This window comes from Microtus oregoni, unplaced genomic scaffold, assembly GCF_018167655.1.
Source record: "Microtus oregoni isolate MIOR12 unplaced genomic scaffold, Mior012 000067F_ref0000223, whole genome shotgun sequence".
NCBI classification, from domain to species: Eukaryota; Metazoa; Chordata; class Mammalia; order Rodentia; family Cricetidae; genus Microtus; species Microtus oregoni.
Genome location: NW_024543974.1, coordinates 3,764,237 through 3,836,107, shown reverse-complemented (window position 1 = coordinate 3,836,107; position 71,871 = coordinate 3,764,237). Strand labels below are relative to the sequence as shown.

Here is a 71,871-nt window from a genome sequence, read left to right as displayed (position 1 = left end):
TTTCTGATCTTAATTAAGGTATTGTGATTGTGTAGTTCATTTAAAAATGTAATGTATAATTAGGAAATATAGGTTGTTAATGGATAATCATCAGTAATAGTCAAGCTTGTAGTCATGTTAGATTTTCTTGATATACAGAGATATATTTCAGCTAAATAGGCATTCTTCATATCTTTCAAAGACTACAGAATATGGCATTTAATGTTTTAATAACTTAGGACTTTTCAGGACAATGAGACACGTCTGCTCCTGGCAGCACCAATCTACTTAAGATGGGCATCAAATAGGCTCCTTATGGAGTTGGTTACCCATTTGAGCAAGAAACTGCTCTTGCCTGGACTGTTACATAAACTGGACACAAAAAACCTGCAGAGAGAGGACTGCTGAACTTGCCTAAAAGTGAGATGGTCTTTCGGGGTTCCTGCTACATGAAAGAGTCTGCCACACATTCTGCAGGACACAGAAAAAAGTGACTGAACTGTCTTTGAATTTTCCTGCTTCATGGAAATGTCTGCTGGATACTATGGGCCTGTAGGCCAAAGATGGATGCCCCAACGTTACAAAAGAACTTTGAGTGACTGTCCAGGCAGCAAGATGTCTCTGTGATTTCTAGAGTTTTGGAAGTTGCTTACTTCTTGTTTACTTAGGTAATATTATATCCTTCTGGAGTCTTTGATGGAGTTGAAGAATAGATAGTTATATTTTCCTTAGGTATGATAAAAGATAAAATATATATAAATATTGTAACTAATTTTTGCTTGATAACTGTTTTGCTATATTTAATTTTGTTATGTTAAATTTAAAGCCTTCCTTTTTGTTTAAACAGAAAAAGAGGAAATGATGTAGGAGGGTCATCTGTCTATGTGTTACTTTCATTGGTTAATAAAAAAAACTGCCTTGGCTTTTTGATAGGGCAGATTTAGATAGGTGGAGGAGACAGAACAGAATTATGGGAGAAAGAAAGCAGAGTCAGGCAGACGCCATGCTTCTCCTACCCAAGGCGGACAGTGGTTAGAATCTTCCCAGTAAGCCACCACTTCATGGTGGTACACAGATTATTAGAAATGGGTTAATCAAGATGTGATGTAGGTGGGTCTTCTTTCTATGTGTTACTTTTATTGGTTAATTAATAAAGAAACTGCTTGGCCTGATAGGTCAGAACATAGGTGGGTGGAGTAGACAGAACAGAATGCTGGGAAGAAGGGAAGTGAGTCAGACACCATGATTCTCCGACCTGAGATGGACGCAGGTTAAGATCTTTCCCGGTAAGCCACCACCTCATGGTGCTACACAGATTACTAAATATGGGTTAAAGCAAGATGTGAGAATTAGCCAATAAGAGGCTGGAACTAATGGGCCAGGCAGTGTTTAAATGAATACAATTTGTGTGTTGTTATTTCGGGTATAAAGCTAGCTGTGTGGGAGCCGGGCGGGATGAAAAGCAGACCTGCTCGCTTCATCACTACAAAGATGTGAGAGTTAGCCAATAAGAGGCTAGAACTAATGGGCCAGGCAGTATTTAAATGAATACAGTTTCCGTGTAATTATTCCAGGGCTAAGCTAGACATGCAGGAGCCAGGCGGGATGAAAAGCAGGCCTGCTCACCTCATCACTACAACCAGGGTCTCCACAATCATCTGCCTGGGAGTTACTCACAAGAAGGAGGCGTGTGTGTCAGAAAGTCAGGATGGATGCTTAGGCTGCAGTAGTTCTTGGGTTAATCTAATAACAGGGCTCTGGGAAGAGAGGCCAAGGTGGGGGCTAAAAATGACAAGGAGCAGTACCTAAGTGAGAGCGCTTACTTGCCTCTAGCAAGCAGAGTAGATCCGAGAAATTGTCGCTACCAAGAAAACATGCTTTACTCTTTCCCAAGCTTTCTCAGGCTTTCAGTGGATTCAGTTGTCCACACTTCTGGGCACCATTTTGTAGTAATAGGAGTGGTGGGGCTGCGTCCCAGCAGCCTGGCCGCCTGCATGGCTAGCTTTATACCCGAAATAATTACACAGACACTGTATTCATTTAAACACTGCTTGGCCCATTTCTATCTAGCCTCTTCTAGGCTAACTCTCGCACCTGGACTAGCCCATTTCTAATAATCTGCTGTAGCCCACGAGGTGGCTTACTAGGGAGATTCTAGCCTACGTCCATCCTGGGTCGGAGCCTCATCACTTGTCCAGGAGAGGGGAGCATTGTGTCTCTGCTCCAGAGAGCAGAGCTGTCGAGTCTGTGCTCACTTCCTCTTCCTCCCAGCATTTTGTTCTATTTACTCCTCCCACCTATGTTTTAACCTATGAGGCCAAGCAGTCTTTTTATTACTTAACCAATGACCTTCCTCCATCAGGCATTGGGAGGGAAGTGAGTATTTTCTAGCAGAGGAGATTATACTTTAGGAAGGGAAATCAAACAAGGTCTGTTTGTTGATCTCCTTCCTGATGACTAACTAGATTTAGGGATGAGCTTCTCTGTGTCTTACAGACCCTTACTTCCAAGGCACTTCTGCACTCTTGGCAGGTGGCAGTTCTTTCTTGGTTTCACATGCTATTTGTTTTGCTTAGTACACAGTAAACTACTAAACTTTGGGCTGCAGTTATGCTTTACAATTACGTACTTGGTCTTGGTGCTGAAGGCATGGGTTTGAGTCTCATCTAAGAGAGGCTTCCTGACTCAGCTTTTAGCTGCAAAACCCTGCAGCTCATTAAGAGGTCCTGCCATGAAACACTTAAATGGTGTTGACGAAAAGCTGAACGCATGCTTTTCAGTTTTCAGCCGTAGCAGGAAAAAAAACTGTGCCGTTTGAAAATGTCGGCTTTCTGGGCCATCCTGCCAGGGCAAACTCTGACTGTTTGAGGCAGGAGGGCCAACTACAGAGAGAGGACTTGTGTGTTGTCTGTGGACATAATGCTGCAACTTACTTGCTGGCAGGAACCTTGAAATACCATAGAGTTGTGGCAGTAAACATGGCTACAGCGAGTACCTCAGCCATGAGGCTGGAAAGCTAAGGAATGGACTGGATCTAGCTGGCAAAGCCAAGGCTTTAGTCCTACTGATATTGCTTGGTACATTAAAGACTCATGTGGTCAGAAAAAAGGAGATATACAGTAAAGAGAGATTCAAAGACAAAGAAAATTTCTAAATGGTTTACTGTGTGTTAAAAATATATGCAGACTAAAGCTGAAGTTCTTAAAGTAAAAAACAAAAAAAAAGGAAGAGAGTAGTTGGGTGTGGTAGTACACACCTTTAATCCCAACACTTGGGAGGCAGAGGGAGATTGACCTCTGTGACTTCAAGGTGTGGTAGCACACACCTTTAATCCCAGTGCCTAGAAGGCAGGGACAAACAGATCTCTGTGAGTTCAAGGTGTAGTGGCATACACCTTTAATCCCAATGCCTGGGAGGCAGAGACAGGCGGATCTCTGAGAGTTCAAGGACAGCCTGGTCTGCAGAGTTATTCCAGGTCAAAGATACAGAGAACCTGTCTCAAAAAGCAAAAAGTAAAAATAAATGAAATAGAGGTTAAAATAAAGCGCACAAAGATGGAAAATACACAGAGAATTTTGATACTGTATGCTATTATGCTCTCTTTGAATTATTTGAATGCTGAGGAAAGAGCAACAGCTGCTAAAAGATATTTATTTATAAATGCTGCTGAACTAATTCAACATAGTTATTTTGAAAATGCCTTGACTTTGAAAGTTGGATCTAAGGACATGATGCTTTGGAAAGGAGTTTCTTATTTTGTTTTCACAGAGGATGAGACCCTGTTCATTTCTTCTATTCCGATATGGTATGATGGACCACGCCCTCCTGAAGGGTTGCTGTGAACATCTTCAGAAAATTGCTTCGCTCAACTGCCAACTGAGATGAAACTAGCACACACGTTGTACCATGAAAGACCTAATTAACGACGCCCCCATTCAGCAGGAAGCAGTTTGGAGAGAAAAAACTGCGCCCATGTTCCCAAATATGGTTTATAAACATTCTTTAACATTTAAAGGGGGATATGATATAGATATGAATAATTTGTATTAGTATAGATTTTGCTTTATTGATAGAGATTTAAGGTCAATTTTGTTATATGTATATGCATATTTCTGCTATTAAGATATTGCGATTGTGTAGTTCATTAAAAATGTAATGTATAATTAAGAAATATAGGTTAATGGATAATCATCAGTAATAGTCAAGCTTGTAGTCATGTTAGTTAGATTTTCTAGATATATAGAGATATATTTCAGTTAGATCGGCATTCATATCTTTCAAAGAGTACGGAATATGCTATTTAATGTTTTAATAACTTAGGATTTTTCATGACAATGAGACATGTCTGCTCCTGGCGGCACCAATCTACTTCGAGAGGTAGATGGGCATCGAAGAAGATCCTTATGGAGTTGGATAGCCATTTGGGCAAGAAACTGCTCTTGCCTGGACTGTTGCATAAAATGAACACAGAGAACCCGCAGAGAGAGGACTGCTGAACTTGCCTAAAGGTGAGACGGTCTTTTGGGGTTCCTGACTCATGAAAGAGTCTGCAAGACATTCTGCAGGACACAGCAGAAAGTGACTGAACTGTTTTTGGAATTTCCTGCTTGATGAAAATGTCTTCTGGATACTATGGGCCTGAAGGCTGAAGATGGATGCCCCAAGGGTATAAAAGAACTTTGGGTGACTGTCCAGGCAGCGAGATGTCTCTGTCATTTCTACAGTTTTGGATTTCTTGTTTGTTTAGGTAATATATTCTTCTGGAGTCTTTGATAAACTTGAAGAATGGTTAGTTATAGTTATAGTTTTCCATTGTTATGATAAAAGATAAGGTAGATATAAATATTGTAACTGTAATTCTTGCTTAACAACTGTTTTGTTATATGTAATTTTGCTATGTTAAAGTTAAAGCCTTTCCTTTTTGTTTAAACAGAAAAAGGGGAAATGATGGAGGAAGGTCATTGGTTAAGTAATAAAAAGACTGCTTGGCCTCATAGGTGGGAGGAGTAAACAGAACAAGATGCTGGGAGGAAGAGGAAGTGAGCACAGACTCGACAGCTCTGCTCTCTGGAGCAGAGACACAATGCTCTCCTCTCCTGGACACGTGATGAGGCTCTGACCCAGGATGGACGTAGGCTAGAATCTCCCTAGTGGGCTACAGCAGATTATTAGAAATGGGCTAGTCCAGGTGTGAGAATTAGCCTAGAAGAGGCTAGATAGAAATGGGCCAAGCAGTGTTTAAATGAATACAGTGTCTGTGTAATTATTTCGGGTATAAAGATAGTCGTGCAGGTGGCCAGGGTGCTGAGGACACAGCCCCGCCACTCCTATTACTACAAATGCCCTTAAGCAAGTGTTCTAAGTACCAAACTAGCAAGTTCAACTGATATTCAGCTTTAGTCCACACAAAATGATTCCTGATACATTTATTTTCAAAACGGAGCAGGGCATAGTCTACCTGATGACTATTCTCATCCTGAACTGCCAGCTAGGTTTCAGAAGAAAGCTCCTGAGCCTAGCAGTTATAATCAATGTACAAAAGGCTCTTGGAGACACTCAAGCTGTCCCCTCTGGTGATAAGCATCATCATCTGAATGGATCTAGCACTTTGAAGACACTTTACACTCCCGGATGCCTGCACTGACAAGCTCCCCTGGTTGGGCATCAAAATAACTACAGTCCCAGCTTCCCAAGTAAGGAATGAAAGTCAAAGTCAGCAGCATGGCTAAGTCGTGGCAGCACTGAGACCACAACCAGGTGCCCACATCCTTGATGCTATCTATTGCCCAGGTAGTCTATTCTGCTTCCAGAGATGCCCATGGCAGTGAAAAGCCAAAGTAATGTGAATGCTGTCATTAAAAAGGGATTTGAGTGGAGTGTAATATAATGGGAAATATTTACTCGGGTTATAAAATTATAAACATGACATTGTAGTGGTATATTATTTGTATTTTGATAAATAAATCTTGCCTGAAGACCAGAGGCAAAGCTAAAGCCACTAGAGGTCAGACAATGATGACACATACCTTTAATCCCAGGATTTGGGAGGCAGAGTCAGACAGATCTCTGTGAGTTCAAGGCCACCCTGGGCTACACAAGATCAATGCAGAAATAAATCCAGGTGGTGGTGGCCTACACCTATAATCCCAGTACTAGGTGTTGCAATCTGCTGGCCTGGCCTGTAACCTGGGTACTCTGTCCCTTCAAGAGACAAGCCCTGCCCACTCCTAATCCCCCCTTCTCTATCTCTCTCTGTCCACCCTTCTTCTGAAGAGGCAGTCTCTGCCTCTCCCTCCCCTCTTTTTCCTGTCTTTCTCTGTCTCCCCTTCTCCTACCTCCATAACCTCTTACTTTTAAACCATTCCCAATACCCACTAAATAAACTCTTATACGTAAGCTTTCTCTGCTTGGTGTATCTGTCCATATCCCACCCACCAGGGCACCTGCTATGGGTCACCAGCCACAGCCCCTCGTGGGACCAGGACAGCCTAAGGTCACCCGCATCATGAATGATAACAGTAGGGAATCAGGCCTTTAATCTCAGCACTAGAGGGAAATGAGAGAAGAAAAAGAGGTTGCCAGCTTAGTTTGAGGTTGCCCAAGCCTTGGTAGAGGTAAGACTTCTCTAGTAGCTTGACTGCCTTTCTTTTCTGCTTTTCAGGTTGAACCTCAATTTCTGCCTCTGGGATTTTATTATTCATGCTACACAACATGAGTACAAATCAGAAAAATACTATGTCCAAAAAACAGGCAGGAGTACATCAAACACAGCTTTCCTCGGCGTGGTGCAATTACACCTTTATATTCTTTGCTTTCTTTCCATTCTTGAAATCAAGTGATCCTTCTGTCAGTGTTTTAAAGTGATGGCTATGCTTCATTTAGGAAGTGAACAACCAGTTTATCAGGCAGTATTCAAAGCCAGAACTTGACACCCAACTTCCTTCCTCTTTCTGACATGACTCACAGAGAAAGCATTACCTCCACCAAGCTGTAGCTCTTATGTGGACATCAAGTCCACACAGGCCCTCTAGACATCCGAGGTCCTGAGATGTGGTTGCCTCATACCCAGCTTTACAGACAGGCACTCTGCAAGGCACAGGCTCAGGTCCAGGGCTGGACTGTCACCAGAGCTGCGTCTGCAACAGCTAATGCACTTCCGCAACCCAAGCAGCTCAAGTCCCAAAGCGTTACCTCCAACAGCTAGAGGAAAAACCATTTCTTTCTCTTCTCTTTCATTGAGACTATGAATGTGAAACTAGGCTAAAGAACTGTTTTGTTGGTGTTGCTGTTTCATAGAAATGTCGCAATGACCAAGTTACCCAGCCTGTCAGGAAAGATAACTACAAACAGCCCCAACCCAGCAAGGGATTCCACTATTCAGGAACAGAAACAGAGAGCCCAGGCTTTGGTAATTTGACAGTACCAGGGTGAAAGACTTTCCCAACCGACATGGTCACGTAGCCATTCTCCTTGAAGTACTGGGGGATGGTGGAAAAATTCCCCGAGTGTACTCTCCAGTAGGAATTGAAGTCATACAGGCGGGTGGTGTCAGGCCTCCTTCCGGTGAGGAAGGACACTCGACTTGGTGCGCACACGGCTTGCTGTTAGGGAGCAGAAGCAAATGTCAACATCATCACAGCCAAATGTATCTGCAGTCTTCAAGGTAACTAAGCAACCCCCCTAGGTCCTCAGCAACCGCCAGGCAGCTGAGTCATGCAGATCTCCAGGCTAACCAGTGGGATTTGGGCCTCCCCCAGGTACTAGAGATTATTGTCTTCTGAACAAAGGAAGACAGTCATCAGGCTTTCCAAACAGCAGGCATAGTCTCCACCCAAGGAGGAGAGGAGCCTTGCAGGTACAAGCTTCCTTTTAAGTGGAGAACAGGTTAGCCTAGGCCTCCATTTTCCAAGCTCTGCTTCCCTCTTTCAAGATCATCTCTAGGGCAGCAACATTCAACTCCCTGCTGTGTATACACAAAGAGACACTTACCCACACCAAAAGGTTCCCAAACATACCTGTGCAAAGGCATTCTGAAAGAGAATGCTGTGGGATGCCAGCTGGTCAATGTTTGGGGACCTCACTAGCTTATCACCATAACAGCCCAGGGAGGGGCGAAGATCATCCACAATGATCAGAAGGACATTCAGAGCATCTGCACAGGAGGGAGGGGCTTTGGTTACATCACATGCCCTGACAATGAAACCCCACCACCACCACCATCAAGGTAATGAGAAGATCAAGGCTGGCCCCAGTTCCTTAACAGTCCATCTAGAGAGGAGCAACCAGGGCTCTGCTTCAGCTAAGGTCAGCATCTTATGTGTCAGCCATGTCTTCACACCTAGATGAAGAAGAAAGACAGGGACTTGGGGAGGGAGGTGGGGGGATGAAAGAACGAAGAGAAGGTATAGAGGAGACAGATGAAAAATGGAAAGACAGTTAAATGAAGGAAGGACAGATAGAAGGGAGGGAGAAGGAAGGAAAAGACAGATGGAAGGAGGGAGGGAGAGACGGGGGGAGGGAGGGGGATGGAAGGAAAAGGATGGACTGCTAGACAGATGGACTGTGCACCGCACCAGTGGATGGGCCCACACCCATGTGAGTATGAGAAGCACAAACTGAACTCAGTGGGTTATAAAAACAAAAAGAGGACGTGATGTTGAGGGGGGTGGAGTTAGGGGGGAGGAATAGGGGTGAGACAAAAATATATGTCGCATGCACTTATGAAATTCTTCAAAAATTAATGAAAAAAGAAAGATGGGATGATGGAGAAAAACATGATGGGACAGAAAGGAGGGGAAGAGGTAGGAAGGAGGAATGATGAAAGATTAATGCCAGCTGAACAGATGGAAGGAAGGAAAAGATGGCTAGAGGGTAAGCAGGAATAAAATGGGGGGGGGGGTGAATGAAGGAGGCGAAAAAAAGAACGTAGGATGGATGGAAGAAGAAACATCGGCAGAGACAGAGACAGAGTTGGACAGGGCAAAGAACGAGCAATTGGCACCTGTAGCAGAGTTGCCTTGAGCTGCGGACTCCAGGGCGAAGCAGAAGGAGCCTACCAACAAGCTGAAGCCAAGAAGGCGCCAGTCAGGCGGCGGCGGCGGCGACATTGCTGCTTTGTTGCAACCTTGAAGAAAAGTGGCTTCGGGTTACAACTAGACCATTGGGTAGCTGTCGCCGCCGCCGCCGCAGCTCCAACAGACGCAAACAGAGAAAACTGCGTGACACCACAGCCTCAGGCCCAAAGACCCAGGTGCAGGCCCGCACTTGCGCAACTGCCCCCAGCTCCTCCCTCTAGAGGGTGGAGTCTGTGGTTACAGAGGTACGTGGGCATAATCAGCCATAGTGGGGGGGACCTTAACCGGAAGCACAGGGGCTGTGGCTTTTCCAGAGCACCTTTTACGAAGCGGTGACAGGACTCTTGATGTTGTGAGGGTTTTGCTATTGAACTAGTTTCTTGCTTTTTCCCTGATGGTTCTGTGCCTTTTAGCTGTAACTCCAATCTTACCCTTATCTCTCTATAAATGTTAATTTTCCTTGCTGCCCATTTTCCGAAGAAGCCCCTTAAAAACTTCCATCCTATACCTAAAAGGACCTTTTTCCCCTATTTATCAGTTAAACAAATCCTTATTAAACACTGCATACACACACACACACACACGCAAATACAATGGGCGCTGTTGGTGCTGGAGTTCTCAGTTCGTGCTCTGATTGAACTTAAAATAAACTTATAGAACGTTCCTGGGCGTTCCTGATCTGGACAAAATAAAACTGGGAGGATCTTATTATTTTATATGAGGTTGTCTAGGCAGAGCTTCACTGGTAAAGAGATAGCTAAACAAACGTGAGAAGGAAAGGACAAGCCACTTGATGTCTGTATAAAGAGGGACCAGCAATTAATGGAGCATAGTTAAGAGTGATGGCAGCTGGAGCCAGAGAGAAGAAGAGCACCAGAGAGAAGAGCAGAAATAGGCACAGTGACTGGGAATTGAACTCCTGTGGCAACAATTATTCCCTATTCATTTTGGACTGAAGACCAAGAAGGACTCTGTGTCCTATCTCTACCAAATGGAACTTCTGAAAAACTAGACCCTCTATCTATGAGTCATCCCTAACCCCTCTCTGCCCATAAAATAATCTAGCATTTGTTAGTGCAGAAACATTGATATTGTGGCATTTTACCCTCCAGGCAACATGTTAAACCAAGGGCAATAGTTTCTTCTCATATCAACACTTTGTGCTTATGCTACTAATATTTCCATTACTGTTCAAAACTGAAAAGTCTGAAAGCCTAAAACAAAGCCATTCATCAGGAAATGGGGGACAGTGGGAGTCTCCATGAGGGACACGCCTCTTTAGGAGTTAGCCAGAGCATGCTTATCAAATGGCCATCAAAACATGCAGTCTAAATAACCCCATGGTGAATGAGAGATAAGAAGCAAAAGCCACATGTGGTTCCTACTTCTAAAAATGTCTGCAGTTCTTTGGTAGACTCTTCAGGTTCACAAGCAAGTTTTCTGAGCACTCTGACATCTAGCTTTAGGGTAGGACGAAACATAAGGAATAAGAATATTGAAGACATCCTCAGTCTTTTCCACAATCATGGCCATGGTTCAGTTTCAAATAGAAGCACAGCTGCAGCTGATATTGCAACCAGAGAAACGTAGAAGCCAAAAATACAGAAGAGGATGGCAATGGTAGCATAGGAGAAATGAAAGTCAAAGCTATGGGATGACACACAGTCTGGCTTAAGGAACACAAAGTGGCCCTAATTGGTTGTAGACTCTCTCTGGCCTTGAATGGTTCCTACTACTGAAAAGTCAAAACTCGTGTTTTCTAAGAACTGAAATATTTATTTCAACAGACAAAATATGAAATGTCCTCCATCATCTACATTCATGTTTTATTTCATTGAACATTTTTAAGGAAATCACATAACTTCACTAAAATCGAAAATGTTTAACTGAAATCATCATAAAATCAGGCCTCTAGGGGCTGAAGACAATGGTTAAGAGCACTTGCGCTCCTGCAGAGGACCCGGGGCAGCTTCCCAGTGCCCACATAATGACTCACATCCACCCATAACACCATTTTCAGGGGATCTGGAACCCTTTTCTCATTTCTGCAGGCAGCAGTCACACATGTGGCACACATACATACATGCAGGTAAAACATTTGTACTCATAAAATGACACAAATAACTTTAAAACAGGAAAAGGTCAACACTCCTGTATAGGTCAATGCCTGCATGAGATTTAATAAACAAATCCAAATAAAACAAGAAATTCTCTCTATAAAATTTATACAAAAATATTAAACAAATTTCTAGAATGTTAAATAATTTGTGACTGACTCCCTTCCAATTTAAATTAATAATCCCAATGCATGCTGCAAAATATTATTTTAAAATATATTATTTGTTTATGTTGTAAAACATTTGTTCTAATGATGCAAAGATATGTTGCATTCTTTTATGTTGCATTTGTTTAACTCTGTGAAGCTGTGATTCTTTGCCTGGGTAAAACACCTGATGGTCTAACAAAGAGCTGAATGGCCAATAAATAGGCAGGAGAAAGGATAGGAGGGACTGGCAGGCAAAGAGAATAAGTAAGAGGGAAAAAGAAAGAGGATAGAGGAGCAAGAGAACAAGGGGAGGAGGGCATCAGGGGCCAGCCGCCCAGCCAGCCGCCCAGCCAGCCATGGAGTAAGAGTGAAAGTATGATATTCAGAAGTAATAGAAAGGGAAAAGCCCAAAAACAAAAGGTAGATGGGATAATCTAAATTCAGAAAAGCTGGCTAGAAATAAGTCAAGCTAAGGTTGGACCTTTGTAAATAATAATAAGCCTATATGTATGGTTTATTTGGGAGCTGGATGGTGGACCTTCCAAAAAAGACAAAAAGTAAAACAACCAACGAGAAATACATGCATTTATTATCTCTTGCTGTGGATCGATTTCATCAGAAAGCTGACTCCGGAGGCTGGGGAGATGGCTCAGTGATTAATAGCATTTACTCTGCAAGCATAAGTACTGGATTTCATATGCTAAAACTGAAGTAAAATCTTTACAAGATCCCCAAGCACATCTGTAACTCTGTCACTGAGGAGAGTAGAGAGAGCAGAGACACCAGCATCACTGGGACTTGCTGAATACCAGCCTAACTGAAAAACAAATTAAAACAAAAAAGGAGCTCCAGGTTCACTGATAGACTTTGTCTCAAAGGAACAATTCAAAGAGTAATAGAAAGAGACACCCAATATCTCTGGCCTCTAAGCATAGGCAAATATGCATTTTCTCTCACACACATGTATGTATACTTCACACATCCTATCACTCACTCTCAAAAAAGCAGGAAAAACAGAAAACTGACTCTAAAGTTAAATATGCATGATGTTTGCTATGTAGTACCATCAGAAGGAACATTTGTGGAAAGAAAGGAGAATAACAAGAATCGACACCAGAATCAGTTGAGTCATGATATATATGATCACTTTCCATAATCAAGAGTTTAAAATATGCACATAGAAATAGGAAGAAATAAATGAACTATAATCTCATGTATCACAACAGGTAGTCAGCAGACAACATCTAAAGCTGAAATAAGACAAAATAACAGTATAGATATAGACACAGAATTTAGATAGAAATAAAGTCTCAAAACTGATGTGAGAAACATTTAAAATGAAAAGTATGGTTTAAAGAAGTAGAAAGAATGACCTTCATTTATTCTATATGCCAAATGTGTTACCTTAGTATGCGGTGAATTATTGACCCTGAAAAGATACATTGAAATCCTAACACTCAACACCTCAAAATATTATCATTATTTGAAAAGACAGTCTTTACAGAGGTAACCAAGTTAAAGTACAGTAGTTCCTGATCCAATATGATTAGTATCCTTATAAAATGTAAAAGATTAGGAAGTTATTGAGCTGGCTGTCAGTGAAGTGCTTGAAGAATAAATGGACATGAATTCAACCCCCAGCACCCACGTAAAAAGCCAGGCACAGCAGAGAACACCTGTAGTCCCAGTGTTGGGGAGTCAGATACAGGAGGATTCCTAAGATTCACTAGCCACTTACTCTTGGCCAGTTGGTGAGCTCTGGGGTCACTGAGACCCTGTCTCAAAAAATAAGGTGGAGAACATTCGAGTAAGATACAACATGTCAACCACTGGGTTCCACATGCACACGTGCAGGCACATCCACACAAAAACACACAATACATACACAAACACAAAAATATGAGAGCCAGGTTGAACACAAATACACATAAAGAGATATACATGTACCAGGCCGTGGTGGTGCACACCTTTAATCCTGGCACTCTGGAGGCAGAGGCATATGAATCTCTGAGTTTGAGGCCACCCTGGTCTACAGAGTGAGTTCCAGGACAGCCAGGGCTACACAGGGGAACCCTGGTTCAAAAAACCAAGAGAGAAAGAGAGGTATATGTGAAGAAAGCAAAATGAATTGCTGCACCTAAAGAATGTCAGAGACATTGGAGACACAAGACGCTAGGAGCATGCAAGAAATGATCCTTCCCACATCGGTTTCAGAGAGTAGAGTCAGCTGATATTTGAATTTAAGAGTTCTGCCCTCCAGAATGGTGAGGCACAATTGTCTAAGCCACACAATTTGTAGCACAAGTACTTTAACACAACAGTCTTAGAAAACAAACACAACTTTAAAAGCAACTTAAGCTTAAGACAATCGATGGTAACCTGGGCCTAGAGGTATGGGCCTGTGATTGTACTTACTCAGGTGGCTGTGGCAGGGGCAGTGCAAGTGCAAGGCAGCTGGGGAACTGACCTAGAGCCTATCTAGAGGAGGGAATGCAGCCTAGTGGTAGTGGTAGTGAACCAGCCTAGCAAGTGCAAGGCGCAGGGTTCAATCCATACTACTGCAAAATAAACAAACAAGACCCGCATAGGACAATCTTAGCCAGCCCTTAGAGGCAGTACACATTTATACTGTCTTCCTCACACTAACCTTGGTCCAAGCTGCATTGCCTTATAATAACACCCAGACATACTTCTTGAAGGCATGGGAAAATTAAGCAGCCTTCATATGATTTTATATTATCAAGGATTCACAGGGGCATATTCAAGGCACCTATGTATCAGAGCTATGCTCATGTACTGCAAAAGACAATTCTGAGACTCCAGGAAATTTCTGAGATACTACACAGATAGGGGCTACAAGTCCTCTTGCCCTTAGACCACTACTGTACCCCCACCTATGATTCTGTCTCAAGGGCAACAAGAGACAGAACACATGAGTCTGCCATGTGGCAGGGTGTGGCTATTGTATGTGTTTATGTGGATGTGCTTGCAAGTGTGCATGTGCAGCCCAGGGGTTGATATGTTAGATCTTATTGAAATATTCTCCACATTATTGTTTTTATCTTTCTAGCAGTTCCAATCTTCCAGAATGCCTTTGTCCAGGCATATACATATTGCCAGGGCTGGATGTGTGCCTTCTCTTGAAAGTACGAATTAGGGGCCCTCCAGCCAATTCTAGGTGCTGCTCACTGCTCTAGACACCTCCATGAAAGAAAGAAGAAAGCACAATGTACAGAAAACTGTAGCGTTTGAAAGCCTCTTCTCCACTCATAAGATGAAATCTTTGAAGACAATTCAAGTTTTTATTTCTTTAGTTACCAGGGCTCATTGGATGGCTCTTTGAGATAGGCTTCCACTCACTGCTGTATCCCTGTTTGCATTGTTTGGTAGACTTCAAGGACTCACAAGAATAAGAAGCATGATGCTGGAGAAAAAAAATAATGACAGCTTGAATTTTGCAGGAAAATGGGTGGGGCTAAAAAACATTATTTTAAATGAGGTAACCCAGACACAGAAAGAGAATTATCACATGTACTCACTCATAGGTGGTTTTTAAACATAAAGCAAATAAAACCAGCCTACAAACCACAATCCCAAAGAACTTAGACAACAATGCAGACACTATGAGAGACTTACATAGATCTAATCTACATGAGAAGTAGAAAGTAGAAAAGACAGGATCTCCTGAGTAAATTGGGAGCATAGGGACCTTGGGGAAGGGTTGAAGTGGAAAGGGGAAGGCAGGGAGGGGAGCATAGAAAAATGTAGAGCTCAATAAATATCAATAAAAAAATAAGCATGAGCCGGGCGGTGGGGGCGCACGCCTTTAATCCCAGCACTCGGGAGGCAGAGGCAGGCGGATCTCAGTGAGTTCGAGACCAGCCTGGTCTACAGGGCTAGTTCCAGGACAGGCTCCAAAACCACAGAGAAACCCTGGCTCGAAAAAAAAAAATAAGCATGATGCTGGACTGGAGAGATGGCTCAGAGGTTAAGAGCACTGGCTGCTCTTCCAGAGGTCCTAAATTAAATTGCCACCAGGCATCTATAATGAGATCTGGTGCCCTCTTCTAGCCTGCAGACCTACACAGAGGCAAAAAGTTGTATACATAATAAATATGTAAATCTCTTTTAAAAACAAAAAAAAGCACGATGCTAGCAACCTCCATGAGAGTGAATAGCCCAGTGTGCGTACCCAGCCTGTAAGGACACTCATTCTGGAGTAAGAAGGGCAGGGGTAGACTCTGTGAACACTTGAAATTATGTCTCCTATTGGAATATAACATTCATTGCACTAGCCAAGTATGCTGAGGAGGCGGCTCAGTGTTCCAAGGACTGGCGGTGTGAAGATACACAAGGAAGCAGTGCGACTCTCCTCTCCTGCTGTCTGGAAACTGTGAATCTGTGCATGGACATATCCGGGTCACATGGTTTGTGGCAGCTCGGCCTGCCCTTGGCTTCAGAGGACAGTGAAAGTAAACTGCATCAGGACCAGACTTTTACCTTGTCTTCCTTCCCGAAAGGTGCATGTGCAGCCCATGGAACAGGAGCAGACAGACTAGGGCTGCACCACTCAGCAGTCCTGACCTTTGCCTAGCAACCACTCCCATTCACACACATGTCAAGTAGCTTCTGAGATGAACAGCTCCTGCAAAAGGCCACACACACGCTTGCTTGCTTCTGGCGTGCACATCACCTTCCCAGTGGCCCTTCATTTCACTCTCCCCACGTTCAGTACAGATCTCACCACTCTCCTCCCTCCTCCTTTCTGAGCCCACTTTCCCCTCATGACATTCATTGGTTCAGCCAGCTCAGCTTCTGGTGGGCCAGCTGTTTGGAGCAGGCAAGCCCAAGGGCTGCCAGACTAAAGCAGAGATTCTAAATATATCCACCAGAGGGCGCCAATGGGCAGATGTTCAGCTATTAACACTGAAAGGCAACAGATTTCCTTACTTTGTGAAACATAAGCTCAAAACCAAATATTTAAGCTTCAAATGCCCCACCAGATCTTTTGAAGTATGTCACTGTCACTAAGTGAGCAGGCTCCCTCTGTCACCATTGCATTCTATTTTGTCTGAATGGAGGGGCTTTTCTGGTCACCTCCCTTTACTCTCTAACGTTGACCCAGGAAGGGTTCTGAATTTCCAAACTGACCTGTCTTCCTAAAGCTTCTCAGGGAAGGGCAGACACAAAGAAGCTGTTGTGGAATGCAGACCTCTGGGCAGAGCATGGCTATCATCTCCCCTTCACCACTGCGGCTGTGTCTGTTTGCCAAGGTTGGGATTCTGAGCACTCATTCACAGGAGTGGGGGCTGGGCTCATCTGATCCTCTCCTCAGACTAGAGTCACTTACTCCCTCTTGCCACCCCTCCCAGCTGCGTGTGGTCTCAGGAGGTTCTAGAGCATGTAGGTGGTGAAAAGTTAATAAAGAGAAGACCCCATCTTTGAAGCTTTGGGGAAGTTGCCATTCACGTTAGGTTGGGAGTTTTTAGGATGTAGCTGTTTGTGGGTCATCTATACTCCTGTGAGGAGATCGAGTAAAGTCATTGCAATCTAGAGAACTCCCAAAATATCAACCACGGGGTGTCCCAGAGTCTAATCTTACAGGATGTCTTTGCCCAAGTTCATGCAGATTGACAGGCCTGGCTGTGTTCCTCCTCTTGCAAGTAAGAATTGGGGGCCGTCTAGCTAATTCTAGGGGGTTCTCACTGCTCTAGACACTTCCATGAAAGAAGGAAGCACAATGTACAGAAAACTGTAGCTTGGGAAAGTGTCTTGTCTGCTCATAAGAAGGTTTGTAGCTAGAGCTGAAGAGATGGCACAGCAGGTGAGTACCTCCTGCTCTTCCAGACGACCTGGGTTTGGGTCTGAGGACACACAGCAGACAGCTCTCAACTACCTGCACATTCAGCTTCAGGGAAAGCCCTCTCTGTGCTGGCCTCCAAGGAGAGCAACACACCTGTGACATACATACACAAAACATGCACACACACACACAGACACACACACTAAGTACAAATCAACCTTAAAAGAAGAGAAAGTTAGTACCTGTGAGCTTTCCCCTCTTCCTCAAGTGAATGAAGGCTGTGGCCTGACCCTGACACACTCAAGATGGGCCTGCTCAGGTTTCTCCCAGAAACGGGAACTGCCTTGAGCTTCAGAATGTCACTGTGGGTTTGCTGACTGACCTGTGAATGGGTAAAAGTGAGCTGCGTGGGCCATAGTGGCCTTCCTCGCTGAGCCTTTGCTCAGGTGGACTCTCAAGACCATTGCCCTCTGAGCACACCTTGGGACGGCATCACTTAGCAGGGTTCAGCTTGTGCTGGTTAAAGATACTGATTTCTGCCTTCCCTTTGCAACACACAGCAAGTAGATAAAGCCCAAATCCCTCCATTTGGCTTTAATATCTGCATGGCTGAGCTGCCAGGTTGTTGCTGAGGACATGTGAAAGTTGCTCCGTTGCATTCCAGGCTGCAGAGGTATTTTTCTGTGGTGACATTCACCCGTTTCTGCTCCCTAACAACTAGCAGTCTGTACACTATGCCATATATCCCTCCTCCCCGGCAGGCAGCTGACCCCACCTGCCTCCTGGAGGTGGGTGTAGGAAAAGCCTCTATGCCGCCCTGCCGCTCAGGTGGATCCACTAAATGACTGTGTGGGTTGAAAAAAATCTCCCTGCTGCTGCTCTATACCCAAAGTCTCTGTTCCTGGTTTTTGTGACTGAGTGCTGGGATCCTTTGCTGGTTATAACCCTGTTTGCAGCAAGCTCTTCCGTCCAGCTGGATGCCTTTCTATTCAGTGATGCCCTTTAAAAAAGAAAGAAAAGAAAAAATACCACTTTTCCACCTGACTTTTGGTTCACCGTGAAAGCGCCAAGAGGTAGGAAGGGCTTAGACTCATTTAGAAGCTGTAGTGGTGCTTTAGGGTCCTTCTGCTTCTTGGTTGCGTCGGGGAGGGCTCTAATTGTGGGAAGAAATGCTGGATGTAAGTTCAGTTTGGGGGCCTGACTCTTTACCATGTTTATGCTCTACCTGTAAAGTATGGGTGAGGAGGAGACATGTGAGGACCTCACATGGGGCCCAAAATATTGTGTGTACTTGATATCCATCCAGTGAAAGGGTTAAGTTTGGGGTGCTACTGTCCACTCTGTGAGTAAGATCAGAAAGTGGAGTGTATGTGTGTGTGTGTGTGTGTGTGTGTGTGTATGTGTGTATGCACAAGATGTCACGAATCTAGGCACAAGAGATGAACCCTTTTACAACAGCCTCCGGTGGCTCAAATTCCTCTTTAACTTATGCTTATTTGGCCATTCTGGGCTGTCTATCCTTACTCCAGGACTCTGGAGCAGGAGCCAGCAAACTTGGGAACTTCCTGCCCAGGAATTCCAACTTTCGACCTTCCTGCTCTTTAATCAGCCTGTTTAGGAGCTCAGGAACCCGGGATCTTACATATTGGCTCCGAGCTCAAACAATGTACACTGACGAGTGAAAATATTGCTGCAGCTGAGAGCTAGGAACAGCAGCTGTCTACTAAATGTTTGTTGTGTGCCGGCATTTGTGTTGGGCCCAGGATTTGGTTTTGCATGGTGACAGGCACCGCACCAGGACTGGCCAAGTCATGCAGGCCCGGAGTGGCACTGGCAGCTTGGCTGATATACTTTATGAACCTGTCCATGCACCTCACTCCTGAATTCCAGTATTAACTCCCGTGCTCCCACGGCTGGCTTCTCTTACTTTCCTGGACCCTGGGCTTCTCAACTCACAACCTCTTAGCTTCCTGCCAGATGAGAATAAATCGAATCCTCTGCTAATGCTCCAGGACCTCACTGAAAACGCACTCAACTTTGTGGTTCAATGCTGCCTTACTCTCCTGGAGAGAGAGAAAGAGAGAGCGAGACAGAGACAGAGAGAGAGAGAGAGAGAGAGAGAGAAAGAGAGAGCGAGACAGAGACAGAGAGAGAGAGAGAAAGAGAGAGCGAGACAGAGACAGAGACAGAGAGAGAGAAAGAGAGAGAGACAGAAGACAGAGATAGAGACAGAGACAGAGACAGAGAGGGCTGCCCCTCACCCAGTCTGCTTGACTGATCTATGGACTCTACATCACTTAACACCCCCTTTCTAAACACAGCTTACAACAACCCTCAAATATCCACAATGTCACAATCTCTCATCTGATCGCTGATTGCTCAGAAGGTCATTTCAATTTGGCATCTTCATAGGGGAGCTGTGTCAGCTATGATCAGATTCCAATCCTGTTTAGAGACCATCACACTAGGTCACCTCTTACCCATCTTTATGGTGTTAAGAGGATTAGCAGATAGATAATTATATATTATATATTGGTTAAATATATATACTATATAGTTATAATCATATATATTTATATTGGTCAAGCACCAGCTACCTATAACATATATAATATATAAGACCAATCCTCCAAGATATCATAGCAGGCTACATACACAGGAGAGGGCAATTATGAGGCATCACCAACCTCCCCAGGCCAGAAGGCAACAATGAAGTCCTGCTCAGAACCCAAATTCCAGTTGACCAGAAATCCCTTGAAGTTTCTCTGGAGATTCAGAGATTCGTGGAGGTGTAAAGCCACCATTCACTCAGGAGACAATTCCCTCCTCTTTCCTCTGATGTGGCGGTGCCACAGGATGCCAGTTACAACCCAGTTTCAATAAGATCCTGAGACAGACAATATGAGCAAGTGCGGATTTCAACAGAAAATCATGTAGCATCAAAGAACAGCAGTGTCTACACTGCAGATACATAGTAGCACTCTCTGTCATGTGAACCATCAGAAAAATGATTCACTGAACAAGAGAAACTCACTTTTAAAGAAAGTAAGACTGGGGGCAGGAGAGACAGCGCAGTAGTTAGCAGTACTCAGTGCTCTTCCACAGGACTTCGGTTTGATTCCCACACCCACCAGTGAGCACAACTCAGGTTCCAGGGACTCTGACACCATCTTCTTGCCTCTGGGGGAACTGCAAGCATGTGCTGAATATACTTATATGCAGGCACAACATTCATACATATAAAATAAAAATATATAAATAAATCTTTTTTGGAGAAAGAAAAACTAAAAGACCTAGTCTCAGTAAATAATAGAATGAACAAAGAACCCAACTGAAAATTTAAACTTAAAAATATGAGAGCTGAAGTGTGAAGACATCATCAGGAGGAGTGTCAGTAGCAGCAATGGGTGAGCAGAGTGAAGACCCAGAGAAAATATACCAAGAAAACAAGAAGGAGTTTCAACAAAGTTTGGCAATATCTCAGTAATCAAATGTATACCTAATAACCCTAGAAATTCCACACTGAAGGATTCACCCTAAAAAATGAAATTATATGCTCACACACACACACACCACATGATAGGTGCTTCTGAGACATATGCGACTATACAGATAAATCTAATGTCTCTGTCACAGGGTCTCCAGAAGCTGAGGGTGGCAGTACTTAGCACACTGCTAGGAGCAAGAACAGAAAAAGTACAAACATTGTCAAAAGACACATTTCAGAAGCCGAGCAATCCTGTAACAGATCAAACCCAAATAAAAATACAGCAATAACACACCAGAATTCTGAGAACAAAAAAAAAGAAAAAGAAAAAAGAAAAGAAAACCTTCGAAGCAGCAAAAGAGGATTGATCCTATACTGACATGCCTAAAACAATTAGAGATGGGCTTCTCATCAGAAAACATGGAGTCCAGAAGGAAGTGGAGGAGGGAAGACCCTGAGGGGAGTGGAGAAGAAATGTCTCCTAAGTTATCCACCCAGAAGGCAAAGCACCCCTGGTGTAGGAGGTTCCTTCTGTCTGTGTGTTGCTTTCATTGGTTACTAAATAAGCTGCATTGGTCTCTTGATAGGGCAGAATTTAGGTAGGCAGGGAAGATGGAACTGAACTCTGGGAGGAAGAAAGCAGAGTCTGAGAGATGCCATGGATCTGCCACCAGAGTCAGATGCAGAACCTTGCCGGTAAGCCACAACCATGTGGTGGTACACAGATTAGTCGAAATGGGTTAAATTAGGATGTAAGAGTTAGCCAATAAGAAGTTAGAGCTATTGCGCCAAGCAGTGATTTAATTAATACAGTTCCTATGTGATTTATTTCATGTGTGAGCTAGCCAGGTGGGTGGGAACCAAGAAGCGGTCCTTCCTTTTACACACCCCCACCTCTACTCCTGCTTCCTAAGCATGACAGAACTTCTGCCACAGAAGGTGCTCTCTTAACCTGCCTCTGATCACCCCATATTTAATTCACAGTGAAGTTGGAGGATTCGGCCAGCAGGTGGCACTATGAGGAAATGTCCTGCTCAAGACAGTGGAAAAACACTAAGTAGTGGCATTTCATCCAGCAAAAGGGCCTTTCTCCTACAGCTTTCTGCAAACATCATTTGCACACAATCAAGGCCACCCTTCCTTATCATCTTGTATCCACCCCTGCCGCTTCTTGTGTTTAGAGGCAGTGGGTGAGGGGACTCTGATTAAATTTAACCTTGCCTTGGACACAGTGGCAGCTCAGGCCATGTAGTAGATGCCTTGTGACTGACTTTGCAGCAGCAGCAGCAGCTACTCTGGCATGTTCTGGACACAGCAGGAGGTGAAGCAAGCAGAAGTCTCTTGCCCACACATTGTCGTAGGGCTGCAGCTTATCATCTCCGTGGCTCTGGCGTCATGCTCAGGGCGCATCTGAAGCACACAAAGTTCTGTCAGAGGATGACCAGCCAAATGAGCCCAGCATCAAAATCTCATCAGGGAAACAAGAGACTGTTCACCTGTACCCAGTGATCGCTGTGAAACCCAAGGACGGACCTTAGTCGGGCCCACACTTCTGCAGGAATTGAAGCCCATCCGATATTCTCCCCTCTCTGCCACCACCTTGCTTCACACGTGTGTCTATTCCATCCTTGGTCCTGTCTCAGTCTCTAGAAACCATCTTGGGTTGGGCCTCCTGAAGCCCCACCTAACAAAATCCTCTGGACCTCACAAGCCAGCTGCAGTGACCTCTCTTCTGTGAGGTCTTGGGAGCTCTCTGCCCATGGATCAGGCCCTTCTTTCTTTCATCCCTAACTCCTGCTCCCTCTGTTCAAGTCACGTTATTGACAGATGAGGAGGACAACACAGCCAGCGGCCCTGTGGGCAGTGGGCAATGGAGGGGGCGGTATGTACCTGCAGGGAGTATCAGACAGGATAGTGTCTGCTCATCTCTCTCTGTGCTGTGTCTTGGTGCTGGAAGAAACGCGCTCTTCCAGCAGGCTGTGCACATCTATGCTAACAGCTCTCCAGATGCCCTGCCTTGGAAGAAGTTCCCGTCCAGACAGCTGACTAACGCACAAGGGGAGGTGGAAGCATCTTCTAGGAAGTGTGGTCTGGGGAAAGGGCACCGTGGGGAAAAGCTGAATGTGGTGTATGAGGAGTGCTGCAGCGTCCTTGTGCTTCTCAGCCAACACTGACTCTCCCATTTCCAAAGCACCCCGTGAATCAGTCAGTGAGTCAGCAGTCAATCATTATGGACCCCATGGCCTGCTGTGTTTCGTGTGCTAGAAGGATGTGACATCACCATCCAGGCTCAAAACAGGAAGATTTGTTCTCACCTGCCTGACTGACTGGTCAAGACTGTCATGCTGGGTCCTACCCTTTTCAATTCTCCCACTTCCTGTTATACTGTGGGAGGTGGATCTAAATAGAAGCATAGCTCTAGCTCCCGAGTTCCGGGCTTCCTGGAAGACCCAAGGTGACACACCTGCTACCAGAGGGCTCTAGGCAAGAAAGGGTCAATTAAGGACTGCTAGAGATCACCATTGAATCTACACAGGAAGCCATGAGGATTAAGTGGCATGCAGTTAGGCACAGGCATGACGTGGCAGCCCAGTAGTTGTGCACGTCACATTAGAAATTGGCTGTCCTGTGGAGAGACAGACCATTTGCTGCTGAGGACATCCAGATACCGGGGACATTTGGAAATGCCATCTCCAATGACACTGGATAAGGGTGCTGGTGTCTGCGTTGCTATGGTGACCAACAGGAGGTGACTCAGTGGCTTTGGTAAGGAATCATCACTTCAGGCCTATAGTGCTCCACATCTCAGGGGTAGGCATGCAGGAGAAGCTGAAATAAACCAAGCTTCTTATAAGTAGCTGAAGAACAAAGATAGCCAAGGTCTGAGGAACCAAGCAGGTCTGTAGTGTCAGGTCAAATATCTTTGAAGCTTATGTCCTGGGTATAGGACACTGGCACCTGGTAGAGGTTTCTGAGTATTGCACACCCCAAATGCTTCTGAAATTTTGAGCCTGATTAATGCCTCCTCCTTTCCTGTAAGATGTAGTAGATGCAAGCCACTGAAGGAAGAAAAACATTACATAATTTTTCTCCCCCTAGAGGCCCTCCCTCACATGAGGTGGCCCTACCTGTCTCTTAGAGTGTATTTGCCCATCTAGGTTGAGTGTTAGAATTGCAATGCAAATGCCAGGGTTGTTTGGGGTAAATCAGGAAGGGTCAGAGAAGCTGCTGCCAAGCCATACTCAGAGGGAAGGGTCAATACACTATGAAAAGGGCTGCACATGTAGGAGACACTGGACTAGCATGCTCCTGCATCAGTATGGGCAAGATATCAACACAGGATGGGAATAAAAGGTGCTAAGCAGTGGCTTTGCAAAATAAGGTGACATGAGGGACTAGGGGGTTACCAATTGGGAAATAAGTCTTCAATCTCTGGCATGGGTCTCAGGGAATGCTGAAGGTACCTGAGCCTGGAAACAAATCTTATCCACACCGACCAGGCTTGAAAGGCCTTCATAAGCACAGCAGAACAGAAATGACCTAGGCTGAGAGAAGTACACTTCTGTAACTAAGCCAAACAGAAGAGACTGGCGCAGCTCCTGGAGGGCTCAGAGGCCATGCTATGGCACAGGTATCAGGAGAGAGGGCTCGGAAATCCTCCTTCCGCCTGAAAGACCACATGAGACACTATTAGAGCAGCTCTCAATGTAAACAAAGCCTGTCCTGGATGTAGTCCCCTACTCTTCCCACTCCCATTCTTCATAGCAACCAAAGCAAAAGTAAAGGTCATATGCAACACTGAAAACCACTGAGCAGCCCAGGCTCACAGCTTAGCTCTAGATATAGCCGGCAGATGAAATGTCTCCTTATGGGTGCACAGAACATAAGGCCAACACTCCAGGATGGTCACTGAGAGAGAAAGGATGTATGAAGGCTGCTACCCCAACAAACCAGCCACCACTCTGTTTCAGCCCTGTTCCCAGTTCTTAGACCTATATCTGATGACTAGAGAGGAATTCAGGTCCCCAAAAAAAGAGAATGCTGCAGCATCACAACATGGAGGTGCTTGAATGGCCCCAAAGAGCATCCCAAGTGACTTACAGCTGTGTGCTGGGTCATGAAACACCAGGAAAACGGTATTGTATGAGCTTTATACCTGGTTTCTCAAGGAAGTCCATCTGAAAGATGGGCTCAGTAGGATCTCCTGTACTTACACTTCTGAACAAATGATGTCATTAAATTCAAAGTGAGATGATCCATTTCCTGTGAATTTGTTTACTGGCCTTTAGTGCACCAACCTCTGAGTCATATAAACAAGTGAGCAGGACCACACAGTCACAGGCCATTGGAAGCCCTCCCTCCAGCATAACATGTGGGTCATGTGTGAATTTCACGATTTAAGTATTAGAAGAAAATGAATGATAGCTGAAGAGAGCAGAGTCTTAGAAGCAAGGGAATGAATGCCTCAAACATAAAGCTCATACAACAGTTTAGCTACTGTTTCACGTGGCTCTGATAAAATACCGTGGCCAAAAGAAGCTAAAGGAAGAAAGACTATTGTGGCACATGGTTCTAGAGAAATAGACTTCACATGGCAGGGAAGGCATGGCATGGTGGCAGGAGCAAGAAGCTGCTTGATCACCTTTCATTTCCACACAGAAAGCAGGGAGAATGAAGCAGAAGTGTGATGAGGCTATAAACCATCCAATTTCACCCCAAGTTACACGCTTCCTCCAGCAAGGCTTGATGTCCTAAAGGTTCCACAACCTTCCCAAAGAGCACCACCGAGGACCAACTGTTCAAATATATGTGCCTAAGGAGGACATTTGTAATTCAAAACTCAACAAGCCAGTTTAAAGTAACTCAGAAGATCCAAAGTATGCTTCTCCAGCCTGTTGCAGGCACCACAGCTCTCCAGTGAAGCAAAAGCAGCCTGCCACATCTTGCAGAGTCACTGGGATGCCACTTCTTCCCATCCACATGTAGTATATGAGAAAACAAAGCCTACCCAAGAGAGTGGAAGTAGCCTGTCCATGTCTTACTTACTGGGCTTACAAAACCAGCAGTAAATGTAGGACTCAGGGTAGTACCATATGATCTCATTTGCCTAGATGAGGAAGAAAGAAGGTGGTGGAAGGGAATCTGGGGAACAGGGCAGCACAGGATCAGGAAGAGAGGGGACACAACAGGAATGGCTAGAGAGAGAGAAAAAAATCCAATCACCACCTAGGCCCCCAGAAGGCCAGATCTTCTCCAGCACATGTGGTGTCTAAGCGCTAAGTGTGTGAGAGAAGAAAGGCAAGTCCTTCTCCAGGAGTCAGTGCCTGAGCACCTCTTTCAGGGAAAACACTCACCAGCCCTGGAAGGCTCCTTCAGGGGAAAAACTCACCAGCCCTGGGAGGCTGCAGACTCTAGGGACCTGGAATGGGATATTCATTGATATGCAAATATCTTTACAAGCACTTAGTTAATTATAAGTCAAAAGTAGCCCTTAAACAGAGACAAAGGATCCCTGGAGAGGAAGAGTTAAGGTACTGAAATAGATACTCATAGGAATAACACAGAGAAAGTGGCCCCCTATCATTCCAATCAAACAAGAGAAGTAACTGCAGGGGGGAATGTGCCAAAGATGTTTCCCAGATGAGGAAGCTGGACTGAGTAAGGAATATTTGAAGGGATGCTAGACTCAGGGAACCTAGGACTCGGGACAAAAACAAAAACAAACCCTCTCAGGTGGAGGGCACCTTCATCCTGTATTTCTGAGTCAAATAAGTAAGGGAGGTATGGTGGCAGCGTTTTTAGACGTGCAAAAGGGTTAAGACAAAGTAGTTATGGGCTTTACATTATGATTCATAGCAGTAGCAAAATTACAGTTATGAAATAGCAATGAAAATAATGTCATGGTTGGGGTCACCCCAACATGAGAAGGCCCATCAAAAGGTTGCACTAATATTAGAAAGGCTGAGAAGCACCGGGCGAGGAGCACGGGAGTTGTTATGGAGCAGCATCTCCCTAGCAACTGGGCAAGGGCCATATAATGTTGGTGGGTAGAGGAATTCAGGCTGATGTTCCAGAGTGCTGGCTGAGTGCCCACCAGGACACTATGAGAGCAGTAGTCAGGAAGGCAGGCTCTAAGGACAAGGTGGTCTGAGAGGAGTGGTAGGAAAGCAGTTCATTCCAGGACTGGTAGCTGTCTTAGGGTTTTTATCGTGGTGAAGAGACACCATGACTATGGCAACTCATAACTGAAAAACATTTCATTGTGGTAGCTTACATTCTCAAAGGTTCAGTCCATTATCATGATGAGACAGAGCAGCACGCTGACAGACATGGTACTGGAGCTGAGAGTCCATGCATTTTGATTCAGAGGCAACAGGAAGTGTTCTAAAGTACTGGGTATGGATTTGAGTTTGAGGCATGTGTGAGACCTCAAAATTCATCCCCAACAGTGATACACATCCTCCAACAAGTCCATACCAACTCCAACAAAGCCACATCTCCATTCCCTATGAGTTTGTGGGGGCCAATTATATTCAAGCTACCACAGTTATGAATTGTTAAGTCAAATGAAAGTAAGACAGATTGACATTCTGGTGTCCAGGGGAAATGCCATTAGACTCTCCCTGCACCTGGTAAGGTGATTCTTCCAAGGCCTTGTGGATACCGCAGTAGAAAACTAACCTTGTACTTTCATTCCAGGGAACAGGTCAGGCTTCTGCTGTTCAGTCTGGCCCCCAAGGAAACTGTGTTATAATGTGTACCCCACTCAACATACTCACTACAACATACTCCTGGGGGAGCTGTACTAATCAGGATAGAAAGCCCTTCTACAGGAAACACCTACTTTAAGAATTTGGCTCCTAGGACAAATTCCAGCTCTTTGACACAGCAGGTATGGGGGAAGGGGGCAGTCCACATTTGGAGTGCCCTGGCTCATGATTAGAAACTGTTCCAAGCATGTGCTCAGGTGTCAGAAGGAAGCCAGTTGCCATTCAAGGAGGAGGAAGTCCACCACGAGAGGCCAACCCAAAAGGGAATCTTGACAAGCAGTCTTTAATGCCCTGACATGCTGTGCAGATTCTCTCCCCTTTACCTTGGAGAATGCAGGAACTCTTTCTCTCTCTGAGAGAACAGCTACAGTCTTGGGTGGCTTCCATGAGTCTAACACAAGAAACATAGGGATCCTTGCAAAATGCTTCCAGAGCTGAGAGACAAAAGTGCCTAAATCTGGGGCATTCGATGAAAAGTTGGGTCTTGAAGGACTGGGGCAGCTAAGACAGAATTGAGATAGGTATTGCAGAGTATGAACACTGAGAAGTCCTAAGAAGTTGACCTAGTGAAGTCTACTGGGTCAGAAACAAGGAAGTGCACAGCATGGCCCTGATCCACACTAGAGAATATGGATGAAGAGAGCTAGGATTGAGATCTTGTGCTGGGACCCCAAAACAAGAAGACCTCAAAGAGTGATGGGGTTAGGAGAAGTTGTAGCGTTGTAGCGTTGTAGCGTAGAAGGTTGTATGTGGAGGATGGTTGGAGAGGAGCTCTCCAGGACAGTCTCATCCAGAGGCTCAGGAGAGAGTCAAGCAGCAGATAAAGGCTGTCCTCAAGAAGGAGCCCTAAGAACCTGGAAGAGGACATGTTTCCTTAAGGTGCTTCAGATGTAAGAACCTATAGCTTGGCTGCCAAGTCCACACTTGAAATAAGCCTTAATAAGATCAGGGCCATTGGCAGTTTTGGACAGTGTACCTGGAGAAAAGATTGCTGACTTCAGGAATTCAGCCATGACCTGTAACACTCAGCCTAAGGCCACCGGAGTCCCAGACAAAAATTCCTGGCCTTTTTACAGCACCCATGCCTTCAATGGTGCTCCCCTGGAAAGCACCCTCAGGATATGGTTAGGTCCCTAAGTTACCCCTTCCTTGTCATTTTTCCTTACTTAAGGATCTGCCTCACAATCTCTGAGTGTCTCCTTCCAGTTACACCTAGCCACTCCCAAGCCTCTTTGACTGTACCTACCATGCTCCTCCACAGCCTCACCAGCATCTATCCAGCAACACACATATCACTGCTCCTATTTCTACCTCAGCTCTCACAACCTGCTCTGCTCCTCTTCCCGCAGCCCCACTCCAAATGCCTTACCTGGTAACCCACAGGTCTGCCCTGAACTTCTTCCTGTCCCACAGTACTCAACCACTAACAGCCTTACCTTGTTCTCTCAGAAGCCCCTCTACCTGTACTACACCACCCACTGGCCCACCCTGCTTCTCCTTCATCTCTGCCCCTGGCTATCCTCAACCCCTTCTGCCCTGTTTCTCCATTAGCACCAGCCTACGTCACGTTAGAAGCCGAAGCTCTCTCCCTACTTCCTACATCACTGCTCCCAGGTACTCACCCTCAGAGGTCAGCAGTCACAGCGCAGCCTTCAGCAGCCGTCCGAACTCCACTAAACAGCAGCCAAAGCTCCACATCATACTTCGCCACTAGCAGCACTGCCCTGGTTCTCCCAAAGATTTGCCCACCTAGGCCAGCACTCACTACCTTACCAATTACTCTCACTTCAGCATGCACTGCTCTGCCCTCCACTCCCCGCATCATACTGTATCAATATCCAAAGCTCCAGCACCATTGGGTATGGCACCACTGAGAACCAAGCCTGTTACTGTTGAGACATACCCTAGGTCAGCACTTACAGCTGTACCCACCACTCCTACTTCAGCATACAGTCTAGCTTTTCTCCATCTAGCGGCGCTCTGCCATAGTCACTTAGTAGTCAAAGGTCTCCCTCCCCCCTCCGTAAATTAATAACTACAGCCTCTTCCTGGTACTCTGTAGACCCTACATGCCTAGGGCAACACTTGCAACACCACCCAGCACTCCTACCTCAGCATGCACAGCACTGCCCACCGCTCCAACCTCAGCATCCAGAGTCCCGCCCACCCCCGGGCATTAAACATGCGCAGTACCACCCACCACTACTAACCCAGAATGCATGCCCCACATGCCACTCTATCACCACAAACACCTCCCCTTCTCTTTCAGAGTTTCTAGGCCTTTATTATGTCAATGTCCAAAACCCTGTCCCTGCTTCGTACGTCACCAATCCCTAAACCGCCTCCAACCTCTACCTCAGCAAACACAGCCCCACCCACCACTCCTAATTCAGCAAGCACAGCCATTCCCTCCTCTTCCCCTCCTGTAGCCCTCCATCTCACTTGCCAGGATCCAAAGCTCAGCTCCGTCAACCTATCTCACCGCTCACTGGCTGGTACTTTGAGGTCCTGCCCACCTTGTTAAATATTCAGTCTGGCTACCACTGCCATTTCAAAACGCACAGCCCTTCCCTTCTCCTTTAGCAGATCTGGGCCAAATTAAATTGGGATCCAGTACCCCGGTAGCCGCACCCAAGCAGAACAGTACTCACAATCCCGCCCAACTCGGATCACTGCCTGGCCCAGGCGACAAGCATTGGCAAATCCGTCTGTTCCCAAGGGATTCTGTGGTGTAGAAACTCCCATTCCCAACTCCTACCTGGTACTCACATCCCAGCCCCGCCCCGCCCCGCCCCGCCCCGCCCCGCCCCAGACCAATGCCTAACCTCAGAACTCACAGCTCTTCCCTGGACTCATTCCAAGCCCCTCCTCAACAAGTCTCTCCCGTCACAGTTCCCACCCTGCACCAGGGCACACTGTTCCTACTTCCGAATGTCTCTGCAGACCCATCTGACTAAATATTCGGTTCCTTTTCTCACTTCTTTCCTTTCTCAGCCGCCTACTACAGACCCTGACCCAGCTTTATCTGCCAGATTGCTTTAAGAAACCGGTAAGTCCTACAATATATCCTAGCATTCAGTGTGTCTCACTGCTCAATTACGTAAGTCCATGCCCTCCTATCCTTGATGCATGAATGGTATCTGTAGTTCTAATTGGCTGCGAATGTTTAAGCACGTTGAAGGACGTGGTGTGCGTGCTTTCGCAAGATTACGTGCACAGGATGTGGATTCGTCTCTGCGAGCGTTCCTCTGTTTAAAGCAGAGTTAAAAAGTCCCAGAACACTGGACGGCACCACCCAAATGTTTTCCTTCCTTTCAAGCCAATGTTAGCCACCCAAGCTTAGGAGCCTTTGGTACTGGAGGCCTCCAGGAACGCTGAAAGGCAGAAGACTGCTGTAAACTCGAGTCTGCTGAATGCTAAGCAGTAACACTGAAGAGACCCACAGCAAAGGACAGGTAACCTCTGAGTCAGTCTGTGAGCTTTCCCCATTCCTACTGAAGGTACCCCAGGCTCTGGCTTCCCCCACTGTGCAACTTGTTACCCATGCAGGGCCATCCCACAAGGCTGGTCTAGCTCGAAGCTGGTTGGTCTCTGCCTGCTTCATCTTGGCAGCATCTCACTGTCTCTCCGAAGTGTGGATGCAGGCGGATGAACACCATGCTACTCCACAGGCCCCGGACCCTCCTTACTTTTAGACTGAAAACACTGGTATTCGGTATACCTGAACATTTCCATGCAACCACATTCTGTGTGGCATTATTTTTCTCCTGTTAGATCGTGCGTGCTTGGATCAATAATGGGAACCACTTGCAGAATTAACTTTCTACATCAGGTGGTCCTTGTCCCAGCCAGAAAGGGACTTTGAACCAATCTTTGAGTGAGAAGCATGTGTCAGCTTGCTTCTCACTCAAAGAATTAGGTCAGCTCTAATTCTTATCTCTAAAACTTGCTGCCAGTAGCCAATATAACTATCTTTTACTTGCTGTTTTCTCTTTATCTGCCTTCTGCTTGTGCAAGTGGAGAAGCAAAGACAAGGGAAAGCAGGCAACTCCTTCATCTTCAGAGCAGGCTTGTCTGCATTGCCCTGAAGAAGGGCACTCAGCTGGTTTCACTGCAGGACAGTGAATGAAGTGGGGAAAGAGGAAATGTCTGGGGTGGGCAGCCAGATTACAAGAGACCCTGAGGGGCCTACTGAAGTGGGTGGAGTCTGGGCTGGGTGGCACAAGAGCCCTTGGCAGGTTTCAGCCAAAGAATGAGGTGAGCTGCTGACTCCAGTACCAAGGTCATTCTAAGTGCAGTGTGGATAGTGGAGGGCAGCAGGCAAGGTTCACAGCCCAGAACCTCCAAAAACTAGTGCTTGGAGAGGCAGTGGATGGTGGGGGCCTGATAGGATGGTGGCTGGGAAGATAAGGGAAGATGTTGAGGGAGGCATTCATAGGCAAGTACTGCTGTATACCAGGTGGTGGGAGGAGGAAAGAGAAAGCATAGGAGCTACTACTACATCTAGGCGACAAAAATAGGGCAGACTATGACCGCACTTACAAAGGGGAAGCCAGTGGATTTGGGTTCATAGAAGTTGAATTCCCAAGTCCAACAGCCTGGATGAGTCACCTGAGTAAGAAGGTGTGGGCCATGTCATAGGAGCTAGAGCAGGCCAGCGAGCACAGAAAGGGAGCAACCAGGGATGCTGAGGTATTAAGTATTGTGAAGGCAGAGTTGCCGTAGGCCAGTTGTTCTCCCTATAAAACCAGGTTTGTGAGGCATGTCGGGGGATGGAGCATGAAAGGAAGGAAGGTCAGAGACTTGTGTGTGCAGCAGTCTTGTGAGATTTTTGCTGTGAGTGCTGTGTAAAGAAGGTAGGATAGCATGCTCTTTGGAGGGATACCTTGCTCAGCCTAGATATAGTAGGGAGGGCCTGCATCCTGCCTCAAAGCAATATGCTAGACTTTGTTGACATCCCATGGGAAGCCTTTCCCTCTCTGAGGAATGGAGGGGGGTGAAATGGGAGGGAAAGATGGAGGGAGTAGGAGGAGGGAAGGGAGTCAGAACTGGGATTGGTATGTAAAATGAGAAAAGATACTTTTTAAAATAAATTAATTTTAAAATGTGGAAAATATATATACATTGTCATGGCATGAATCTTATGGAGAAAGATGTGTTTATTATTTTTGTCATGCCTGTTCAATCATAAGTAATAAGAAGATATCCTTTGTTGTTTATAAAATTCTGAATTAGAACAGAACATTAAAATCTAGCAAACAATTTTTAAAGAGTTAGGTTAAGCCTGAAGGCATGAGTGCCTCGCAGAAGAGACTTCCTTTGTGTGGTAAAAGAGGTGTGCAGACAGTGATACCGAGCAAGAGCATGCTGGCAGGACAGACGCTCTAGATCCTAGGACCTAGAATGAGTGCCATTGGTCCTGAGTGACACAGAACTGACTTGGGAAATGTTTTAGTTTCACTTTGTTGCAGTGACAAACACCATGGCCAAAAGCAATATAGGAAAATGTTAGACTTTGATTTTCGTTGGCTGTGATAAAATATTGATAAAAAACTTCTGTGTGGAGGGGGTAGCATTATTTGACTTGTATTTCCAAGTCACAGTGCATCGTTGAGGGAAGTCAAGACAGGAATGTAGAAGGCAGAGCACTGCTTTCTGGCTCGCTCATAGGCGCATGTTTAGCTAGCTTTCTTGTACAGGTCAGGGCCACCTGCCTGGGGATTAATAATCTAGACATTCTTCCACAGGCCAATCCGATGTAGAAGGAAAATTACTTTACAGATTGCAGCCTGTCATTGGAGGAAGTCAGGGCAGGAATTTAAGGGAGAAACTTGAAGCCAGACCTGTATACTATTCAGCGTAGTGACCAAGGAGCTCACTCCCAGGCAAGGAACAGAAATCAAGAAGGCATGCTGTTTGATTGCCTGCCTATAGATTCAGGCTTAGCTAGCTTCATGTATAGCCCAAGATCACATTCCTTGATGTGCTACTGCCCACAGTAGGCTGGACCCTCCTACAATAATTAATATTTAAAACTCCCCGCACAGATGTCCACACTGGCCAATCTTATCTGGACAGTCCCTCAATTGACTCCCTTCTGAGGTGAGTCTAGGCTACGTCAAGTTGATAGTTAAAACTAAGTAGGACTGTTAGTGCTGCCAGCCTTGACAAGCTGAAATATGATGGGAGAAAGGGATGCCTGGCACACTGCCTTTATCTTGGAAGGGCCATGTCGTGTAACTGAAGGAGGCCCATGAGACTACGGTAATATACTTTAAAAAGGTCAGAAAGGCCAAAACCAGAATGGAGGGGGGGGCAGTTCATGGGCAGAGCCAGGATGGAGCCCTGTGCTCAGTGCCCCTGTTTTTGCTGCTGCCACGATATTGAAGATGGTCACCCTTGGCTCTTCCACAGGAAATGTATTCTTGGCACTTCATGCAAATGGAAACTGGGTGGTATGCTAACACTGAGCAGAGGTTCTGACCTCATGTCCCTGGCTCTGTCAGTACGACCCTATCAGTTTCTAAGGCACAGTGTGTCTCTCACAAGGGACACACACGACTGCAAGGAACTGGATAGGAGGTGTGCAAAATCAGGTCACTGCCACCCTAGGCCATTGCTTTCTCACTCAGCATCTTTGTCCCCTTGGCTATACTAGGGTCTTAATAGTCATACTGACTCTGCTGAGTCCTTTGAAGATGCGATTCACTATCCAAAGATTCTGATCACCTAGGCACTGGAACATAGAAAGTATATGAGGATTGGTACCCTAGTGCCTCGTGTCATCATTTGTTTCCTTAGGCTCCGGTCATGGGGTGCAACAAACTGCTTGAGAAGCATGACACCCACAGGACCCAGGAGGAGACATAGATGAGGCTACTTGAGTTCAAAGGGAATTCCAAAAGTAAATCTAGTTTCCATTTCAAGAATTGGTGTTCAGTAACTCTGATTGGAACTGGACAGTTCCAGTCCTATATGACCTATAATGACAGAACCAGGAATCAAAGAGTATTGTACAGTGACATAGAGAGAAAGAAAAAGACAAAAGCTTAGACTGTCCCTCTCTGCTAAAAAGCCAGCCTACTCAGATGTGAAGCCTGACTAGGTCAAGATGGCCTTCCCTCCTTTGTGTTTCCCTAGAGCTCAGTGACCTCTGTCAGCACTGATCACGCTATTCTTATGGTACCTTCCTCTAGCTATCTCCATCCTATTCTGTGAGCTCCCCAAGACTACATGGACCATGCATCATCCTAATTGCAACCATTGGCATTGGGCCTGGTATTGAGCAGGGCACCATTAACTTGTAACAGGAAGCATGTCAAGTTCAATGGCATTTCAGGACACATGGGAAGCCTTTGGGGAAGGTGAAGCCTCATGAACATGAGCCTGGAGAGCTGAGTTGTGATGTGCTTCTGTGTTTAGGCGCAAAGACTCTGAGGAAAATGAAGTTTCCCTGCCTCTCCTTCCGGCAGCCCTATGCTGGTTTAATCTTAAATGGAGTCAAGACTCTTGAGACTCGTTGGCGTCCCTTGTTGAGGAACCATCAGAAATGTACCATCGCCATCCATATTGCTCACAGGGACTGGGAAGATGATGCCTGGCAGCAGGTGCTGGTAGAGAGGTTGGGAATGACCCTGGTGCAGATTCAGACCTTACTACAGGAAGGAGAAAAATATGGCCGAGGTGTGATTGCTGGTAAGTGAGGATGTACCAAATATGAAGTAGACAATTGATACAGGATTCAAAATAATTCAAAACACACTCTGTTTTGCTTTTAGCTAGAGGGTATTGGCTAAAGTTTCTAAGCAGCCTGTCTTAAGAGCTGCTGGAGTAACTAGGTTGGTGTACATAGGCCTGGGTTCCACAGACTCACGTGAGTTCCACAGACTCACAGACTCTTGATTCTGGGTGTCAGATCCTGTTTATGTTGTGACCTGAAAGCCTGTTTCAAGTCAGTACCTGTTTGTAGTATTGGATTATTTGAGCATGAATATATGCAGAAGGCATTGCCTATGACAGTTCAGCATAGGCGTTAAAAAAGTGGTGTGCTCTCTAGAGGAAGGCTGCTTTCCTGACTTCTGATGCCTGTCACAAGGACCCTGGCTAAGACAGCAATCAACATCTCATTCAGTCTCCTGGTGACCTAATTAGGAATCTTATTGACGGTAGGCTTCCTGGCTGGGGCTGATGCTCTTTTAGTAGATCAACGCCAGCCTTCACAGTATGCTAGAATCTGACTTTCCCTTAAAACAGGAGGCACAGAGGACAAGCCACTCTCCTTTTCCTTGATGCCTGTGGCTGCCTCACCCAGGGTTCCTTAGTTCAATTGGTTTTGTCAGCAGTATTCAACAAGAACAGTTCCTATTTCCTGTCATTTGGTGATGTTATACCCCATCAAATGACACTGTAGTGACCCTGCTGTCATAACCATAACCTTGCTGTATAGAAGAGAATACATCTGTATGTTTCTTTGTTCCCAGGACTTGTTGACATTGGAGAGACTTTGCAGTGTCCAGAAACCTTAGCTGCTGATGAGGTTGTTGAACTGGAAACCCAAGCTGTGCTAACCAATGTGCAGCAGAAGTACCTGACTCCGATTTCAAACCCCAGATGGTTACTAGAGCCCATACCTAGAAAAGGGGGGAAAGATGTATTCCAGGTGGACATCCCAGAGCACCTGATCCCTTTGGGGAAGGGTTGGAGCAGTGAATGCTCTGCAGAACAGTGTCAGGAAAACTAAATAATGGCCCTATCATTAGTCCATCAGAGCATAAACCTCTAAATATCAGGGGGACTCTAAGCCCCTACTGCCATGCAGGCTACATCCCACTCTGTGCTGTTGCCAGACCCAGACTGCTGTGCCGTCAAGAAAGGGGACAGAAGTGAGGAAATACCTCCTGCGGTGGCTCTGGCAGTGAACCCACAAAGCTTCAAGAACCTTGGCCTTAGGGAAAAGGAAAACTGCCATGAAATGGCTTTTTGCTGACGTTCACCTTAGTCCTACTTTTTCTGGAATGCATAAATAAATGTGTTGATGATAAGCGTTAGTGTCTGGACTCCCTTTGCCCTTTTTCCCCATGTCTTTATTATAGTCAAACCCCATGCAGCATATAAACAACATGCAGGGACCATGTCACAAGTCTGGAATCAAGACCAATGCACTGAGAAATCTGTGATGAAGAGAAAATCAGCAGTGGCCCATCCTTGCTCTTGTTCTGTGGAGAGTTTCCCTCAGGCAGTAAAGAATGGGTGTCACTCAGCTACTTTTTACCTAGAGAATCCTAAATATTACTCGGGTAGCATGAAGTTTAAGTGTTATGTGGTAGTTTTAATCTTGTAGCAAAATTTTAAGCAAATGCCCTACTTGCTATGTGAACTATGTATCATTGAGTTCCAAGAAATATTAGTTATCCTTTGGCAAACTGACAGCCAGAGTTGGACATCAGAAAATTCATGGTAACATTGACTGGGATTGGGGACCTGAGAGAACACAGTCTCCTGATTTGAGATACCTAACTAGTATGAAGTTACTCTGATATAAGCCATACCCATTTTGTCTGCTATAAAAATGCAGCTGCTTCTCATGAGAGGGCAAGGTGAACCCTAGGGTGAGGAAGACAAGGACACAGAATCTATACAGATGGTTAGATAGCACAAAATTCTAGGCGCACATTTAGGATTTTAATTTACCACCACAAGATCTGTATTTAGTAAGAACTAAAATTGGTTCATTTCCAGGAAAAGAAAAAAAAAAAAGCTGATTTTTCTCAGTCCTTTTTGGCCTGCGAGTTCATGGACTTTTTTGGTTATTAAACAGTACACAGATTATACACGTGTTTTCTGAGTAGTCCTCCTCCTTTTCCTCCTCCTCAATATCTCCCTCCCCCTCCCCCTCCTTTTCTTCCCCCTTCTTACTCCTCCTCTTCTTCCTCATCCTCCTCTTCCTCCCCAGTCGACTCGCTTAAGGATACAGCAGAGAGGGCAGCTTTCAGGATAGAATGGCAAGTGTTGTATAGAGATGTCACATACACATATCTGAGGTACCCTGAGGAGCTACTGTGCACATGCCCAGTCCTTCCATATTAAGAGTGGCCAAAGGGGAATCTCTATTATTCTCAGATGCAGCCTTTTCTGGTGGACCACTTGTCTCCTAAAGTGAACAGTTGTCTGGGGCACTTAAAGGGATGTTGCTCTTTTCACGTGCACAAGATGGCAGAGTGGAAAGGGTCTGTAAGGCTGAACAGTGGAGCTGTTTTACTTTTCTGATCCTAAGACAAGTTTTATTAACTAAAATACAAATGAAATGCCACTACAGGGACCCACCAAGGTCTCTCTTGTGCTGTATCTTACAGTAGGAAGGGACTGTGGCTGCTTGTCTGCTTCTCTGATCTTTCAGGTGTTTACACTGATTTCTGACTCCTGTTTTTATTGATAAGATTAATTAGATTGACACTTTGCCTTCCCCTTGGGATCTAGTCAGTGAAAAATGAACCTGCTGGTTCAGGTCAAACTTGTACGTGAGCAAGGATTCCTGAGTACAGGAGAAAGACATTATATATATATTCAGCAATATTCATTATATATAGTATAGTATATGATATATAATTATACACAATCTAATCAGTAAAACTCATTATATATTATATGTATATAAATATATTATATATATTAACATGCATACACACGCACATCATGGTAGGAAAACTGCCTGAAATAAGAGAAGTAAAACATGGGGCAGCTAAATTTTAAAGAGCACTTTTTCCCCTTGAGATGCTTTGTTTGCTTTTCTTCAGTTCTTAGAATGAATTGCTAAAGCACTTCAAAATGTTTTTATTTTCATTCTAAAAATCTGCCCTTGTTTCTCTGACAAATTTCCCGTAAATTTAAACACAGGTGAACATGTAGGTAAAAAATTTAAAAACCTATGAAGTCTAAATAAGTTCCCTATTAATAGATTTGCACTATGAAATTAGATTTAACAGATCCACAGACTAAAACTGATTTAATTGTAGTTCAACAGCCTCGTATTTCTGCTGAGTCTCTTCCACAATAGACTTGGGGGAAGAGAACAAAAGGAAAAAATAAAAAGTCAAAAAATAGGGATAAAAAGATCCTAAAAACAAAATGTGATGCCAGTTTTTAAATTTCTTTTGCATCATGATGTTACAGAAAAAAAGAAAAATTTCCTTGTTTGATGATACTGTTATAAAAACCACCAAAAATGGCTCCCACCACTTTGATTGAGCCAAATGCCCCTACTACAGCAAGGTATTTTACAGACAAATGGAGAAAAGACAAAACAAAACAAACAAATAAAACAACAACAAAATCACAGCAGCTGCAAGGAGCTGGAGGCCATGCTGGTCAGTGGTTGCATTAACTCTGGAAGGTTAGCTAAACCACTAGAAAGTGAGGAAGCTTGTGTGTATGTGTTTTTTAAAGATGGCCAGAAGAGTGATGGTGGCTGAGAAGACTGGAGCCCCAGTCTGCTTTCTCAAGACACAGCAGCCCAAGCCTAGCTTCTGGACCTACCTACTAGCCTCTCAAAAGTACAGGCCTGTGGAGCCACGGCCTTGGTGCAGAGTAGGTGGGGCAAAAGTGCCTGAGTGCGACAGGCAGGCACTAACTCAGACAACTTCATGACAGAAGTTCTAAAACATTTCTCACCTTCCAGTCCTTTTTCTGTTCTCATTCCTGATCTCCACTCAATTTCTACACATCAATCAGGTCTTACAATAAGTTCCAACTTCTAATTCTAAACACTCGTTTGGATGCAAATAATGCCAATGAACTCCCTCTCAATCAAAACAGAGCAGCTGCTTCTGTCAAAATGCCCTGGGCTGTTTAAGCCCAAAAGCAAGTCTAGAGTTTGGTCCTCCCATTTCAGATTTAACTTGCCTTTTCTCCAAATGTTCTTTAAAGCCCTCTCCTGGGTCAAACCATCTGGTTGGCCCTCTGGCTCTGTGACAGGAAAAAAAGGAGAACAGAACATCCTAAAGGATAAATACAAAAATAAAGGTTAAAATTGAGCTGGTACGATTTCCTTAGAGACTTAAATACTATCATTTCCCTCTCTTCTCCAGCCACCATAAACTGCCTATGACCCCAGCTTTTCACTTAAAAAGATATTTATGCTTTATTTTAATATTTTGTTTTAATTTTGATACAGTTTTTACATGATACATAACATTTACATATCCACTTATAGTTAAAACTAGCTTACATTTGCACATAAAATTTTGAGAGAGAGAGAAAGAGAGAGAGAGACAGAGAGAGAGACAGAGAGAGACAGAGAGAGAGAGAGAGAGAGAGAGAGAGAGAGAGAAAGTGGAGAATCAAAGTTTCAGATTTCTAGAAGTTTGGAGTGAACAGATCTGATGCAGGTGGGTGGGGTCACTGCAAGCTGGGAGAGCCAACAGGCAGCAGTGGTAATGTGGTTGCCCAAAGCAAAGATGGTGGTGAGGTCATCTGTTCTGCTCTCTTTGCCCTTAGTCAAGATGGCAGGAGTTACATGATCACCCATAGCAAAGGCAGTGGTGAGGTCATCTGACATGTGTGTAGCAAAGAGGGTGCCTGCATATATGTTGCAAGGCATGGAGAAACCATGTGGTTTTTAGAGCAGTCATGCAAGTTTCAAAAGGGTTCCAAATAACAAGGCAGACATACAAAATGTGTAAAACATATTTTAAACAGAATTACATCCATGTGGCCACACACCATTCACACATGAAGTAGACAGGAAACTTTCCCAGAATACACTGCCAGCCTGCAGTTTGGTGGGAAAGAGGGACCTGCCCTCTGGGCTGAATGGTACGATAGCAGTGGTGGTTTGAACAGGAGAGAGACAGAGAGAGAGAGAGAGAGAGAGAGAGAGAGAGAGAGAATATTCATTTTGAACAGGTGAGTGTAAAATGCTGTAGGATCCTGAGTGGCTGCAGTGGGCAGAGGGCCATTTAACTATGCCACAGGTTCCCGAGCGGGGGCAGGCAGTAGGCCCCAGAGCAGCCAGTCCCAGGCAGGGACGGTGCATGAGACCATGCTGCAGATCTCTGAAGGTGGCTGGTCCTGGGCAGGGAGCTGCATGGCAGGTGAGAGACAGAGACATGGATAGGCACACTATACAGAGTGAGGTTGGATATTTATTTAGTGGATTATGGAAGGGAAGGAGAGAAGGGAGAAGGGGAGAGGGAGAAGAGGAGAGGGAGAAGAGGAGGGAGAGAAAGAGATAGAGACACATAGAGAGACACATGCAGAGAAACAGTAGGAAGAAAGGGGAAGTGGGGAGAATGAAGAGAGGCAGATGCTGCCTCTTCGGGGGAGAGATGGAAAAGGAAGAGACTCATGCTCCAAGCAGGAAGAAAGATCTGCCTGCCTAGTCAACAGGGGAGGGAGTGGGTGGGGCTTGTCTCTTAAAGGAACAGGACAGATCATTACATTCCCATCTCTTTTTTATAATAAAAAGGTAGGAGGTTAAGCACCACAGGTTAAAGGAATTGGGGTGCCGGATTTTCAAGATTGCTTCCTGCTTATTTGTGGGTGTTGTCTTTGGGGGGCACCTGAGAAGGCTGGGTGCTTGTCACATCCTGGCATAACTGGTCTCTTTGCTCCTGTCTGGTGTTTGTGGTATAGAAATGTCTGGTGTATCTTACACCTGTTTAAGATATTGGCAGAACAGAGGACAAAGTTAAGGAAAAAAATATTAGGACCAGGGAATTGAGAGGGGTGTATCTGACCTGTTTAAGGTGGATTCTTCATTTTGGCTCCCTGGAATTTAACAAAAATTCTTTGGGCTTGTGAAAACAGAAGTTTTAGACATATATATTGTATAAACAGCAGCATATTTATGCCAGAATGACTGTGACAGATATGTTTGTATAATGAAAAGTATTTTTGAGATTATGGAAGGCAGCATGTGAGAGAAATTTGTTAACTTGTTTTTGTCCTCATACCTTTATAACTTGCAGATCTTGTATTTGTATTTTACTGAAATTTGGTTAGTGAGGTTCTCCTTTTAAACTGTCAAAACCTCTCAGCTGTCAAACTGCATCAGAGATCTTTGGGAAGGATAAAATTTTACTTGAGTTACTGATTAAAAAGTGACAGAGAACTTACTTGGTTGGCACCTAGAGCAACTGCTCAGGGTCCTCCACATTCGTTGAAGGTCGTGTTTGCCTTTTGCTGTTTAGCGCTGGGCCTGCCAGGCTCTTGAAGATCCTGTGGTCTAAGAAATCTATAGGAAGACAAGCCTACCATGACCTGAGCAGCTAGGCTGTCAAGTCCAGTGATTCTGTCCACTGTCTGGTGATCTTTAGTTTAGATGAAAGGCAATTTTGTTTAGTGGTCAGCGCTTGGCAGTTGAAGCGAATTGCAGATGGATGTTGTTGTTTGCCCATTTGTCTTCTCTCTTTTTTGGAGGAAATAGAGTGCTGCTGCTAGGAGCCAACCTGTTTCTTTTTGTTATAATTTTTTTAATAATTAAATATTTAAATGCCATATTCCCCAGATCTCTGAACAGTTGAGGGCTATTTATCAGGTATAGCTACAGTATAGAATCTGCCTGGAGAGCTGGGTCCAAGCCTGACTATACTGGCTCTCAGCTTAACAGGTAAAATTTATACTCATAAAAAGACAGAAAGAAGTAAAAAACTGCTTGCAATAAAAGGTTAATGGCAGAACTGACAATAATAGAGAACAGCTTAATATATTTTAAATGAGGGTTGAATTAAGTGAACAGCTTAATATATTTTAAATGAGGGTTGTATTAAATATAAAGTATTTTTGTAAGAGACTTAAAAGTACATACCAGTTTAAAACATGAGACTTATTGTTTTTTGTAGTCTGAAATGAGATTCAAGAAAAAGACAATTATAACATTTAACAGTAAACATAGATTCATTTAAGTTACATGAATCAACATGCACACACAGAGTGAACAGGCATTGGTTGAAGTGGATGCTCTTGGTGGGCCCTATCAAAGGCATGCCACTGTACAAAACACACATGCAACAGAGTCAATAAGAAGAATTTAAAGAGAAAAACATAAGTAAATCAGGGAAACAGGCAGGGTATACCTCAGTAAAGATGGCAGGACATGGTCACTTGACCTGGCTCTCAGTTAAGACAGTGTTAAAGTCACCTGACTGATGTGGGAGTGTCATATATCAATCTGTTGATTTCATTGGTTAATAAACAAACTGCTTGGCCTCATAACTTAGAACATAGGTGGGTGGAGGAAACAGAACAGAATGTTGGGAGGAAGAGGAAGTGAGCTCAGAGACTCGACAGCTCTCCTCTCGGGGGCAGACGCCTCAGAGAGACGCCATGTCCCACTCCCGGGCAGACACACGCGATGAAGCTCCGACCCAGGATGGACGTAGGCTAGAATCTTCCCGGTAAGACCGGCGCTCACAGATTATTAGAGATGGGTTGATCGGTATATCAGAATTAGCCAGTAAGGGCTAGAGTTAAAGGGCCAAGCAGTGTTTAAATGAATACAATTTGTGTGTTGTTATTTCGGGGCATAAGCTAGCAGGCAGCCGGGGTGCTGGGGCCTCAGCCCCGCCACTCTTATTACTACACCTGACCTCAGTTAAGATGGTGTTAAGTGCTGCGCCAGCGCAGTCTGGAACCAAGAATCTCGGCAGGGGATGTCCAGGTTGAATGAATGCACAGAGCACGAGGTTGAGGTGGAACAACTTGCTTTACTGTCTTGCTTCGGCTGGCTTTTATACCATGGCACCAAATGAGGAGGGGACTGCGAAGGGACTGTAAACCGACCCTGGCAGAGATCAAGGAAGGGTCATCATGCACTCAAAATTCCTTCCCCCGCTCCAGGAGCAGAGGGAATTTATTATGTTTTCCTTGCAGATAAGCACCTCAAATGTGGGCAAGGATGTCAACTAGGGGCTGCAGTTCCCACAGGTAAGGTCACCTGACCTCAGTCAAAATGACAGTGCTCACATGTTGTATGGAAAAGCCACTGAGTTAAGTTAGGGTCCGATGCCCCAACATAAAAACTACTTTTCCCTAACTGGACCAGTGCTGAGGCGTGGGGGAAAAAATGAGACACAGTTCACACAGCAATATTGGAAAGGAGTTTCAGGCTTCATTTATTCCTGAAGATCACCTGTGTTTTTTATTCAAACACCTTTTATTCCCCTCGGTAAAATAAGGTGGAAACTCATTAATATTCTCTTTCTGGGGATGTAGCATCACACCTGCAACTCAGTCACCAGCTTGGAATCCACACCTCTCCCCAGGTGATCTACATAATAACAAAAGAGAAGGAGCAGTAGTACATCCTGAGGCTTTTGTTAGGTAGCCACAGCTTGTCTGGCAGAATAGTGACTGCCTTGGAGATCAAGCATGACCAGAGAACTTGGCTGTAAATATCTTGTCTGAAATATGGGCCTATAGTTAAGATGGCGGTGAAGTCACCCAACTTCAGTTAAGATGGCGGTAAGGTCACCTGATCTCAGTAAAAATGACATCAATCTCATGTTGTATGGAAAAGCCACTCAGTTAAGATGACAGTGAAATCACTAACCTCAGTCAAAATGGCAGCAGTCACATGTATGGAAAAGCCACAATTTTTGAGCTGCAGGGATTTTAAGTTTAATAATAAGAGAGACCTAGAGGTGTGTTCCACCCTGTTGCTGAGCTGCCATGCCACAAGCTGCGGCAGGAAGCAAAAGGCTGGAATTGAAAACAGCCGCCTTGTGGATCTGACCAATCTTGTTGGCAGCAGTAGCAATGGCAGGGACAGTTTGAGGAATCTCCTTCCATTTGCCTGTGCTCTGACAGTAGTTAGAAAGCTCCCGTAAAAGTGGAGCTGGCGGGACACTGGCGGAGTGAGGGAAGGAGCTGAAGAATTAGGACATTAAGACCTGGGGTTTTGGGGCATCTGTCCCAGGGGGAATGGACATGGATGGCTTGCTACCCATAGCTGAAACCCTGTAAACCTGCGAAATGAAACAGCAACACCACAAGGCCTACAGGGAGATGTCTATTCCTCTATAGGTAGGGTGTAAATTGGTGTGAATCCGTGGGAGAGCATCTCCTGCCTCCTGGTGGTGTGCTATTGCCTGACTGGATCTGGTCAAGGTGACTCGCGGAAGACAGAGAAGCCAGAGGCTCCCTCCGAGTGGCCTTTACCAAACCAAAAACAAAAACAAACAACACGGTGGGGTGGGGGGGGGGAGAAAAGAAAAGAGAAAAAAGAATCTGAGGGACTCTGAGCCTCCAGTTGCAGGAGGACTTACCCCAGGTCAAGGGCTTAGCTGAGTCTTAATGGATGTAACCTGTAAGTCACACTGGGCCCTTTAACATTCAGGCACTTCTGCCTGAGGGCATGCATAATTCTAGAACCCAAAAGTGCAGCCTTATTTGTGGCTGAATAATTACAGTGAGTGGATCAGAACATTCCAGGCAGAGGAAGGATCCTGCCTCAGACGTGCTTAGCCACAGTGGGAGGCACCAGGTGTAGGAGCCAACCATGATAAGCTAAAAAGAAACAGACCACCTAAAGTAAGTCCTTCACTTCCTACCATTATCACCTGCCAGTGTAGGCCTCAGCTGTTGATAAGTTTAATGGAGGCCTGATTCTGAGTAGTTTACCCTGAAGCAATATCTGGTTACAGGAAGGACCACAAACTGAGATTACCCCAGCACCACCCAAGAACAGAACATCCAAAGGAAATGCCCAATGTTCCAACCTATGTAGATGAGGATCACCTGCCAGCACACAATCACCTGGACACCCCTAGACAAATGTCAGCCAATCAAGGGTCTGGAACCTCAGAAACCCCTCACACCCACCTTTAAAACTATAAAAACCCAACTTTAACTTAGCTCAGGGCTCTCCATTATTCTAATACATTGGACATGATCAGAGAACGAGTTTGCAAACTTGCATAAAATAAAGGCTCTTTGCTTTTACATATGGGACTCAGGCTCCTTGCTGGTTTGGTGGGGACTTTGCGGATCAGGGTATAACACAGGAAGCTCCTGCAGCAGGCAAGAGAGAGGGTCAGATAATCAAAGAGAACACAAAAAAAGAGCAGAGGCCTTACTTTCACTGGCAGAATGTAAACAGGTATGTAATTTGACTTATAAGGTGTGGGAGTGACACAATTTCCATGAGTGAGGTAGAAAAGAAAAAGTTCTGGTGACTGAACTCCAGCATCCCAGAGGTTGAGTATGGACTGTGACTCAAACTGACCTTGAGGCATCACCTACAAGGTCCAGGAGCTTTGGGAATGGGTCAGCACAAGGTGGGATCAGGGACCTGAAGGGCTTTAAGCACAATAGGCATGTAGTTGACCACTACTGGGTCTTTTCACACATGAAACCACAGCCAAGATGAATCTATGTTCATGGGGGCATGGCCAGAAGCAGGGGTAGGGACCCACTGTTAGTGCTGATATTGTACGAAATTTCATTGCTAAGTATTGGTCTGGGCAGTTTTGTGTCCAGGTGCCTCAAGCTGTCTGCCCACTGGCAGGCAGAAGGAACATGGAGAGAGCCTGGCTGATTCATACACCAATGTAAGATACAGCTTGAGAGAGAACTCGGTGGGTGCCATGGTAGGTGAGGAACTGCAGCAGGTAACAATATATGCCATGCAGAGAGAGCGAACTTGAGTGTGTAATTTATTTTAGAAAAGGGTATTGTGGGGGGTCGGGGGGAGAAAAGGGAGAGATATAGACACAGAGAGGGGAGAGAAAGGAGGGGGAGAGACAGAGAGCTGCCTCTTTAAAAGAATGGTGGGAAGGAAAGGAAACTGGAAGTGGTCAGAGTATGTCTCTTAAAGGGACAGGGTACCTTCTGCTATGAATGCAGGCACAGTATGTGAAGTGCTGTGCCAGGGTGTGCCTGAATACTAACACCTACCTCTCTCCCATTCCTCCATCCAAAAAGGTAGAATTCCTGTTAATGCTCCACTTCCTGTCTCTCTGTACAGGCTTCTAGACCTCTATGGTTAATTAGAAGCTAGCTCCACCCTCCAAATCCAAACAAGCTTTATTTGTTGGAACACAAACAAAACATCACAGAACAGGAAGGTGCCAGGAAATAAAGATAGAAAAGACAGAGAAGATAAAAGCTGGGGTCAGAAGATATAGGACAAGCTATATCTTATGCCAAATAAGATTATTGAGAAGTACAGCATTGCTGGACATGGTGGTGCATGCCTTTAATCCCAGTACTTGGGAGGCAAAGCTAGGTGGATCTCTTAGTTCTGTAGAGCAAATTTCAGAACAGCCAGGGCTACAGAGTGATCATGTCTCGAACCCCCCCCCCCAAAAAAAGTACAGTATATTGTATACTATTTACAGGGAAGAAATGGGACAAAGTCAGCATTCACCTTACTTTAACTCTCATTTTCACTAGCAAACAAGAACAGGAAGCTTAAACTAATAAGGCAATCAAAAATAACTTTATTCTTTGTTTCATGAAAATCCCAAGTTCATTCAGATTGAGTGGGTAATCCCAATTAGAATGCCACAGTATCTTGAAACATGTTACAAGTTAAATATGAGTCATTCTCAAGTGTTTACAGAATGATAAAATTCTCCTAATCAGCATAAACAATACATGCTTTCCTAATTCCATTTGTAAAAGGAAAACATCTCCACCTAATGAACCTTGCAGTAAAAGTAGCAACATTTTGAAATACCAAGAATGCCCAAATCACCCAGTCAGAACAACAAGAAGAAAAGGTTCCCAACTTCTCCGACCTGCACTTCAATGAGGGTACAGCTCTTAGATGTGACTCCGCCCAACCTGATGTTGGTTGGAAATTGCCAGTGCACTAGAATGTGTGCTGGTCAGGGCAGGAGTGCCACTGTTTGGGGGATCGTGGCCTCACACCTCTCAATCTCATCTCTCTGCATAGGGAAAACGTACGATATGGGATCCTGCTTAACAACTCTGGCAAAAAAACTTGAAGACTTCCACCTTGGTGGTTTCAGCATGGGCTCTCGGGCCCCACAGGAACTCATGGCTGGGAGGATCACTATCTGGCACCAGCCTGTACTCCAGATACCCTTCCTGCACAAAATGTTCAGTGATGAGTCTCCTGGGCTCCCCGCACAAGAAATGATCCCTCCCAGCATAGAGCCCCATCCTATTCAATATACGCCACAACACCTCCTCACTGACACAGTCGTCCTCTATGAAGATGATGCACAGTATGACTATTACCAGGCCTGTCTTGGGTATGCCTGGGAAACCATGCTGCATCCCATCATAGGTGATCCCAAGAGCATGGACAAGAGAGTAAGAGTGGACAAGGGGGTTCCCAAGGGGGTTATTTTCTATTATCTCAAGGCCAAACATCAGCCGCATGCAGTCAGCGGCCTTCGTAAAGATCACGGAATAGTGTGCCTCATGATCTCCGATGACCATGTGCAGAATTTCTGCCCTAGTCATTATCTCCTTCCTCCTGTACTTGAGGAGAAGGAAGAGAACCAAATCCACACTCTTGCTATTGAGCCCATTCTGCAGTGGAGACTCGGGGTTAACCACATGGCTAGCTTGATTGCCAGAGGCCTGAGCAGACGGTGCCACTGCAATGAAGCCCATGGCGGTGGGAGAAGAGGCTCTCTGAGCACTGTGGGGAGAACTCAGCATTCCTCCAAGAAACACACACCCCGAGGTGGTGGCAGTGGCCTCCTCCTCCCCTGCCTCGGATATGGGGACCTGGGCTCCCACCAGACCTCTTGCCTCCCTTTGGGATTGAGCGCTGTCAGGGAGGTGGAGGCCCTGGCTGGTCTTGGTAGGATCCATGCTGAGTTCCCTTGGGAACACAGGCAGGACAGGCAGGTGCGGTTCACAGAGATGAAGACTCACAGACCTGGGGGAGGAAGGGAGAGGATGAGAGGACTCTGACAGTTATTCCCTGGGCAACTCTCAAAAAGCACCTGTCACAGGATTTTGCCTGGGGAGTGCACTTATGGCCAAAGTACTCTGGTACTGCTTGTGCCTCTGAGAGGCTGGAAGCTCCCCAGGTGTGTGCTTCTTCTCGTGTAAAGTCTCAAAACAAGTTTCTGTGTCTCTGAGAGGAACAGAAGGCAGTGAGGACACCTTAGACCTCCTGACACCCGTTTGTGGGGGCAGAAGTTAAGAGGGCTAAAAGAGCTAGGTTGATTCAGTGTGACTCATTTGGTCTAGAACAGTCTACCAGCCCGATTCTCACCTATACCAATGGCTTGTTCCAGGAGCTTCCCCGTGACCCCTGGGTCCCATGTCTTTAAGGCAAGAGACTATGCCTATAAGAAAGAAAGAAGAATGGGAGAGGGGAAGAAAGTCTCCATTTTCCCACAGCCATCAGGAAGGCAGGTAGGTAGGCAGTACTCTCTGTCTTTGGCTAATGGGACTCTCTCAACTCTCACCATGATTCCTCACAGACCCGAGCCTCCCTCTGATGACCCAGGCCAAGGTGCTCTTAGCAGGCACCTCAGCTCCCTTAGACTATTCCCTGGAACCAGGGCAGAAGACTCAGCCCTGCAGCCCCTCCCAGGACTGTCTGTGAGACAGGGCTTCAGGGAAGTCCTTGGAGGGACCACTGTCTCCTTCACTTGCCTCCTGGGATCCTTTCCTGGAACTTCCCAGGGGCTGACTTAACCAAGAACTCGGCTCAGACAAGGTCTCCTGCTCCGGTGAAGTTCCATACCTGGCGGCCCTATAACCATCCTCTCAGGAGAAAAGAGCTGGTGGCACAGCTCATCAACTCCTGTGGGGGAACAGCCATGATGGCCATGTGTTCAGGGCTCATCTCTACAGGGCTCCCACCTCTACAAGGACTCTAGCGCGCTGAAGTATGCAAACCCTTGGTCCCCCTGGGCATCGAATCCGGGTCGTACCCAGCGAATGAGGACCTTTGGCTCTTCCCTTCAGATTCAGTCCTCAGGGGAGGCCCACACTCTGCAGAATCCCGCTGCTCTCCAGACGTGGCTGCCACTGCTGATCTGATATCAACCCTAGGAACAAAATCATCATTCCCGGTAGAATTCTCAACCCAAGTCATGCAGTCCAAGAAGCCAGGCACAGAAGACCCCACTCGCACCCTCCCACCCATCCCCCCACCCCCACCCCCCACCCCCCCGCATGAGAAGAGGGGTGCCCATGCTTTATGAAATCTTCTTGTTTGGGGAACAGGGCCCTCTTTGCATGTTCATTTCCGACCGTGACAGCTCACCTGGAGTCCTGATGGAAAATGAATATCACCTCTGGCGATCAGGCCTGCTCCCCTCTGGGCTGTGGTGGTCCCCGACGCTGAAAAGGCTCACAGCCTTGAGAAAGGACACAGATGTGAATTTGTCTCGACTCTGGATATGCCAGGGCCCCGACTGCTCAAGACGGACAAAGGGGGCAGGCCCTGCATTTTCTCACACATTCTGAAGTTTCCTTCCTCCTTGTTCCTCACAATGCCCTTCCTGACTCTCAGATCCATCTTTCAGGTCCAAGCCACTTGTGAGCGTCCACCTCATCCCCTCAACCCCAAGTCAGAGGTGACACCTGCGTTCCACAGTCGACACCATAGCTAGTCTGTGCTGACAGCAAGGGCTGCTTTTATATGTCTTATATCAGAGGTCTGACTGTTTCCTCCTTGATGGCCCTGGATCCTTCCCACTACATCTCTGAGGCCTTATCCTAGGACAAATCCCCCTCCTCCTTCACAGAGTGCAGTAGAAGGAACGGCACAGCGCATACAAGGAGGAAGGAGGGGGAAACAGTTTAATTCCTCCAGGTGCACCACAGTGGAAATACCATCTGGGTACCTTCTAGGCAGAGCACATTTCTTCAGTCCAGTAGGGTCCCACAGACATGCTGAATGCAAAGCCAGTGTCAGGTTAACCGGACCTCTTAAAAGTCACTCCTTTGAGAGGAGCGGAGGTGGTGGTGGCACAAACCTTTCACCCCGACACTAGCGAGGCTGAGGCAGGCAGACCTCCCTGACTTCGAGGCCAGCCTGGTCGACTCAGCTGGTTCCAGGACAGCCCAATCTCACACCAAGGAACCCTGTCTCAAGAAACAGAACAACAAACCAAAGAGGAGAAAAACATCACTCCTTTGTCTACAGTGACTGACTTAGTTCAATGCTTTTAGGGCAACTGGGCCCTCATTTGTTGCAGTGCTCACTACCGGAACACAGTAGAAACTCTGTAGGCCCCTCTCTCTGGAGCTTCTTCCCCTGTCTACTCTTCCCCACTGACTTTGACCATGGAAATGAGAGGAGCTTCTGTCTAGGCAACTCTTGAACTTGCTCCTAGCCAACTCCAAAGTTAAGGCCAACTCCAAAGCTAAGCAAAGGTTCAACACTAGCATGTTTGACAACTTTCTCTTCTAAAGGGGCCTCTGACGACCCAGAAACTGCTCATCTCCACTCAGAAAACATGGCATGGCCTTCACGCTTCTAGTCAGGTCACAAAATGGCTCCAGGCTCCCAATTCCAGGGAGCAGGAAGAGCCCTCTGACTGACCCCAGGCACCACAAATTAGGACATTGGCCTAAAGGTGCCCAATGCAGCATGAGATGCCTGATGGTCTCCCTCCTGGGAACCTCACAAAATGCCCCCAGGCCCCAGATGTAGGAAGCCCAGCCTGATGGTCTCCCTCCTGGGAACCTCACAAAATGACTCCAAGTCCCCCAGGCCTCAGATGTAGGAAGCCCAGCCTGATGGTCTCCCTCTTGGGAACCTCACAAAATGGCTCCAAGCCCCCCAGGCCCCGGATGTAGTAAGCCCAGCCTGATGGTCTCCCTCCCGGGAACCTCACAAAATGACTCCAAGCCCCCCAGGCCACAGATGGAAGGAGCCCAGCCTGATGGTCTCCCTCTCCGGAACCTCACAAAATGACTCCAAGCCCCTCAGCCCCGGATAGAAGGGGCCCGCTTTAGCCCTCACCCTTCAACCTTCTAGGCCCTTAAGAAAATGGCTCCAAAACCCCATATCCTGATGCCGGCGGCGCTTCGTCCATCCCTCACACCCTTCAGTACCCTCAGAAAATGCCTGTGAGACCATCAATGCCTGGACACCCTTCTGGTCCCCAAGGAAGATGGCTTCGAGCCCTTCCAGGTCCCCAGATGTAGGAAGATGAGCCTGGCTGGGTCCTTGTGGACCTCACAAAATGGCTCTGAGTCCCCCATCCCGGGATGTAGGAAGCCCAGCCTGATGGTCTCCCTTCCGGGAACCTCACAAAATGACTCCAAGCCCCCATCCCCGGATATAGGAAACCCAGCCTGATAGTCTCCCTCCTGGGAACCTCACAAAATGACTCCAAGCCCCCATCCCCGGATGTAGGAAGCCCAGCCTGATGGTCTCCCTCCCGGGAACCTCACAAAATGGCTCCAAGCCCCTCAGCCCCGGATAGAAGGAGCCCTCTTTGGCCCTCACCCTTCAACCTTCTAGGCCCTAGGAAAATGGCTCCAAACCCCCATATCCTGATGCCGGAGGCGCCTCGTCCATCCCTCACACCCTTCAGGGCCCTCAGAAAATGCCTGTGAGACCCTCAATGCCCAGACACCCTTCTGGTCCCCAAGGAAGATGGCTCCAAGCCCTTCCCGGATCCCGGATGTAGGAAGTCGAGCCTGGCTGGGACCTTCTGGAGCCTAACAAAATGGCTCTGAGCCCCACTAGGAAGCCCAGCCTGATGGTCTCCCTCCCGGGAACCTCACAAAATGACTCCAAGCCTCCATCCCCGGATGTAGGAAGCCCAGCCTGATGGTTTCCCTCTTGGGAACCTCACAAAATGACTCCAAGCCCCCATCCCCGGATGTAGGAAGCCCAGCCTGATGGTCTCCCTCCCGGGAACCTCACAAAATGACTCCAAGTCCCCCAGGCCTCGGATGGAAGGAGCCCAGCCTAATGGTCTCCCTCCCGGGAACCTCACAAAATGACTCCGAGCCCTGCTAGGTCCCCGGATGTAGGAGCCCAGCCTGATGGTCTCCCTCCCGGGAACCTCACAAAATGGCTCCAAGCCCCTCAGGCCCGGATAGAAGGAGCCCGCTTTGGCCCTCACCCTTCAATCTTCTAGGCCCTTAGGAAAATGGCTCCAATCCCCCATATCCTGATGCCAGAGGCGCCTCGTCCATCCCTCACACCCTTCAGTGCTCTCAGAAAATGCCTGTGAGACCCTCAATGCCTGGATACCTGGAGCGCGATGTGGCCTACACCCTTCTGGTCCCAAAGAAAGATGGCTCCGAGCCCTTCCAGGTCCCCGGATGTGGGAAGACGACCCTGGCTGGATCCTTCTGGAGCCTCACAAAATGGCTCGGAGCCTCACTAGGTCCCCGGATGTGGATGCTGCCAAAGCTTGAGGGGGCTTCTTCCCACCGTCGCTCTCACCTTGGATGGAAGACTGTGAACACATACAGTCGAGCCTGTATGCTCTAGGCCTGTGTGCTTCAGATGTGGCTTCTGGGACCCCACGTCAATTCAGCTGGGCTTCTCGGATACCACGTCAATTCAGCTGGGCTTCTCGGACACCACGTCAATTCAGCTGGACTTCTGAGACCCCACGTCCATTCAGCTGGGCTTCTCGGACCCCACATCCATTCAGTTGGGGCTTCTGAGACCCCACGTCCATTCAGCTGGGCTTCTGAGACCCCTCGTCCATTCAGCTGGGCTTCTGAGACCCCACGTCCATTCATCTTGGCTTCTGAGACCCCACGTCCATTCAGCTGGGCTTCTTGGACACCATGTCCATTTAGCTGGGCTTCTCGGACACCATGTCCATTCAGCTGGGCTTCTGAGACCCCACATCCATTCAGCTGGGCTTCTGAGACCCCATGTCCATTCAGCTGGGCTTCTCGGACACCATGTCCATTCAGCTGGGCTTCTGAGACCCCACATCCATTCAGCTGGGCTTCTGGGACACCACGTCTATTGAGCTGGGCTTCTGGGACCCCACGTCCATTGAGCTGGGCTTCTGGGACTCCACATCCATTGAGCTGGGCTTCTCGGACCCCACGTCCATTCAGATGGGCTTCTGAGACTCCACGTCCATTCAGCTGGGCTTCTCGGACCCCACGTCCATTCAGCTGGGCTTCTGAGACTAAACTTCCATTCATCTGGGCTTCTGCGACCCACGTCCATTCAGCTGGGCTTCTGAGACACCATATCCATTCAGCTGGGCTTCTGAGACCCCAGTCCATTCAGCTGGGCTTCTGATACCCCACGTCCATTCAGCTGGGCTTCTGAGACCCCATGTCCATTCAGATGGGTTTCTGGGACTCCACGTTCATTCAGCTGGGCTTCTGAGACCCCACGTCCATTCAGCTGGGCTTCTGAGACCCCCATGTCCATGAAGTTGTGTTGTAGGAGCTGTGGGCTTAGTTCCTGCCACCCAACTCCCAGCCGCCTGGCTAGCTTATGCCCCAAAATAACAACACACACATTGTATTCATATAAACACTGCTTGGCCATTTCTATTAATGTGTGTAGCACCACGAGGTGGTGACTTACCAAGGAGATTCTAGCCTACATCCTTCTTGGGTTGGAGCTTCATCGTGTCTGTCCTGGAGAGCAGAGGCATGGCATCTGCCTCACTTCTTCTTCCTCCCAGCATTCTTTCTGTGTATTCCACCCACCTATGTTCTAACCTGTCAGGCCAAGCAGTTTCTTTATTAACCAATGACCTTCCTCTATCATTTCCCCTTTTTCTGTTTAAACAAAAAATGAAGGCTTTAACTTTAACATAGCAAAATTATATATATAACAAAACAGGTATAAAGCAAGAATTACAGTTACAATATTTACATATACTTTATCTTTTATCATAACAAAGGAAAACAACTATAATTATCTATTCAACTCCATCAAAGACTCCAGAAGGATATAATATAACCTAAGTAAATGAGAAGTAAGCAACTTCCAAAACTCTAGAAATCACAGAGACATCTTGCTGCCTGGACAGTCACCCAAAGTTCCTCTGTACCATTGGGGCATCCATCTTCGGCCTACAGGCCCATTGTTTCCAGCAGACATTTCCACAAAGCAGGAAATTTCAAAGACAGTTCAGTCACTATCTGCTTTGTCCTGCAGAATGTCTTGCAGACACTTTCATGAACCCCGAAAGACCATCTCACCTTTAGGCAAGTTCAGCAGTCCTCTCTCTGCAGGTTCTCTGTGTCCAGTTTATGCAACAGTCCAGCCAAGAACAGTTCCTTGCCCAAATGGCTATCAAACTGCATAAGGATCTTCTTCAATGCCCATTGTCCTCTTGAAGTAGATTGGTGCTGCCAGGAGCAGACATGTCCCGTTGTCATGAAAAGCCCTAAGTAATTAAAACATTAAATGTCATATTCTGTAGTCTTTGAAAGATATGATGAATGCCTATCTGAACTATATCTATGCACATCTAGAAAATCTAACATAACTACAAGCTTGTATATTATCAATGATTATCCATCAACAACCTATATACATTACATTTTTAAATGAACTACACAATCACAATACCTTAATCAATATCAGAAATACATATAACAAAATTGACCTTAAAATCCACACCAATGCAAATTATTCATATCTCTATCATATCCCCCTTTAAATGTAAAAGAACATTTATAAACAATATTTGGGAATATGGGTGCAGTTATTTCTCTCCAAACTGCTCCCTGCTGAATGGGGGCGCTGTTATTCGGGTCTTTCATGGTATAACCTGTGTGCTAGATTCATCTCAGTCAGCAGTCGAGTGAAGTAATTTTTTGAAGGTGTTCACAGCAACCATTTAGGAGGGCATGGTCTATCATACCATATTGGGATAGAAGCAATAAACAGGGTCTCATCCTCTGTGAAAACAAAGAAGAAACTCCTTCCCAAAGCATCATGTCCTTAGATCCAAATTTTAAAGTCAAGGTATTTTCAAAATATCTATCTTGGGTAAGTTCAACAGCATTTATAAACAAATATCTTTTAGCAGCTATTGCTCCTTCTTCAGCATTCAAACAATTCAAAGAGAGCATAATAGCATACAGTATCAAGATTCTCTGTATTTTCCATCTTTGTGCAGTTTAATTTTAACCTCTATTTCGTTTATTTTTACTTTTTTTTGATATAGGTTCTTTGTATATCTTTGTCCTGGAATAACTCCATAGACCATGCTGTCCTTGAACTCTCAGAGATCCTTCTGTCTCTGCCTCCCAGGCATTGGGATTAAAGATGTGTCCTACCACACCTTGAAGTCACAGAGGTCAATCTACCTCTGCCTCCCAAGTGTTGGGATTAATGGTGTATACCACCACACCCAATTACTCTCTTTTTTTGTTTTTTACTTTAAGAACTTTAACTTTTAGCCTGCATTTATTTTTAACATTCTGTAAATCATTTAAAGGGTTTTTTTGAATCTCACTTTACTATATCTCTCTCTCTTTTTCTGACCACATGAGCCTTTAAATTACTGAGCAATATGGGTAGGATTAAAGCCGTGACTTTGGCGGCTGGATCTAGCCCATTACTTAGCTTTCCAGCCTCATGGTGGAGGTACCGCTGGAGCTATTTTTGTTGCCACAGCTCTTTGGCATTTCAAAGTCCCTGCCAGCAAGCAAGCTGCAGCAGTGTGCTTAATCACAGGGACCGCCTGCCTGAAAGAGTCAGAGTTTGCCTTGGCAGGACAGCCCAGAAAGCCAGCATTTTCAAACAGCGCAGCTTTTTTCCTGCTATGGCTGAAAACCGAAAGGCAACCATTCAGCTTTTCATCAACACTGTTCAAGTGTTTCATGGCAGGACCTCTTAAAAGAGCTGCAAGATTTTGCAGTTAAAGCTGAGTCAGGAAGCCTCTCTTAGATAAGAGCACTTGCTTGCCTACAGCAAGCAGAGCAGACCCTAGAAACTGCTGCTACCAAGAAAACATGCTTTGCTCTATTTTTTCCAAGCTTTCTCAGGCTTTTTGTGAATGTAATTATCCATGTGGGTGCCATTCTGTTGAAGGACCTGTGGGCTGCATTCCTGCCACCCAGCCCCCAGCCACCTGGCTAGCTTATGCCCCAAAATAGCAACACGCAAATTGTATTCATATAAACACTGCTTGGCCATTTCTATTAATGTGTGTAGCACCACAAGGTGATGAATTACCAGGGAAATTCTAGCCTACGTCCTTCTTGGGTCAGAGCTTCATTGCGTCTGACTTGGAGAGCAGAGGCATGGCATCTGCCTCACTTCCTCTTCCTCCCAGCATTCTGTTCTGTTTACTCCAACCACCTATGTTCTAACTTATCAGGCCAAGCAGTTTCTTTTTTAACCAATGACCTTCCTCTATCACAGTTGGGGTTCTGAGACCCCACGTCCATTCAGCTGGGCTTTTGAGACCCCAGGTCCCCTCAGCTGGGCTTCTAGGACCCCACATCCTTTCAGCTGTGCTTCTGAGATCCCACGTCCATTCAGCTGGACTTCTGAGACCCCATGTCCATTAGGCTGGGCTTCTGAGAGGCCATGTCCATTCATTGGGGCTTCTGAGACCCCCACATCCATTCAGCTTGGCTTCAGAGACCCTATGTCCATATTGCCCGAGAAAGCCACATGTCTCCACATCTCTGGGACCTCAGAAGTGGACCCCAAGAGGGAAGGCTGATGGTCCACATGGAGGGAAAGAGGATAGTTACCACAGGATAACCCTGTTTGGGGCAGCACACACCACACTGACTTCACTAGGCTCCTGGGGACCCGCTGACCACAGCCGGCCTTCCAGGGTCCACTCTGGATCTACTTGCACCCTGTCATTTAAGTGACCCTCTTTTCCTCAGTGAATGCCTTCTAGAAGTTGGAGCCTAGGCAGAGCAGTAACAGAACCAGATGGTTCCTGTTTGCTCATGTGGGCCCTGCTTGTGTCTAGGCTGTCCACAGGCAAGGGCTGCCTTGTAGGGGTCTGCTTCTCTTCAAAGGGCCCATTTCTTGCTTCCTGAAGGGCTCACCTCCACTCTGAAAGTGTGTTATGGCCATCTCTCTTTCTGAGAGCTCTCAAAGTGGTCCCCATTCCACCCCTAACCAGAATATACATGGTGACAGGTGGAGAGGAGACTCCATTCTGCCTATTGCAATAAGGCGACCCCAGACCTCCAGGTGCTGTGGGAGCTCCTTCAGCTCCTTCAGTCAATATCCTTTAAGATACCAGCCCACTTGGGCATGGTCTCTTTGGCTCTAAAAAGCAGCAATAGGCCGGGCAATGGTGGTGCATGGCTTTAATCCCAGCACTCGGGAGGCAGAGGCAGGCGGATCTCTGTGAGTTCAAGGCCAGCCTAGTCTCCAAGAGCTAGTTCCAGGACAGGAACCAAAAGCTACAGAGAAACCCTGTCTCAAAAATCCAAAAAAAAAAAAAGAAAGAAAAAAAAAGCAGCAATAGCCATGTGCTTGTTCTCTTGCTTCTGGCTCCACTTCTGGCTACTAGTCTCCTTTCCTGGTTGTGCAGAGGGCTGTTGTCTAGGATGGTGATCTGTAAGTTTTTTCCATTTAAATAAATAACCCTTTTATTAATCATAATTCCAAACTGGTGTGGGGTTGTTTTGTGACTAATGGCATCATCTGGTGCCCAACATTTGGTTTTAGAACTGCCCCCCCCCCAGCTAGGCTGTCTGCTATCAGCTTGGCTTGGCACAAGCCCTCCCTCAGCCACAGTCTGTTCATGGAGCCAGCAGTTCAACACAGAATATTGCTCAGTAGCTTTTCTTCCTGCAATTCTTTATATTTTTTCTTTACAGGCCTCAGATTTCTTCAAGTCCCTCCATACCCTATTGTTTGACTCCTCATGTGGATTTAAACTCCACACCTCCCAAGCTTCACAGGCCTAGACAGTCTCTGGCTGCTTGGTTTGCTCTTTTCTGAGTGGCTTTTAAGTCCCCCTTGCAGCACAGTGCTTAAGCAGCATGAGTCAGAGCACAACCGGTTGTCGAATGCTGCAACCCCTCATGGCGAATCTTTGTCACTTGGAGGCATAAGCAGTTTCCGGTTGCTGTTCTCTACCCCTGGATTCTGGGTTTCTGGTTCCATGTATGAAATTAATTTAATTACATTTACTTGGTTGAGCAACTCATATTTCCCAGTCTTTAACAAATACTAAGGCAGACACTGAAACAGGACCCTGTTTTTGTCACCTTTGCATTGGTTCTAGGCGCAACTCTGCAACAACGCCACCTGCTGGATAATAGGTAATTTGGCAATTTTCATTTCCATTGCAACTTTTACTGCTTTCTTTACTAATACAGTGGATTATTTCATGTGAGGTTTATATGACTATTGGGATACCTCAATTTACTGGCTACTAGGTTTCAGTTTTCTTCTCTATATTCTATCATTAAGGAAGAATATGGCACTCTTAGGAACAATACAATCTTTTACAGAGTAATAATGAAGAGCTAGTTGAATGGATTAAAATTATTGACAATCAGAGGTTATCTGAACAAGTGGATACTATGATAGGCAAAATCAATTCCATATTCAAAGGTACTAGGAAGTTACCTGAAAGGGTTCATACTGTTGAATTTGACATTTAGAAGTTACCACAAAATTTTGATAATGTAACAGACAGAATGTTCCTCTAGGATGGCAATCTACATGATATCCAAGAAAAGTTCAAGAAGGACATGTTACCTTTGAAGGGAAACATTAAAACCTTGGAATCCAAGTGCAGAATGTGGATCAAAAAATTGATACCTTAGTGAAATCACTAGAAACATATGCAGGTCAAGAGATTCAGGCTTTACAAGAGACAATGATAAAATATTTGAAATGATTGAGGAAACTATTGGAGCTGGCGAACAGGGTAAGAAAGCCCAAGGACAGGATACAACGTCACTACCAGCTGTCAGAACTGGTTTACCAAGGGTTTTAGCATCATACCCTGTAATTTATACTGACAAAGCATCAACTTCTAAAGGCTCAAAGGGAGCCAAAGTAGGTAGATGGATGCCAATAGGAATGAATGATATAAAAGAAATTAAGCAAGTCCTCATTAATTATGGCTATACTCTGCATTTTTTAAGGACATGATAAGGACTTGGGCTTTTAATGTCAGAGCTACTTGCCATGATTTCTCTCAGTTAGTGTCTGCAGTATTGGATGATGTACCTTTCTTGATGTTTGGAATTTATTTCAGAGAAGAATCCAAACATATGGAACAGCAAGGAAGAGCAAAAGGTGTGGAGGTCTCCCAATATTAAATTCTTGGCATAGGAGCATATGCTGATCCACAGGTCCCAACTCTTTATGATAAAGAAGTATTGTCCCTATGCCACAAAGCAGCCTTGAATGCTTAGTATAGGATACAAAAATCAGGGAAAAGGATTGAATCATATACCGGGGTTAAGCAGAGACAGAGAGAACCCTGTACTGACTTTTTGCAAAGATTAGTTAAGGCTCTGCAAATAGGAGCAACCGACCCAGAAGCTAGTCAAATAATTCTTGAATCTCTGGCTTTTGAAAATGCAAACTTAGAATGTAAAAAGATAATTGGGACTTTAAGGTCTATATTAGCACCTATGGATGAATGGATTCACCATACAATGAATGTTGAGACATTTGGCTATAATAATGAATCTTGGTTAGGAGAAGCAATTTCCAAAGAAATGAGGAAATGTCAAACTGCCAAATGTATTAATTGTGGTAAATTAGGACATGTGAAAAGGGATTGCAGGCAAGGAATTTCTAGGAATAATATCTCCTCTGAGAATGACAAAAATGGGAGACCTCAGCCTTCAGGTATATGTAAGAGGTGTAGTAAGGACAACATTGAACCAATGAATGCGGGTCAACAACAGACAGACAAGGCAACCTAATACCTTTGGGAAACTCCTTGAGGGGCTTATCACAGGCCCCCAAGCCAAAAGTGGCCTAGTCATTCCCAATTACAGTGGAGAACATGTCTCACCAAGAAAATTAAAAAATCCAGTGCCTGCTGTAAAAAGCAGTACTGGTCTGAATGATGGGTTAAATGTGGAAGATGAGTCAGAAAATCCAGTAGGACAGAGGAAACATATATTTTGGCAGACTTCTATTAACAATCAAAGACCAAAGCTAAGAGTTTGTATAAATGGCATTTTTATTGAAGGTACGGATGCAAGTATCATTACTGCAGAATCTTGGCATCTGAATTGGCCTCTTCAAGATGTAGATGTCTGTTTAGTTCCTGGGAATTGGAACCCTATCTCGTGTAAAACAAAGCACGAGATGGGTTGAATACATAGGGCTTGAAGGGCAAATAGGAAGACTAAGGCCATATATAGCCAATATTGTAATAAATTTATGGGGCCATGACCTACTACAGCAATGGAATACCCAGATTAACACTCCTGCAGTCCCAGGAACTCATAATTCTAGGAAGCATATAATGAGGTATTATGGAAAATGGTCACCAGCCATTCATGATGTACAAGAACATACAGCAACTAGCCAACCTTTAGAGGTACCAACACCCCTACCTTTAAAATGGTTAACTGAGAAGCCAATATGGATCAAACAGTGGCCTCTAGCTGACGATAAATTACAGGCATTGGAACAGCTGGTACAAGAGCAACTAGATGCTCACCATATTGAAGAATCAACCAGCCTTTGGAATTCTCCTGTGTTTGTTGTAAAAACAGATATCTGGTAAATGGAGAATGGTGACAGATCTAAGAGCTGTCAACAAGGTAATTCAACCTATGGGTCCTCTACAATCTGGAATACCTTTCCCTTCTCTATTACCAAAAGAAAGGCCTCTTATAGTTATTAATTTGAATGATTGTTTTTTCACTATACCTTTACAAGAAAAGGATAGAGAAAAATTTGCCTTCACAGTGCCTACTTATAATAATTCTCAGCCTACTAGGAGATATCAATGGACTATCCTCCCACAGGGGATGCTCAATAGTTCCACATTGTGCCAATATTTTGTAAATCAGCCATTGGAAATAATTTGTAAGCAATTTCTTAAGTCTAAAATTCACCGTTACATGGACGGCATTTTGTTATTTGATTCAAAGAAAGATACTTTAGAAAGGATGTTTGAAGAAGTAAAGAAAGTCTTGCCTAAATGGGGATTACAAATAGCTCCTGAAAACATTCAAAGAGGAGATTCTGTTAATTACCTAGGTTACAAAATAGGTTTACAGAAAATTAGAACACAAAAGGCACAAATTAGGAGAGACTTGTTACAAACTCTTAATGACTTTCAAAGATTGTTAAGAGACATTTCCAGTCTATAACCAGCTGTTGGGATAACACCTGATCTAATAGTTCAAACAAAACCTTAGATGGTGATAAAGATTTGAATAGTCCCAGAGAATTAACAGCACATTACAGGTATATCAAATAATCCTACAGTTCAGGTGGTTATAGAAAGGACAAATTGTACTATAAAGGATATGCTGAACAAACAGAAAGTGAAGGAAAATATCCCCAGAAATAGATTGCATAATGCTTTATTAATCTTGAATTTTCTTAATGCTAATGAGAAAAGAACAACAGCAGTGGGAGAGGCATTGGATAATGGAAAAAACTTCTGAATTGAATCAACCACTATATTTCAAGGATGTGTTGACCTCACAATGGAAACCAGGAGATGTACTACAATGGGGAAGGGGGTTCACTCTTGTTTCCACAGGAGAAGAAAAATTATAGATACCATCAAAATTAATAAAGATTCGCTTTGGAAAGGAGAGAACTCTTGAAAAAGAGAAATGATATCACATCCACAATGGTGACTATCATACAGGTAGTAAGCAAAGCTCATAAGTGTTAGTGTAGGGTTATGTTCTTATCTTTGCAGGAAAATACAAATTATCAAAAATTCAAGAGACCCTTGATGTTTGAATTCTGACAAAAGAAAAAATAACTATCCACTAAGAAGCATCTAGAAAACAGAATATGGTTTGAACCATCTAGAAAACAGAATATGGTTTATGAATCCAGGTATGGGTTACACTTACATTTACACACACACACACACACACACACACACACACACGCACGCACACACACACACATATATATATATATTAATATATTCAGCTGGTTTTGGAGTTGGACAATGGCTCTGTACTTCTCTAAATCCAAGCATGTTGTTAAAAGAAACATTCAGAGTTTCTGTCTCATATCAGGAGCCATCTGGTATGGGACAGAAGAAAGACTTTAGGAAAAATTTTTACTTTCTCCATGCCTTTTTTGTCTATATCATATTCTTCATTGAATGTATGTATATATGTATGATGTTTAAATTTTTCATGATGAACAATAGATTTTTCTATAGATCCTTTTCCTGCGGTAATCTTTGAAGATTCCAGGAATAAGATAGGGCCCAACATCAACAACTCTACCTAGTTGAGATGACAGCATGATGCAGACAGCGCTACTATAAGACCACTTCTTTATTTGGCTACCAGCTGCTGAAATGGTGCACTTTCTCATGACATCCTGGCCAGGACTCCAAATAAGAACTTTGAAACAAACAAACAAACAAACAAACAAACAAAGAAACCTATCTATCGACTGCTTGGAAATTATTTCCAACTATACTAGACAGTAATTTTGAAACTTAACCATCACTTTAATTTTGCAGGATCCCATTAAGAGAACATCACCCCCATGACAGCGGGAAGTAATTCTAGAAGATGATGCCCCCATTCCCAAAAAGTTTGTTCATAGGGTTGGGAACACTGTTTAGGAGTTATTGACTATTACTTGTATTAGATAGAGGGTTAGGGTGAAAACTATGTTTGTTTTTAAAAAGGGGCAGGATAGTAATAGTGGGTAATAGAGTGAATACTTGTGAGCTATTTTTCATGGATAATATATGTTGGTATAATTTTTGTATATTGATATAAGTTCAAATTATATGTTACTTTTGTTTATTTGTACACCTATACAAAATTATTTTGTCAGATTGTATATATGTATGTTATTATCTCTGTTTAGGACATTTTGTACATCAATACAACTTTTAGGATATATTTTCATATTGAATTATGTATTACTCCTACTTAGAGAGATACTTATATATTATTTACATTTTGAGGTCATTGTCCTCATATGTTGCACATTTATTTACAGGTTGCACATTTGTTTACAGGTTATTTAATATTCTGACATGAAGTTTAAGTCAACTTATAACTTTAAGTTATACAGGTATTAATTATTATAGGTCAATTGTTCATGCTTGCTGTACACAGAGTTAGATCAATTAGATTCCTTAGATACATAGAGATTATATTCTGTCTAGATAAGTAATCTTCAACTACTTCAAGGTTCTGTGGAACATGGCATTTAAATAACTTAGGGTTCTGTTGACATGAGACATGACTGCTTCTGACAGCACCAATATATTCCCGAGAGAATGTTGAGCACCAAAGACACTCCAGTTGGAGCTTGTTTTCTTCTTGGCAAAACTGGCCTTTGGGCAAGGACTGACAATGCCTCAACCACTGATAAGTTACATGATATCCAGAAATGGGTAAGCAGGATTTCAAATCTTGCCAAGATAGGATAAGACAGTTTTGAAAAGTTTCTGCCTCTGAAAATGGTCTGTCAATTACGCTAGGCCATAGCCAAAGTTGGTTGCATCAACATTGCAAAATGAGACTTTGGGTGATTGCTCACGTAGCTAATTGTCTCTGTCATATATTGCTCGCTTTGGAAGCTACTTGATTGTACTTCCTTCCTCTTCAAGTAATATTATCTCCCTTCTCAGGCCTTCGATATGGTTGAAGATTAGATAATCACAGTTACTGTCCTCTTATGATCTAGCCAAGCCATTTCCTATACAAGACTTAGACTCCATAGGATAGAATATTTATTAAAACATTTAGCATATGTTTCTCGCTTAATATTGTTTATGCTGATTGTAATTCTAATCTTATACTTAATATCTGTTCCTAGTGTATATTGTTTTGTATTGGGTTTAGAACTCTCTTACTTGAACAAAAGGGGAAGGTGCTGTCGAAGTTCCTCCTGCTCCTTCAGTCAATAGCCTTTAAGAAACCAGCCTACTTGGGCGTGGTCCCTTTGGCTTTAAAAAGCAGCAGTAGCCATGCGCTTGCTCTCTTGCTTCCGGCTCCGCTTCCGGCTACTAGACTCCTTTCCTGGTCATGCTGAGGGCTGTTGTCTAGGAAAGTGATCTGTAAGTTTTTCCTTTTAAATAAATAACCATTTTATTAATCATAACTTTTATTAATCCAAACTGGTGTGGGATTGTTTTGTGATTTACGCCATCATCCAGATACCTCACAAAATAGTTCCAGCTCCCCAAAGACACAGATGAGAATGCAGAGACCAACATCTACAAAGTTCTCATCCTCACAAGGTCTCACAGGAGACCACCTGCCTCCATGCTTCTGATCAGTACTATGAGCATTTGTTCATCACAGGCTACTGTCTCACACATTTCATTAGCAGCTGCTCAGAACGGGGTCCAGTGCCTGGAGCTCTGTCCTTTTGACCTGTCTCTCCCCTTTCTGGGGATTGTTCTAGTCCACCATCAATTTCAGTACTCAGGAAACAGAGGCATGTGGATATCTGTGCATTCTAGGCCACCCTGGAATTCACAAGATTGAATCAGTCTAAAAGAGAAACAGCCAAGTGGTGTTTGCTCATACCTTTAATCCCAGTTGTAGGGACATGGAGATGGGAAGTAATATAGCTGGGCAGAGAGGCATATAAGATGCGGGGAGGCAGGTGCTCAGATGCAGTCTTAGGTATCATAGATAGAGCATTCAATCTAAGGATTCCTAGAGACAGGATCATCTATTCAATATGTGAATTTATTCTCCTTCTGTCATATTTCAGCATTTACCCCTATATTTCACTCAAGAGTTTTATCATTAAAACCAATTAGAATTCATGCTACATCTATACTCCCTTGCTTTCTAGCTGAATGGTCTCCTCTTTCCAGAAACAACTTAGGTTTTCAGTGGGACTTTCCCATTTATGGCATGTGAGAAAGCTCCATTACTGGGGCTAGTGATGCATAGCACCCTAAAGACAAGTGGATACTGCACGGATTTCAAGTGTCTCGCTGACTTGTCTCCCCTTTAAAGTAAGATATCTTTGAAGACACCAGAGATTATGGTCTGAAGGAGGCCCACAATGTATATACAATGGAGTAAAAAAATTCTTCAGTCTTGTATGCCAGGTTCACTTTGGAATTATTTTTATTTTTTATTTTACATTTAATTGCTAGAACAGAATATAGTGGGTTTGGTTATAGCATTTTCATACATATTTTGTATTTGCTGATTTTTCTCTTTGAGTCCTCTCTTCTAGCCTTCCCCCCTCCCTTATCTCTTTCCTCATCCCAGGATCCCTCATTTCATTTTAATTTCATATCTAATCTATTTCCACCTTTTTCTCCTCCCCATTTTCCCAAGAGTTCTTTTCCCTTCTCACATTTGCCTTTTTGTATCATGACATCTACCACATATACACACATATACACACATGTAAAAATTAAAATGTACAAGTCACATATAAAGAGGACAAATAATGTTTATTTTTCAGAGTCTGGGTTATTTGCTTCATATAATATTAAAGTAGTAATTAGCAATCATAAACTAGGTGATCGGGTCTTAATCATATGTATCTTGTTGGGTTTGTATACCTCTTCTTTGTCAGAGGTGGTATTAATCTTTCATTTCATACAATATGCGTATGCTATCCATGTGTTGTTATCTGTATCTATCACTGTATCATAGGATACAAATCATCAAGTTCTTGTCCATTTATACCAAAGTAGCCTGCCTTTAGCATGGGAGGAGGAAGGCAGAGTTAGAGAGAAGCCATGGAGCTGCCAGAGACAGATGCTGTGAACTTTACCCAGTAAGCTAGCAGGGCAGCTGGGATGAACAAGCAGGCCCTCCTCCTACAATTGGCGCTCCAACATGGTCAACTAACTTCATGGTAAAACCTGAGAAAGCTTGAAAAGTAATTCTAGAAAAAAATACAGAGTTTAACAAAGATTTTTGCTCTTTGCTGGTGTTGTGCCACAGATCTTTTAAGAGAGATTTTCCTGACCCAGCAGCAGAAGCAGCAGCAGAAAAAATGCCATGCTGTTTTGAAATGCAGGCTTTCTGTGCCAGGCTGTCAGCGCAACCTCTGACTCAGGAAGGAGGTCCGGCTACAGAGCATTTGAATTGGGTTTGTGAGCAAAGTGCTATGGCTTGCTTGATGGCAATGTGGACTCTCTGTGTGCCTAGAAGTGGGGCGGTGCACACAGCTCAGAGGCACTAGCAGCTCAGAGGCTCAAGAGGCTCCACCATTGTTTGACTTGGTGGGGTAGGTAGGCACTATCATATTTGACCTAGCAATAACACAACTTAAGTTTTTAAGAAGTGCTTAACATCTTAAAAAACATTCCTAGGCAGAAAACAAATTTAGATTCACAATAGGACAAATGCAGACATAAAAGAACTTTAAATGAGTCATAGTGTTGGATAAATGTACATAGCCTTGGGAGAGAGAAGAAGAAGAAGAAGAAGAAGAAGAAGAAGAAGAAGAAGAAGAAGAAGAAGACAGAGAGTTGGAAAAGTAAATCATTTTTTAAAAAGTCTTTAAAGAGACAGTACGGACAGTCATAGATTAAAAGGAGTAAAGAAAAATAAGCCATGTAAAGATGAAAAATTCATGAAAAAATCAAAATTCATATATTGGTTTTTAGAGACAGGGTTTCTCTGTGGCTTTGGAGCCTGTCCTGGAACTAGCTCTGTAGACCAGGCTGGTCTCGAACTCACAGAGATCCACCTGCCTCTGCCTCCCAAGTGCTGGGATTAAAGGCATGCGCCACCATCGCCCGGCTGGATTATATATATTATATATTGAATTTTTTGACTGTGAAGGAGTTAAGTACAAAGAGACATTTCATTGTATGGGCTGCTAAACTAAACCAACATATATATTATAAAGGCATCATGACTTCCAAATTTGGGTCTAAGGATATGTTGCTTTGGAAATGAGATTCTTCTTTTGTTTTCACAGAAGATGAGAACCAGTGGATTGTTTATAGACCAATATGGTTTGATAGACCACGCTCCCTGAAAGGTTGCCATGAAAACCCTCAAAAAATTACTTCACCAAACTGCTGAGTGAGAAGAACCTAATACATGGGATATAGCATAAAAGACCTAATTATCAACACCTCCAAATAGTAGGAAGTAGTATGGAAAAAACTATGCCCATATTCCCAAATATTGTCTATGAATGCTACTTTACATTTACAGGGGGATATGATATAAATATGCATAAATTGTATTGTTATGGATCTTGGTTTATTGATACAAATTTAAGGTCAATTTTGTTATATGTATATTTCTGCTCTTGATTAAGGTATTGTGATTGTGTGGTTCATTTAAAATGTAATGTATAATTAAGAAATATAGGTTAATAGTCGTCTATAATAGTCAAGATTGTAGTCATGATACTTAGGATATATATATATATATATATATATATATATATATATATATATATATCAGTTAGATAGGTATTTTCATATATATACATGTACATATACATATATCAGTTAGATTGGTATTCTTCAAATCTTTCAGAGACCTTCAGAATATGGAATTTAATGTTTAAGAACTTAAGACTTTTCATGATAGTGAGACACATCTGCTCCTGGTAGCACTAACTACTTCAAGAAGAAGATGGTCATCGAAGAGGCTCCTTATGGAGTTTGTTAGCCATTTGGGCAAGAAACTGCTCTTGCTTGGCTGTATAAACTGGATACAGGACTCAGAGAGAAATGACTACTGAACTTGCCTAAAGGTGAGACGGTTCTTCAGGATTTCTGTTACATGAAAGAGTCTGCTAGACATTCTGCAGGACACAGAAGAAAGTGACTGACAAACTGCCAATACTATCTTAGAAGTTTCCTGTTTCATGGAAAAGTCTGCTGGATACTATGGGTCTGTAGGTTGAAGATGGGTGCCCCAACTGTACAGGAGGACTTTGGGTGACTGTCCAGGCAGTGAGATGTCTCTGTCAAGTCTAGAGTTCTAGAAGTTGTTTATAATGCACTTCTTGTTTACTTAGGTAATATTATATCCTTCTGGAGTCTTTGATGGTTTTGAAGAATAGATAGATAGTTGCAGATCTAGTTTTCCTTAGTTATGATAAAAGATAAAGTAAATAGAAATATTGTAACTGTAATTCTTGCTTGATACCTGTTATATGTAATTTTACTATGTTAAAGTTAAAACCTTCCTTTTTATTTAAACAGAAAAGGGGAGGTGATGTGGGAGTCCCCTCTGTATGTTGTTTGTATTGGTTAATGAATAAAGAAACTGTCTTGGCATGATAGAGCAGAACATAGGTAGGCAGAGAAGACAGAACTGAATGCTGGGAGGAAGAAAGCAAAGTCAGGGGTCACCATGGATCCACCGCTGGAGATAGATGTGCTAAATTTCACCCAGTAAGTCACTGCTACATGGAGATATACAGATTAATAGAAATTGGTTAATTAAGATGTAAGAATTAGCCTATAAGAATCTAGAGCTAATGGGCCAAGTAGTGAATTAATTTATATAGTTTCTGTGTGATTATTTTGGGGATAAGCTAGCTGGGTGGCCATGATGAACAAGCAGGCCCTCCTCTTACAATGCCTCACCCTTGGATCCACCTCTTAAAGATGATTGATTAACAAAGCTTCCCCTATAACCTCCTCCTTTTGTCTAAACAGAGTGATCCAAACCCAATTCAACTATATACAATAGGAACAGATATTAAGAATAGAATTAAAACCAACATAAACAATATTAAGCAAGGAACACATGACAAATGTTTGTTTATAAACATTCCATTCCAAAGAGTCTCATCTAAGTTTTAAGAGGAAGATAGCTACAACTATCTAATCTTCAACCCCATTGTAGGCTTGAGAAGGGAGAAAATATAATTTGAGTAGGTAGGAAGTACAATCAAACAGCTTTCAAAGTGAGTAGTATATGACAGAGACAATTGGCTACCTGAGCAATCACCCAAGGTCTCATTTGTAATGTTGAAGTAAAAAGTCTGTCCAGTAGAGATAATGTCTCATCCTTGGACATAGTTTTTATAACATGCATATTACCTTCCTGGAGAAACAGTTTATTAGTTAATCTACCATAACCCTTTGACAGAGTCCAATGAATGCATTTAACAGTACAAATTTTCTCAGACAATGTCTTAGAACCCTATGAAGTTGACTGGGATTTGTTTGTCAAATTGGCTGTATCCATCTTCAGAGTGTTGAATTTTTCTTGTTGTAGATTATTATCAGTCTGTAAAGACTGTATTATTTTTAAAAGTTCCACATTCGACTGGGTTTTGTTAGTCAAATTGTTTGTATCCTTCTCCAGAGTTATGAATTTTTCTTTTAATTGATAAGTGGCAGTCTGTAAAAACTATATTATTTCTAAAAGTGCCTCATTCTTGGCCCTATTATCAAACCATGTTTTTAAGGAGAAATTATGGAGGACAAAACTAATCCCCAGATTCAAAGATAATGATGTAGGAGGGAAATCATATAAGTCTTGCATAACCTCATACATGGTATAAGTAAAAAGGCTATTGAAACCCTGGATGGTTAAGTTGTTCGTCATCTTGCCCTTTTAAATTGTAAATTCATAACTTATATTTCAAATTTTAAATTTTACCTGTGGTTGATTTTGAGCTGGAGTACATGCAGTAACCGTTACGTGCCAGTAGGTGTCGTTGGCGCACTTGGAGCTACATGACTGGTCTGAATCTGATTTTAGAGTTAAATGTTAAAAGATATGCTAAGATTAAAAACATTTATTTAGTGTAAATCATAGACTGTGTGCTCTGTGGTTGTCCCTGACTGGTCAGCAGCTGTACAAGCACAGGAATGACAAGATAACAGAGGCACCCAGGAAAGCCTGTGTCCCATTTGAAGTTTTTGTGGTGCACGGCAGTGGGAGATGAATGGTGGGGCACAGGGACAGGGGTGTGCGGGATTGGGCATGGGGACTTGAACCGGCTCTGAGGCGTTTCGTGAGAAAATATAAAGAATTGTGGCTACTCAGGGCTCCTGTGTCAGAATTCTATATCCAAATGAACACTGGTTCTGTGCACAGACCATGGCTGAGGTGGGCTGAAGGAGGTAACATGGGCTGGATGTGTGCAGAGCCTGGCAAAGAACGAGCTGGCAGACGTTGGGTGTCAACTGTAGAAGTTAACTCGATTTGTGAAATAACCAGGCTAGCTTAAAGGATAAACAGATTTTTATTTATTATAAGGGGAAAGTCGGGCCACAAGAATGGAAAGTCCAGGCTCTGCTTGGTCACGGCAGAACCACACAGAGAGAGGGCACCTGGTCTGTGCACATGTTCTTTTCTCTGGGTCCCAAAAATCCACACCTCATCCTTGGATCCACCTCTTAAAGACGATTGGTTAACAAAGCTTCCCCCATCATGTTAGGTTTTCTAGATGTACAGAAATATTTTTCAGTTAGATAGATAAACTTTAAACCTTTCAAAGATTAACAGAATATGGCACTTAAAGTGTTTTAAGAACTTGGAACTTTTCATGACAATGAGACACATTTGATCCTGGCAAAACAAATCTACTTCAAGAGGATGATGGGTATTGAAGAGGTTACTTATGGGGTTGGCTAGCCATTTGGGCCAGAAACTGCTCTTGCTTGGACTGCTTCATGGTATGCTTAATGAACTGGAGGAGCCACAGAAAAATGACTGCTGAACATGCCTAAAGGTGAGACGGTCCTTCAGGGGTTCTGCTTCATGAAAGTCTGCCAGACATTCTGCAGTATACAGAAAAAAGTGAGTGACAAACTGCCAATATTGGTGGAATTGTCTTTGAAATTTCCTGCTTCATGGAAAAGTCTACCAGATACCATGGGCCTGTAGGCTGAAGATGGATGTCCCAATGTTACAGAGGAAATTTGTGTGACTTTCCAGGCAGCAAGATGTCTCTGTCAATTCTAGAGTTTTGGAAGTTGCTTACAATGTACTTCCTGTTTACTTAGGTAATACTACATCCTTCTGGGGTCTTTGATGGAGTTAAAGAATCGATAATTATAATTATAGTTTCCTTAGTTATGATAAAAGATAAAATAGATATAAATATTGTGACTGTAATTCTTGCTTGATACCTTTTTTATATGTAATTTTACTATGTTAAAGTTAAAATCTTCCTTTTAATTTGATATAAAAAGGGACATGATATGGGATTCCCTTATATGCTGCAAATACCATTGATTAATAAATAAAGCTGCTTTGGGCCTATTGCAGTGCACAATAGGGCAAGGCAGGAATTCCAAGCAGATAGAGGAGGAGAGAGTAGGCGGAGTCAAAGGGACACCATTTAGCCACCAGAAGAGACAGATGCTGGAACTTTGCCCAGTAAGCCACAACTATATTGTGATGCACAGATTAATAGAAATGGGTTAATAGAAGATGTAAGAGTTATCAAGAAATATGCATAAGCTAATATAGGCCAAGCAGTGTTATAATTAATATACTTTCTGAGTGATTATTTCAGATCTGGGAAGATGGGAAATGAACAAGCAGTCTCCACC

At 44.4% G+C, this 71,871-nt stretch overlaps 3 protein-coding genes and 1 pseudogene across 4 annotated transcripts in view; 1 reads left to right on the top strand and 3 right to left on the bottom strand.

Moving 5' to 3' along the window:
• LOC121440435 (iduronate 2-sulfatase-like) overlaps positions 1 to 9,221 on the bottom strand; it is a 21,085-nt gene extending 11,864 nt beyond the window's left edge. The window contains exons 1-3 of the mRNA XM_041641192.1: positions 8,981 to 9,221; positions 7,995 to 8,131; positions 7,403 to 7,580 (exon numbers count right to left, since the gene is read on the bottom strand). Of these exons, the coding sequence (XP_041497126.1) occupies positions 7,403 to 7,580; positions 7,995 to 8,131; positions 8,981 to 9,086 (421 nt within the window). The 5' untranslated portion in view covers positions 9,087 to 9,221. The remainder of the gene's footprint in view (positions 1 to 7,402; positions 7,581 to 7,994; positions 8,132 to 8,980) is intronic.
• A 21,145-nt stretch (positions 9,222 to 30,366) lies between these two features.
• Positions 30,367 to 36,286, top strand: LOC121440462 (protein EOLA1). 2 transcript variants are annotated; one of them, XM_041641227.1, is made up of 3 exons: positions 30,367 to 30,428; positions 34,802 to 35,074; positions 35,860 to 36,286. In XM_041641227.1, exons 2-3 carry the CDS (start codon positions 34,822 to 34,824, stop codon positions 36,117 to 36,119), a joined length of 513 nt encoding a protein of 170 aa, XP_041497161.1. In that variant the 5' UTR covers positions 30,367 to 30,428; positions 34,802 to 34,821; the 3' UTR covers positions 36,120 to 36,286. The 2 variants fall into 2 exon arrangements, with proteins under 2 accessions (XP_041497161.1, XP_041497160.1); XM_041641226.1 differs by lacking the exon at positions 30,367 to 30,428 and adding an exon at positions 30,602 to 30,834.
• An 11,013-nt stretch (positions 36,287 to 47,299) lies between these two features.
• Positions 47,300 to 48,166, bottom strand: LOC121440408 (melanoma-associated antigen 10-like). Its single transcript, XM_041641173.1, has one exon. It carries the CDS (start codon positions 48,164 to 48,166, stop codon positions 47,300 to 47,302), a length of 867 nt encoding a protein of 288 aa, XP_041497107.1.
• A 17,698-nt stretch (positions 48,167 to 65,864) lies between these two features.
• LOC121440510 lies at positions 65,865 to 65,983 on the bottom strand (annotated as a pseudogene).
• Positions 65,984 to 71,871: the final 5,888 nt, after the last annotated feature.

What these genes read in the sequence shown, in the direction of transcription:
- LOC121440462 (XM_041641227.1), top strand. Translation starts at nt 34,822, where the DNA reads ATGAAGTTTCCCTGCCTCTCCTTCCGGCAGCCCTATGCTGGTTTAATC. An exon ending in TGGCCGAGGTGTGATTGCTG is followed by an intron (nt 35,075 to 35,859) that starts GTAAGTGAGGAT and finishes CTTTGTTCCCAG; the next exon opens with GACTTGTTGACATTGGAGAG.
- LOC121440408 (XM_041641173.1), bottom strand. Translation starts at nt 48,166, where the DNA reads ATGGATCCTACCAAGACCAGCCAGGGCCTCCACCTCCCTGACAGCGCT.